At 33.0% G+C, this 69,352-nt stretch overlaps 4 protein-coding genes, 2 long non-coding RNA genes and 1 pseudogene across 11 annotated transcripts; 3 read left to right on the top strand and 4 right to left on the bottom strand.

The window, feature by feature from the left end:
- Nucleotides 1-8,933: 8,933 nt before the first annotated feature.
- On the bottom strand, nucleotides 8,934-24,154 carry LOC112421034 (uncharacterized). 3 transcript variants are annotated; one of them, XM_024780986.2, is made up of 3 exons: nucleotides 23,300-24,154; nucleotides 21,531-22,538; nucleotides 8,934-9,270 (listed from the first exon to the last, which is right to left on the bottom strand). In XM_024780986.2, the coding sequence occupies exon 2, from the start codon at nucleotides 22,527-22,529 to the stop codon at nucleotides 21,975-21,977; it is 555 nt and encodes a 184-aa protein (XP_024636754.2). In that variant the 5' UTR covers nucleotides 22,530-22,538; nucleotides 23,300-24,154; the 3' UTR covers nucleotides 8,934-9,270; nucleotides 21,531-21,974. The 3 variants fall into 3 exon arrangements, 2 of the variants coding, with proteins under 2 accessions (XP_024636754.2, XP_024636755.1); XM_024780987.2 differs by lacking the exon at nucleotides 8,934-9,270 and adding an exon at nucleotides 9,637-9,683; XR_003010973.2 differs by lacking the exons at nucleotides 8,934-9,270; nucleotides 21,531-22,538 and adding an exon at nucleotides 22,969-23,030.
- Nucleotides 24,155-27,912: 3,758 nt separating this feature from the next.
- Nucleotides 27,913-28,837, top strand: LOC11441893 (uncharacterized). The gene is made up of 2 exons (XR_003011261.2): nucleotides 27,913-28,403; nucleotides 28,511-28,837. It is a non-coding gene; the product is annotated as an uncharacterized lncRNA (long non-coding RNA).
- Nucleotides 28,838-31,630: 2,793 nt separating this feature from the next.
- LOC11438358 (putative cell wall protein) lies at nucleotides 31,631-32,357 on the bottom strand. The gene has a single exon (XM_003605677.3). The coding sequence runs from the start codon at nucleotides 32,284-32,286 to the stop codon at nucleotides 31,870-31,872; it is 417 nt and encodes a 138-aa protein (XP_003605725.1). The 5' UTR covers nucleotides 32,287-32,357; the 3' UTR covers nucleotides 31,631-31,869.
- Nucleotides 32,358-33,760: 1,403 nt separating this feature from the next.
- On the top strand, nucleotides 33,761-36,880 carry LOC120579925 (uncharacterized). Its single transcript, XM_039832690.1, has 4 exons — nucleotides 33,761-34,059; nucleotides 35,680-35,842; nucleotides 36,365-36,535; nucleotides 36,623-36,880. Exons 1-4 carry the CDS (start codon nucleotides 33,761-33,763, stop codon nucleotides 36,758-36,760), a joined length of 771 nt encoding a protein of 256 aa, XP_039688624.1. The 3' UTR covers nucleotides 36,761-36,880.
- Nucleotides 36,881-36,966: 86 nt separating this feature from the next.
- Nucleotides 36,967-39,020, top strand: LOC11446143 (uncharacterized). 2 transcript variants are annotated; one of them, XR_003011424.2, is made up of 5 exons: nucleotides 36,967-37,260; nucleotides 37,401-37,491; nucleotides 37,570-37,711; nucleotides 37,797-38,567; nucleotides 38,675-39,020. It is a non-coding gene; the product is annotated as an uncharacterized lncRNA (long non-coding RNA). The 2 variants fall into 2 exon arrangements; XR_003011423.2 differs by having other exon boundaries at nucleotides 37,570-38,567.
- Nucleotides 39,021-47,699: 8,679 nt separating this feature from the next.
- Nucleotides 47,700-48,442, bottom strand: LOC11440375 (putative cell wall protein; annotated as a pseudogene).
- Nucleotides 48,443-51,366: 2,924 nt separating this feature from the next.
- On the bottom strand, nucleotides 51,367-56,449 carry LOC11438357 (probable protein phosphatase 2C 52). Of its 3 annotated transcripts, none has more exons than XM_024782253.2 (6): nucleotides 56,298-56,449; nucleotides 54,631-55,128; nucleotides 54,162-54,506; nucleotides 53,961-54,078; nucleotides 53,643-53,866; nucleotides 51,367-52,190 (listed from the first exon to the last, which is right to left on the bottom strand). In XM_024782253.2, the coding sequence occupies exons 2-6, from the start codon at nucleotides 54,889-54,891 to the stop codon at nucleotides 51,726-51,728; spliced, it is 1,413 nt and encodes a 470-aa protein (XP_024638021.1). In that variant the 5' UTR covers nucleotides 54,892-55,128; nucleotides 56,298-56,449; the 3' UTR covers nucleotides 51,367-51,725. The 3 variants fall into 3 exon arrangements, with proteins under 3 accessions (XP_024638021.1, XP_024638020.1, XP_003605716.1); XM_024782252.2 differs by lacking the exon at nucleotides 56,298-56,449 and adding an exon at nucleotides 55,864-55,985; XM_003605668.4 differs by lacking the exon at nucleotides 56,298-56,449 and adding an exon at nucleotides 55,526-55,620.
- Between the last annotated feature and the right edge of the window lie 12,903 nt (nucleotides 56,450-69,352).

Raw genomic sequence — 69,352 nt, 5'->3', positions numbered from 1 at the left:
AAATTGTTTGAGGTTAAACACTTGATATACAATCAGTGGTGTTCACAATACAAATCAGATACAGACTCTTAAGACTCTAGAATTTCTAAGATATGAACTTTGATAAGAAATTCTAAGTGAACTTTTGATGCAGAACAATTTCAGCAGAGTTCTGATGCTTGTAAATTGTTGTAGAGTCTTGCCATTCTCTAAGTCTTCACTCCTTTATATAGAGGTGTGAAAGAGACGTTGTGAATTTCCAGCACATCAAAATAGAGTCGTTTGAAGCTTTGATCAATCACCAATGATCTTTTGCCTGATATGGTTATTGTCCTATGAAGGATCAATATCATTCAACATCAACTACATCATATAGTTTCACCACTCCAAATATTTCTCATATTCCAAGTAAAGAGAAAATACAACAACTTATGATAAATATCATATCCAACATATAACAATTCATTCACACATCTTCATTTAGTCATATAAGGCTAGTCAAGAAAGACCATAAGATAATTGGCTTAAAAGAACCAATTCCGATAAAGTCTGTATCAAGTGGCAAACGACCAACATTGATAATTCTCAAAAGTAAAGTAACTTATTCAAGTTTAAAAACTCACAAAATAATCTTATCTTAAAGTAAGCCACCTACAAACTATTAGGCATTAGTTCAAAGAATAGCTTAAGTTCGTATGAGAAAATCCAAGTTCACATTTTCCACATTCCCACCCGAAATATCAAGTTTAACATGACTAAGATGTTTGACCAACTTTACAAGTCTTACCTAAGTCTATATGAATTGTAGGTTAAACTTGTAATCTCAATTAGTTCACAAAGTTCATTTCGACAAAATCCGAAATTCCCAAAAAAAAAATTCATGTTTCAACCCAAAATGGAAAATCCCAAATTTGAATGAGTAAAACATGTTCCAGTAGATTTAGGAGTTCAAACAGTAGTTAAACAAGTTGAAAGAAGCATTTTACAAAGCTCGGATTGGCCCCCTAAAGCCCGGAACGAAAATCAAAGGTTGCTGAAACTAGGCAAGTTCGCTTAAGCGAACAAGTTCCAGTAGCTAACAGTAATGTTCACTCACGGTTCGCTTAAGCGACCGAGTTCCAGAACCTACTGTGATTGTTCCCTTACGCGTTCGCTTAAGCGAACAGTCATAGTTCTACAGAAAAAATATTACGGGTTTCAACCCTTTTTCACCCAAAATTCCCAATTTTGATCTCCTAATGCCCAAATATGTTTCCAGAGTTTGTTTACAGGTCAAAACAACTAAAAGAGTTCTCAAGAACATATCAAACATGAAAACAATTTCCATTTGAACATAATTCACCAAATCAACCCATTTTTATAAAACAAACAACAACAAGTCATTTCTCATCATCAAATCATGATTTATGAACACCCAAGCCATGAATCATCAACAACAATATCTCTTAACAACAACAATATCAATTAAACATGATTCTCATCACAATTCAACAACAACCTAGCACAATTCAACAATTTGAGCATAATTCACAATATGTCATTTTCACATACTATGAACATGCAATTTCACCAACAACAATTCAATTATCATCAATTTCATGCATTCAACATATCATCATAATTAGAGCACGAATTTAAACAACTATGAACAATTAATCACTTATTCAATTAAGCACTTAAACATACAACAAATGAAAATTACAACTAAATGATTATGATTGAATTCTAACCCCCTTACCTTAGTTAGCACAAATCCTAGCTCAAGCTTCACTTTAGCTCCTAGAATCTTCACCACCTCTTAGGTCTTCAAGTCTCCTCTCTTCTAACCCTTTTCCTCTTCTCTTGCACTTTCTCTCTCTACCTCTCTCTAAAAATCTTATGAAATGAAAAATGAATGATATTTCCTCTTAAGATAAGGTTTATATAGGCTATTCTCAAATGGGTTTAACCCTAATGCCTTAGTGGGCTTAACCCACTCAATCACAATTCTAAAATGTTTTTACACACTTAACGGTAAATAGTAACAACGGTCACTTACCGGTTCACAACTATTTACCACACTAGTAACTTAGTAAAATAATGGGTCTCACTAAAACACTAAAAATAATTCTCACCAAAAATTACTAATTACCCTTACCCACAAAATGACCAAAATACCCCCGAGTCTAAAATGACTAAATTACCCTTCTAATACGAAAATCCATGAAAATGCACCCAATGATAAATAATCACATACAAGCACATAAAAACATATTTAAACAATTAAAAATAAATCTAACGAAAATCGGGCTGTTACAACATGATTCCTCTTCTTCTTCTTAGGAATTGATGGTTGAGCAGGTAGAGATTGTGAGGATTCTGCTGTTTTGCCATTTCTTGTTCTCTTGTTAAGAGCTTCAGCAGGTTCTAAGTCCTGAACTTCCTCTTGAATAGATGGCGTAACAGAAACAGTCTCTTGCTTCTAAGAGACTCTCTTTTCCTTCTTAGCTCTCTTGGGAAGTGGCTCAGGAGCTTCTTCAGCATCATTAGCTTCTGATAGGTGCTCTTCTTTGGCCAACTTTCTTTTCTTCTTAGAAGCAACAGGAAGAACACCACCATACATAGTTTTTGGATCATCATAATATTTATTACTTCGCAGCGGAAATTATTCATCTTTTAAACAACTTTGGCACAAGGGCCTCAACATAAAATCTCTTAAAATTCTTCCAACAACATGTTCATGATAATTCATAAAATAATACGTAAGGAATAGAAAGCAACAACAAAATCCCATCCCGTTACGTATCAGAGCACCTAAGACACACGAGAGAAACCTCACACGACTTCTAGTTTTGAGGTTTGGAATTATTCCATAAGTTTTGGATTAACTTAGAAACGGTTATGCTGAATTTTCATAAAATTTCACTAAGACCTACTTGGAGTATTTTCATCATATCTCAAGAACTAAAAATCATTTTCACGTCAAACCAAAGCCACGGGAAAGCTAACTTAATTATCTACAACTTTTATGTTTACACCAAAGGCCAATTCAAAACAGAAACGTGTGAAAAAGACGCAAGAACATGAAACAGGACATGTTGTCATAGAGCAACTCGGGAAAAACCCATTTTTCACCCCAAAATCCCAATTTTAACTTCTCTATGCCCAAATTTGATCCAAAAACTTGTCTAACCATTTCTATACATGTTAAGGCACTCAAAACCACACAAAAGATGATCCAAAACATTATTTTACAAAAATCACATTTTTCATAAAAGTTCTCAAGAACAACAAAAGTTCACTTCAAGCTCTATGGTTAAGATTACCCAAGGTTTCAATCATATAATCAACAATTTATCACTTTTAACCCTAATTCCCAAATCCTCAAAACTAAACCTACAACATGTTAAATACAATTTTCAGAATTAAAACACTTAGAATTATTGAAGGCTAGTCCTACCCTTACTTTGGATTGATCGACGAAGGACTCTACCGCTTTCTCTTCTCTAAAAGGACATTAAATAGAAGAGGGATTATGGTCTTAAGAACACTCTTAATTCCGAAGGGACATAAGGGAGTAGAAAAAGAAGAAAGACTCGTCAACACAAGTCAAAAGAGGGAGAAGAGAAGAAAAGCACAGGAAGCATCAACTGTGAATTTCGGTGTGTATAATGCACTGTGTGAGTTCTCTATTTATAGAGATAGTTTACAACTAATAAGTGAGAAACTTTGGAAACAAGTAATGCACCTATTAGATCTAGTACTTAAATATCTCAATTGAGTACCAAAATATATTATATTAAGTACAAAAATATATTATTCAGTACAGAAATATATTATTGAGTATCAAAATATATTTCAAAGCATGCACTAGTGTTGCAAAACATTCTAGCTCTCCCGTTTTATAAAAATCCTTAACCTACTTATTTTTCTCTTATATCCAAATCTGCCCCCCAAAATCTCAATATTCTATTCAAATATATATATATATATATATATATATATATATATATAATATATTTCTATAACAAATAACAATTATATCTCTATAACAAATATATTTCTATAACATATATATATTTCTACACCAGATAACATATATTTCTACACAAAATAACATATATTTCTAAAACAAATAACACATATTTCTACAACAAATAACATAATATTTCATCACCAAAGAACATATATTTCTACAACAAATAACATAATATTTCTTCACCAAATAACATATATTTCCACTTATTCCACTAAACTCTTCTAGTTTCCAAAACAGACCCCACAACTTAATCTTATTTTATTTTCAAAACTTATTCTATTAAATAATAAAATAAGCCTCTTAATAAATCAACAATACCTCACAAAAATCATATAAATCACATAAGTCATAAAAATAGACTCTAAATTCAACAAAATAGTTAAATATTAAAATAGGGCACTACAATTTTTTTATAGTGTTTTGAGTAAAACGTTTGCAATTCAGAAGAGGACAAACAAACACAAAATTAATGACATAGTGGGGGCGAGATAGTACATTCAAAGCATAAATCATCATTGCCCTCTTACGTTATACACCAATACACTTAAGCCACGTTGGACTACTTCAGATGAACTGCCAAGTTAGTGGGACAAGTGTTACCAAAAAGTAACTTCCAACGTTTCCACTAACTCTTCTATTCAGGAGCAAAGAGTCCAGCTTCTGAAGTTAAGATGCTGATGTCATCTTCAGAAGCACATTTTCCTCAGAATCTTAGTTAAGAGCTTCTGATGGACTATAGCTTCTGAACAAACTTCATGACCTAACTTCTTGTTCAGGAGCAACCAACTTTAATCAGACACAAAGTGCATGTTCAATCTTTTTTTTATAAAATCAAATCTTTTCACAGTTAAAGGCTTAGTAAATATATCAGCCCATTGATGTTCAGTATCAATAAATTGTAAATCTAAAATTCCTTTTTGAACATAGTCTTTAATAAAGTGGTGTTTGATTTCAATATGCTTGGCTCTTGAATGTAGAATAGGATTCTTTGACAAATAAATAGTCGCAGTATTATCACAATAAATGGGAATACTGTTAGCATTAATCTGATAGTCTTCCAACTGATGTTTCATTCAAAGTCGTTGTGTACAACAACTTGCAGCTGAGATGAATTCTGCTTCTGCTGTAGACATAGCAATAGCTGTTTGTCTTTTGCTAGCCCATGATATCAGATTCTCTCATAGGAACTGGCTGTTACCACTGGTTGATTTTCTTTCAATCCTGTCACCAGCATAATCAGCATCACAAAATCCAACCAATTGATAATCTAGGGATTTCCTGTAGAGGAGTCCAAGATTAGTTGATCCTTTCAGATATCTGCAGATTCTCTTAACAGGAGTTAAATGAGATTCTCTAGGATCTGATTAGAATCTTGCACACAAGCATACTGAATAAAATATCCTGTCTAGATGTAGTGAGGTATAACAAAGAACCAATCATACCTTTATACAACTTCTAGTCTACCTTTGATCCAGTATCTTTTTTGCTTAAGGTGCAGGTTGGAAACGCCCTCTTTGAATTATTTGATTGTTTTAATAGATTTAGAATATATTCATATGATTATGTGATTTATTAAGTGGCTTATTTTAGTATTTATGTGATTTAAATTATTATGTGGTGTGTCGTTATTTTATTAAGTAGTGTTATTTTATTATTGAATATAATAAGTCTTGAAAATAGAAATAAGATTAAGATTGTGGGGCTGTTTTGAGAATTTAGAGAGTTTAGTGGATTAAGTGGAAATAAGATAAAATAGAAGGGAAGAGATAAATAGGAGAAACTAGTTTTAGAATTATTTTTCACGTTCAACCAGTTTTGGAGAAAAGGGAGAAAACAAGAGAAGAGGAGAACCAAGAGGGAGAGAGACCGCCGATCATCAATACTAAGGTAAGGGTGGGACTAACTTTCTCTAATTCTAAGTATTTTAATTCTGAAAAACTGGATTTAACATGATGTAGGTGGTAATTTTGATGATTAGAGAAATTAGGTTTTGAATTGATTGTTAAAGAGTTGGTAATTCAATGAATTAACATAAGAATTAAAGTTCAGGCTGTAGAATAAACATAGGTTGAGTTTCCTATAAAATTTGGGATTTGGGTTGATGAAATTGGGGCTTTTGGAGTGAAAACTGGTCTGTTCCCGTAGATTTGTCCGTGGCAACTCGCCACAGCGAGTAAACTTACTCACCTCGCGATCTGCACTTTGACAGCATCCCCTGTTTCGCGTTCTTGCGTCTTTTTCACACGTTTATGTTTTGAATTGGTCTTTGGTGTAAACATGAAAGTTGTAGATAATTGTGTTAGCTTTCCAGTGGCTTTGGTTTTACTTGAAAATGATTTTTGGTGTTTGAGATATGATGAAAATACTCCAAGGAGGTCTTAGTGAAATCTTATGAAAATTCAGCATAACCATTTCTAAGTTAATCCAAAACTTATGGCATAATTCGAAACCTCAAAACTAGAAGTATTATGAGTTCAATTAAGGTGTTTAAGAGTATTTAACCTATGTTGTAAGTTGGTCCTTGGGGGTAGAAACGAGGTTGTTTATAATATTAATGTTCTTCAGAGAGTCTGAAATTAAGATGATTAATGTTGTTGGTTATGTGAAATAATTATATATCTTATGTGGAAAATGTATGATGTTTAAGTTGTTGATGCTTTTCATTAATATTGATATGTTGTGAATTGCTTGTGCTGTTTCTGTTGCTGTTGAATATTGATCAAGTTGCAGATGTTGGTTTAAGTTGTCTAAGTTGTAAGTTGTCGTTTCAAAGTATTGGAGTCTTACGTTGTTGTTTTATAAGAGGTGGTGCACTCTTATGTTGTTGTTTTATAAGAGGTGGTGTACTCTTACGTCGTTGTTTCATAAGAGGTGGTGTACTCTTACGTTGTTGTTTTATAGGAGGTGGTGTACTCTTACGTCGTTGTTTTATAAGAGGTGGTGTACTCTGATGTCGTTGTTTCATAAGAGGTGGTGTACTCTCACGTAGTTGTATTGACAGGTTGACGTTGTCATCGTCGAATCGTTGAAGTTTTTGTTGATGACAAACCATGGAATGTTAATGATCATGTTGTCGTTTATATTATTATAAGATGATGAATATGTTGTGTTGCTTATATTATTATGAGATGATGAATATGTTGTGTTGTGTATATTATTATGAGATGAAGATTATGTTGTGTTGTTTATATTATTATGAGATAATGATTATGTTGTGTTGTTTATATTATTATGAGATGATGATTATGTTGTGTTGCTTATATTATTATAAGATGATGAATATGTTGTGTTGCTTATATTATTATGAGATGATGATTATGTTGTGTTGTGTATATTATTATGAGATGAAGATTATGTTGTGTTGTTTATATTATTATGAGATAATGATTATGTTGTGTTGTTTATATTATTATGAGATGATGATTATGTTGTGTTGTTTATGTTATTATGAGATGATGATTATGATGTGTCGTTTATGTTATAAGATGATGTTTATGATGTGATGATTCATGATGTTATATGATAATGGTTATGATTTGATTATTATGTGCTAAGTGATGATGTATATACTGCGATGAATATGAAGTTAATAATGATTATAAGTTGATTGAGTTATTAATGAAATATTATAAGAAGATTTAATGTTACTAATTGATGAAGTTTAAGTTGTTAAATGCTTTTGATGAATTATATGCTTATTATTATTGAATGTGAAATCTCACCCCTTCTGCTTGGAAATATTGCTCTTCGTATGAGTAACTTGCAGGTCATCGAGAATAAGTTGTTGTTAGATTGTTGTCGTGAGTGGACTATCTTCCACGCGTGTCTTTAGGTGCTCTGATATGTAACGGGATGGGAACTTTGTTGCATGCTTTTCTATTCCTTACGTATTGCTTAATGAATTTTCATAAATAAGATGTTGATTGGATTTGTATGAGATATTAATGATGAGGCCTTCGTGCCCAAGAATAAGACTGTTTTAGATGTTTGAATAAATTCCGCTGCAAAGTATTAATTATTTTGTTGTTGAATTTTGAAGGATAATTAGTTAATTATTCCATTTACGATTTTAAGAAAAGAAGTGTGACATTCCGTTTATGTGAATTACTCTAATTAATTAAATGAAATTTTTATATTGGAAAAACGGGGTGTTACATTGGATGCATTGGAGTGTTCATCACTTTACAATCTTCCAGCTTGAACTTCTTCAGAAGCTCCTTTGTATACTTTGTTTAATGAACATATACTCCATCCTTGCATTGGTTGACTTGAATTCCAAGGAAGAACTTTAGCTCTCCCATCATGCTCATTTCAAATTCATCCTGCATTAACTTAGAGAATTCCTTGCAAAGAGATACATTAATAAAACCAAATATTATATCATCAACTTATATTATAGATATCTTTATTCCTTTCCCCTAAGATATAAGCACGTTTCTAATCTTATCTCAATAGCATTTGAAGTAAGGAACTACTCTCATGATAATATTTCACTCTACATTTTTGGCTCAAAGTGATTGCCTAACATTCACATGATTTATGTTTTTATCCTGTTGACACACGCATAATAACCATATAACTAATATATGCTCTTTTGCCCCCTTTACATGTGAATACAAAGAGAATATTATGTTTTCATATCCTGATGCAGATTAATATAAGTAAACAATACCTTCACATAAGAAGGCACATTCAAAATATAATGATATTAAATAAGTAAAAAAATATTAGAGTTAGAAAAGGTAGTACAATTACTGGTAAAATAATGAGATGACAGAACAATTGGCTTGAATTAGATTTAGCAAAAGTAGCTAAATTGCATATAAAAAAGATGTTGTTTACCAAGGAGTGTTGAAGTAAACAACACGAAGATTGCCTTATATTTATGAGAAGGGTCATCAGAGAAGCCATTCAATTTTCTGCAAAGTGAAAAGTAGAATAAAACATAAGATATGTTGAATGTATTGAACAATATACACCACCATTAAGATATATTGAAGCAACTCATATTGAAGCCAGGAAGATAAATAGTAACTCTTTGTAGAACAATAGATTTGCAAAAATAAAATTTGAATATAAATGCATTTAAAGAAATCCTAATAGATTAAGTTCAGACGCTAAATAACAGCTCACAAAAATCACATGTAATAAACACTTAAATTTACTCGATCAAAATTCAACCTCCATTCATGAATGACAAATTTCAGCCTAAGAGTTTTCCTTGCCCATGATGTGATTGTTCAAATGCACCAACTAACACCTTGAACCAATACCTGCACTAAAACAAATTGATTAAACAGATGACCAAAATAATGACACACAAAAATAATAGTTGCAACAAACAAAACCAATATAACATCAGAGTTTAACACCAAAACGGGCATGTCACACTACTTTTCAAAATTTCTTAAATAGAATATAAAACTATTTAATAAACGTCTTTCATAAAATATCAATAATTTGCAGCGGAATATTCTTCAAACATTAAACATCAACATCCAACAATAAATTCTGGCACAAAGGCCCCAACATAAATATTCATCATTAATTGTTTCAAATAACAATAAAAGGCTCCAGAACAGGTTTCCAAAATTTGATACATAAGGAATGAAAATAAATAAGTAATCCCATCCAGTACGTATCAGAGCCCTAGACACTTGAGCCACCACCTACTACTCAGGATCACCTGCAAGTTACCCATAGGAAGGGCAACATTTCCAAGTAGAAGGGGTGAGATTCACATCAATAATAATAGATATAAAATTCATCAATTGAATCTAACACCCTAACATAATAATAATTATCCAATATAAATATATATATCATAATTAACAACATCAACCATAAGTGGGTAAATTCAACCAACAACAATGACTCATGCAACTACTTGACAACACTGCTAGACTCCTCAACAATGCGACTATGCACATGCATGTGGTACCAAATTACAGGGCAGAAGCCCTCACCGAATTTTGAATGGTTAAAGCATTCATCAGGGCATAAGCCCACACCAATTTGAACAATAAAGTGTTTCAGGGCATGAGCCCTCCCGCTTTATTTGTTATGCAATAGACTCCACTTGTGTATATCTACTTACAACCCCACAATTAATCAACATGTATGATTTAGTTAAATATAAACATACATCACAATCATCAACAAATCATCATAAGTAATCCAACAATCCCAGAAAAATACACAATTCATCATAATCCTCGCGAGTGCATCTGCTCGCTATGGCGAGCTCAGGAAAAAGGTTGCTCGCCGTGGCGAGTACGAGGCGAATGAGAAAAAAGGTGCTCTCGGGAGTTTTGACATTTTTCTCACTAAATCTTCTTTTTTAAGCTCCCTGTTCATCTTTTTAATCTAAAAATTATCCCAGTCCTCTCTAAAATCATTCAGGCACTCAAAACTAAGCAAATTACATCTTATAACAACAATCTAAAAATCATGATCTCTCACTCACTAACTCGCCATGGCGAGTGGTTCTGCTCGCGAGGCGAGACAGGCTACTCGCCGGGGCGAGCGATGAACATCAGTACGGGCAGAATGCAGGTTTTCCCCAAAAATCCCAATTTCCTCAATTTCACTCCCCAAATCAGTTTACAGATATGAAATGAAATGTTGTATGCACTCATAACCTGTTTCTAACATCAAACCAGTGATTCCTACACTCAATTCACCCACAAACCAAGAATTCAACTTAAACCCAAAATCCCTAATTTCAACCATAAACCTGTTAAATCAAAATCAGAATTAAACATCTACAGTACTGAAGCAAACCTCACCCTTACCTTAAATCAGATGAACAATTGCACAAAAATCTGGTTCACTTGGCTCTACTTGGCTCTTCTCCCTTTTTTCCCAAAACTTGTCTGTTGTACGTGAAACTGCTTTCTGACTATTTTTTTTCCTAACTCCCCAATACTTAACTCCCCTTTATTTCATTTAACTCTCCCTTAATTCTATTAATTTCTAATTAAATCCCCAAGCTCCAAAATAATAATAATTCCCATATTATTATAATTAATATTAAAATAAACCATATAATAAAATATAACACACCACATATCAACAATAATTATTTAAAATCATATAAAAGACTCTAATAAATCATAAATAAATAAAATAACGACTAGGGCGTTACAACTCTCCTCAACTTAGATAATTGCGTCCTCGAAATATTACCTCAAGCAAACAACTCTGGATAAGACTCCCGCATCTTACTCTCCAGCTCCCAAGTCAAACTTTCACCGGTTACTCCACCCCAAACAACCTTCACTAGAGGTATATCCTTGCCTCTCAACTTCTTCACCTCACGGTCTTTGATTCTCAACGGTAAGGTCTCAACTGTAAGGTTGTCTCTAACCTGCACATCATCTATTGGAATAACATGCGAAGGATCCGCTACATACTTCCGAAGTTGCGACACATGAAACACATCATGCAAATTCGAAAGATGTGGTGGCAAACCCACTCTATATGCCACTGTTCCAACTCTCTCAGATATCTGATATGGATCAATAAACTTAGGAGTCAACTTCTTAGACTTCAATGCACGTCCTACACCTGTCATAGGAGTAACTCTCAAAAACACATGATCTCCCTCTTGAAACTCAAGGGATTTTCTACGCTTGTCATGGTAACTCTTTTGTCGACTCTGCGACGCTTTCATCTTTTCTCTTATCATCTTGACTTTCTCCGTAGTCTGATGAACTAAATCTGGTCCCAACACCACACTTTCTCCCGACTCAAACCAACATAAAGGAGTCCTCCACTTCCGACCATACAAAGCTTTGAACGGTGCCATACCAATACTCGAATGGTAACTGTTGTTGTACGTGAACTCTATCAACGGTAGGTGACTATCCCAAGCTCCACCTTGCTCAAGTACACATACGCTTAGCAAATCCTCTAACGATTGAATCGTTCTCTCCGACTGACCATCTGTTTGCGGATGATAAGCCGAACTCAACCTCAACTTTGAACCCAATGCATCTTGCAAACTCTTCCAAAATCTTGAAGTGAACCTCGGGTCTCTTTCCGACACAATACTCGACGGAACTCCATGCAACTTCACAATATTATGAATATAAATCTCCGCCAACCGAGCTACCGGATAACTAACATTGATCGGAATAAAGTGTGCCGACTTCGTCAACCTGTCGACAACAACCCAAATGGCATCATGCCCTCTCGGAGTGTTCGGTAAACTCGTCACAAAATCCATGGAAATGATCTCCCACTTCCGCTCTGGCACATCTAACGGTGTCAACAACACTGCAGGCTTCTGATGCTCAACCTTAGACTTTTGACAAGTCAAACATGCATAGACAAAATGAGCAACATCACGTTTCAACCCAGACCACCAAAACAATTTCTTCAAATCATGATACATTTTTGTAGCTCCCGGATGAATACTTAAGCTACTTTTGTGACTTTCTTCTAGAATCAATTTTTTCAAATCATCATTATCAGGAATACAAATTCTTCCTCTGAACCTCAACACACCCTGATCATCAACCTTGAAGTCATTATCTTCAGTTTCATTACTAGCAACCATTAAATCCACAAACTTGACATCATCTTGTTGTGCTTCTCTGATACTGTTCAAGAAATCACTATTAATCTTCAGCATACCCAACTGTACACTCTGAGGTGACAACTCACAGACAAGACTAAAGTCTCTAAACTGCTATAGCAACTCAAACTCTTTTACCATCATAGCCGACATGTGCAACGTCTTCCTGCTCAAAGCATCTGCAACCACATTAGCTTTACCCGGATGGTAATTCAAACCAAAATCATAATCCTTCAACAACTCAAGCCATCTTCTCTGCCTCATATTCAACTCTTTCTAATCAAATAAATATTTCAAACTTTTATGATCACTAAACACTTCAAATCTGGAACCGTACAAATAATGCCTCCAAATTTTCAAAACAAAAACCACTGCAGCCAACTCCAAATCATGTGTAGGATAATTCTTTTTATGAATCCTCAACTGCCTAGAACCATAAGCTACCACTTTACCATCTTGCATCAAAACACCACCCAAGCCCAACTTAGACGCATCACAATAAACAACAAAAGGTTCTTCCGGCTTCGGTAAAATCAAAATAGAAGCAGTCGTCAATCTTCGCTTCAATTCATTGAAACTATTCTCACACTGAGCATCCCACACAAAAGACTTACCCTTACAGGTCAACTGAGTCAACGGAAGTGCTAACATCGAAAATCCTTTTATGAACCTACGGTAATAACCAGCCAAACCCAAGAATCTTCTAATCTCGGTCACTGACTTCGGAGTCTCCCATTGTGATACTGCATCTACTTTTGATGGATCAACTGCAATACCACTACCAGAAATAATGTGGCCAAGAAAACTTACTTCACTTAACCAGACTCACATTTAAACAACTTGGCATACAACTTCTTTTCTTTCAACACTTGCAACACAATCCTCAGATGTTCTGCATGCTCTTCTTCAATCTTAGAATAAATCAAGATGTCATCAATAAACACAACCACAAATTTATCCAGATAAGCATGGAAAATTCGGTTCATATACTCCATAAACACAACAGGCGCATTAGTATCACCGAAAGGCATCACCTTATATTCATAGTGACCATAACATGTCCTAAAGGCCGTCTTCTGCATATCCTCATCCTTCACCTTAATCTGATGGTAACCTGACCTCAAATCAATTTTACTAAACACACGTGCACCCACTAACTGATCCATTAAATCGTCAATCCTCGGAAGTGGATACCTATTCTTTATCGTCACTTTATTCAACTGACGGTAATCTATACACAACCTCATGCTACCATCCTTCTTCTTAACCAACAATACCGGCACTCCTCACGGTGAAACACTTGGTCTTACAAATTTCTTGTCAAGCAAGTTCTCCAACTGTTTCTTCAACTCAGCTAACTCGGACGCCGACATACGATAAGGTGCCTTCGACACCGGCTTCGTTCCTAGAACAAGGTCAATTGAAAATTCAACCTCCCTCTCTGGTGGTGTAACAGCTCGATTTTTAACTAGATTTATTTTAATTACTTTTATTATGTGTTTGTGTGTGATTATTGGTGCTTGTGTGTAATTAATGTATTATTCGCATGTTTAATTGCTTAAATAGAAATAGGAGCATTAAAAGTTGGTATCAGAGCCATGGTCAGTCGTGTCTAGACTAATGTTTGTTGTTTTTCCCTGTTGTGTACGAATGGTAGGTTAGTACCTTCGACATTTGCTTTGTTGTGTTGTTTCCTTATTAGTGAGTTGGTTGTATAGTGCTGAGATGGCAGGAGGTCGTGATGATGCGGTAATTGCGCAAGCTTTAGCGACTATGGCACAAGTTTTGGCTCAAGCGAATGAGAATACGGCGGCTAACCGTAGGAATGAAGGCGAGGCCGAAGGGAGGAGGCTCGATAGGTTCTTAAGGAACAATCCACCGACTTTCAAAGGGAGGTTCGATCCAGAGGGAGCACAGACTTGGGTGCAGGGAATGGAGCGGATTTTCCGAGCTATGGTTACGGGAGATGACTAGAAGGTCAGACTAGCGACTCATATGTTAGCTGAGGAAGCAGAGTACTGGTGGACCAATGCCAAGGGCAGGCTTGAGTTGGGGGGTGATGTGGTGACCTGGGCCAAGTTCAAGGTTGAATTCTTGAGGAAGTATTCCCGGAAGACTTGAGGACCAAGAAGGAGGTTGAGTTTCTGAATCTGAAACAAGGGATCATGTCGGTAGCCGAGTATACGGCGAAGTTTGAGGAACTTTCGAGGTTTTGTCCCTACATCAATGCTGAGGATGCTATGGTTTCGAAGTGTGTGAAGTTTGAGAGTGGGCTTAGGCCGGACATCTATCAGTACATGTGTGTTCAGGAGATCCGAGACTTTGATACTTTGATACTTTGGTGCATAAGTGTCGTATGTTTGATGATGCTGGAAAGGCTAAGTCTAATTACTACAAGGCTCAGGGTGAAAAGAGAGGAAGAGGACATGGTGCTGGAAAACCTTACAGCAAGGACAAAGGAAAGAAGAGAGAATCTGGTGGGGGCTCTAGGCCAAGTTTGGCGGATGTCAAGTGCTTTAAGTGTGGAACTTTGGGTCACTATGCTAATGATTGCAAGAATGATTTGAATTGTCACAAGTGTGGGAAAGCGGGTCACAAGGCGGCCGATTGCAGAGGTGTTGCAAGAGAGATTACTTGTTACAATTGTGGAGAGAAGGGTCATATTAGTACCAAGTGTACCAAGCCGAAGAAGGCGGCGGGAAAGGTGTTTGCTTTGAATGCGGAGGAGGTGGAGCAGCCAGATAATCTTATCCGAGGTATGCGTTTTATCAATAGTACTCCTTTGATTGCAATTATTGATACTGGTGCTACTCATTCTTTTATCTCGGCTAGTTGTGTTGAACGTTTGGATTTGGTTGTAACTCCTTTGTTGCGGGGAATGGTTATTGACACCCCGGCTAGCGGTTCGGTGACTACTTCTTTTATGTGTGCTAAGTGTCCTGTTAATTTTGGTGATGTTGATTTTGAGTTGGATCTTGTTTGTCTTCCGTTGAAGCATATGGATGTGATTTTTGGTATGGATTTGTTATTAGCTTTTGGGGTTAGCATTAATTGTTTGACTAAGAGTGTAACGTTTTGTAAGCCGGTAGAAGGGTTAGATAAGAGGTTCTTGGCCGCGGAGCAAGTGAAGAAGTCTTTAGATGGTGAAGCTTGTGTGTTCATGATGGTTGCTTCTTTGAAGGAGAATCAGTTCTGTGCTAAGTTGTCTAAGTGTGAATTTTGGTTGAAGGAAGTGAGTTTCCTTGGTCATGTGATTTCTAAGGGTGGTATTTTTGTGGATCCTTCCAAGGTTGATGTAGTGTTGCAGTAGGAGTCTCCTAAGTCTGTTTTTGAGATTAGAAGCTTTCTTGGTTTGGCCGGTTATTATTGGAGGTTCATTGAGGGATTCTCTAAGTTGGCGTTGCCATTGACGCAGTTGACTCGGAAAGGACAAGCTTATGTTTGGGATGCCAAGTGTGAGAAGAGTTTCCAAGAGTTGAAGAAGAGGTTGACTTCAGCTCCAGTGTTGATTTTGCCGAATCCGAAGGAATCGTTTGTGGTGTATTGTGATGCTTCTAAGATGGGTTTTGGTGGTGTGCTTATGCAGAATCGTCAGGTTGTAGCTTATGCTTCGAGGCAGTTGAAAGTGCATGAGAAGAATTATCCAACTCATGATTTGGAATTGGCGGCCGTTGTATATGCATTGAAGATTTGGAGGCACTATTTGTATGGTTCTAAGTTTGAGGTGTTCAGTGACCAAAGAGTTTAAAGTATCTGTTTGATCAGAAAGAGTTGAATATGAGGCAGAGAAGATGGTTGGAATATCTTAAGGATTTTGATTTTCAGTTGAGTTATCATCCCGGGAAGGCTAATGTTGTTGCTGATGCTTTGAGTAGAAAGACTTTGCATATGTCTGCTTTGATGGTTAAAGAGTTGGAATTGATTGAGCAGTTTCGATACTTGAGTTTGGTTAGTGAGTTGACACCGGATGGTGTGAGGTTGGGTATGTTGAAGTTGACAAGCAATATTTTGGAAGAGATCAAGAATGGTCAGAAGGAAGATTTGGAACTCGTGGACCGAGTGACGTTGGTTAGTCAAGGTAAAGGTGGGGACTTTAGATTGGATGAGAATGGTGTTTTGATGTTTCGTGATCGAGTTTGTGTGCCGAATGTGTTTGAGCTTAAGAGGAAAATTTTGGACGAAGCTTATAGAAGTAGTTTGAGTATTCATTCAGGAGCGACTAAGATGTATCAAGATTTGAAAAGGTTGTTTTGGTGGCCTGGAATGAAGAAGGAGATCGCTGAGTTTGTTTATGCTTGTTTGGTTTGTCAGAAATCGAAGATTGAACATCAGAGACCGTCGGGTTGGATGCAACCGTTGTTTGTGCCAAAGTGGAAGTGAGATAGTATTTTTATGGACTTTGTTGGGGCGTTGCCGAAGACTGTTAAAGGTTTTGATTCGATTTGGGTGATTGTTGATCGGTTGACGAAGTCGGCACATTTTGTTCCTATCAAGACGGGTATGATTGTACCGAAGTTGGCTGAGATCTACATTGAGCAGATAGTGAGGTTGCATGGTATACCTTCTAGTATTGTGTCGGATCGGGATCCGAGGTTTACTTCTAAGTTTTGGGAGAGTTTGCAAGCTGCTTTGGCAACAAAGTTGAGATTGAGTTCTGCTTACCATCCTCAGACCGATGGGCAGACGGAGAGGACTATTCAGAGTTTGGAGGATTTGTTGAGAGCTTGTGTTTTGGAGCAAGGTGTTAGTTGGGACGAATGTTTACCGTTGATTGAGTTTACTTACAACAACAGTTTTCATGCTAGTATTGGTATGGCACCGTTTGAGGCTTTGTATGGTCGGAGGTGTAGGACACCGTTGTGTTGGTTTGAGTCCAGAGAGAGTGCTTTGTTAGGACCGAAAGTTGTGCAAGAAACTACGGAAAAGGTTAAGATGATTCAAGAAAAGATGAAGGCGTCTCAGAGTAGACAGAAGAGTCATCATGATAAGAGGAGAAAGGATATTGAGTTTCAAGTTGGTGATCATGTGTTTTTGAGGGTGAATCTTGTGACCGGAGTTGGTCGTGCTTTGAAGTGTAGGAAGTTGACTCCTCGTTTTGTTGGACCGTTTGATGTCATTGAGAAGGTTGGGGTTGTAGCGTATCGGATTGCATTACCACCGTCTTTGTCGAATCTTCATAATGTGCTTCATGTGTCTCAGTTGAGGAAGTATGTGAATGATGCGTCTCATGTGATTCAAGTGGATGAATTGGAAGTAAGAGATAATTTGACGGTTGAGACTTGGCCGATTAGGATTGAGGATCGTGAGTCGAAGCGTTTGCGTGGCAAAGGGATTGTTTTGGTCAAGGTGGTTTGGGTTGGACCAACTGGTGAGAGTGCCACTTGGGAACCGGAGAGTAGGATGAGGGTTTCGTATCTGGAGTTGTTTCCTTCAGGTAATTTTCGAGGGCGAAAATTCTTTTAGGGGGGGGAGAGTTGTAACAGCCCGATTTTTAACTAGATTTATTTTAATTACTTTTATTATGTGTTTGTGTGTGATTATTGGTGCTTGTGTGTAATTAATTGTCATTGGGTGCATTTACATGGATTACCGTATTAGGAGGGTATTTTGGTCATTTGGCGGGTAAGGGTAAAATGGTAATTTTGGTTAGAATTATTTTAATATTTAGTGAGAACCCTTATTTTACTAAGTTACTAGTGTGGTGATTAGTTTTTACCGTTAGTGACCGTTCGTTATATTTTACCGTTGTTAGTAATTACCGTTTGTGTATAGAAACTTTTTAGAATTATGTTAGAATGGGTTAGGCCCATTAGAATTTGGAATTGAGCCCATTAAGGGAGATAACATTAGGGTTGTCATAGAAAATATCATTCATTCACTTCACAAAATATTTTCCTAGAGAGGTAGAGAGAGAAAGAGGTGAAGAGAAGAACAAGGGTTTTGAAGAGAATAGCTTGAGGAATCAATTGGGGTAAGTTTAGGAGCTGAATTGAAGCAAGAGTTTGGGTTAATCTTCTTTTAAGGTAAGGGGGTTAGTTATTATCATAATCATGATTGTTTTGTTTGCAATTTTCCTTGTTGTATGAAATGGATTGATTGGAATGAATTGATAATTGTTGTTAAATTCCTGCTCTTGTTTTGGTGATAAGTTTGAGTATGTTAATTGAATGATAAAAGAATTGTTGGTGATGAAATAACATGTTCATAATGTATGAAAATGGGTTGTTGTGAAATTATGCTTAATTGATGAATTATGACATGTTGTTGTTGAATTGAGGTGAGAATCAAGTTTTAATTGATGTTGTTGTTGCTGAGACATGTTGTTGTTTATGATTATGGCTTGGGTGTTCATATATCATGATTGTTGGTGAGAAATAAGATGTTGTTGGTTGTTTTGCAAAAATGGGTCAAATGGTGATTTTGGTTTAAGATGATATTTGATTCAAGTGATTATATGTATTTGAGTGTCTTTTCATGTTAAGAAACGTTTGGATACACTTTGGAATCGAATTTGGGTAATGGGAAGTCGAAAATTGGGATTTTTGGGGTGAAAATGGGTTTTTCCCGTAAAACTGAATTTTTCTGAACTGCGCGATTCCGCCGGACGAGCTAATGGCGAGCTAGTGGCGAGCAGCTACTGCCTTCGCTCGCCATGGCGAGCAAAACCTTCCGCCAGGCGAAATTGTCAGTTCCAGCATCCCCTGTTTCGCGTTCTTGCGTCTTTTTCACCTTTTTCTGTTTTGAATTGGCCTTTGGTGTAAACATGAAAGTTTTAGATAATTTTGTTAGCTTTCTAATGTCGTTGGTTTGAGGTCTAAATGATTTTTAGAACTTGAGTTATGATCAAATTACTACACATGGGTCATGTGGATTTTTGTGAAAACTTATCGTAACTTTTTCTTTAAGCCGTGAAAATTTTCCAAACTTGATATTGGGTTTAATAAAGTACTTAGAGTGAATAATTGAGTATGCATTTATGTATTTTGGAAATGTGAATGTGTTCATGGTTTAGGAAATATTTTGGGCGGAGTTGAATTGGTGAAAACGGATTTTGAGCTAAATGTCGTTTTGTCTTGGTTTTTCTCATATGAACTTAAGTTATCCTTTGAACTAATTTCTAATAGTTTGTAAGTGGCTTAAGTCCTTGGCTACATGATTGATTAAGATTGAATTGTAGGATTTCAAATTTGAATAAGTTACCTAACTTTGAAAATTATCAATGTTGGTCGTTTACCACATGATTTGAATTTTTGTTGGAAATGTTTCTTTAGCAAATTGTCTTGTGAGTTATTGAGATTATTCTTGTATGACTAAGTGAAGTTGTATGAATGAATGATTGTATTTTGGATATGATATTTATCATGAGATGTTGTTTTCCCTCTTACTTGGAATATGAGAATGCTTGAATGGTGAAACTATATGTGATAGTTGATGTTGAATAACATTGTTGATTATTGATGATCATGTTGATGTGATGATGATGAATGCTATGATTTATTTGTGTGGGCATGTTTTCTTGATAATGCAATGTTGTGGAGATAATCTATATAATTGGGTGTTGTCCTATATATTGAGGTTGAAATTGTGGATTGTTGTCGCATTATCGAGTTCTTATACATGTCCATGCATCATAGTCGAGTTGTTGTAAAAGAGTCCGGCTCTTTTACTTCGGAGATTATGTAACGAGTGACCCCTTACATACGATGTTGACTTGTCCATCGGAGGTGACGACCTTTTGGAGATTTGGTACCACATGCATTTATGTGTCAATAAGTGCATATCATAACATGAGTCTTATGTGAAATTTGTGATTGGTGATGAAATGAGATGAATGATTATTGATGATGTTTGTGATTGATGATTGTGAATGAATATTTATGAATGGATAATTGCTCATATGATTGATGTATGATGATATGAGCTATCAAGTTGTGATGTAAGTATTTATGTATGACTAATATTATTCAAGTACATGATATTATTTGATTTAATTGTTATCTGAATTATGATAATGTAATACTTACCTCTAGTGGTTTTAACCGTCTACTTGCCTGTATGGGTGAGTAGACGTTCTGCTGGAGTAGTGCTTGGTGAGTCTTTGCTTGGGATATCGGGAGCTTTTTCCGATATCGGTGTTGAGTCGGCTCTGATCTAGGCTTGTTGTGTCAGTCTAGGTTAGGTTGTTTTATTTTCCTTAGGATTATTGTTTTGTTGTTGACTACCCGTATGTTTGGGTTTTTGGAGATTCATCTTTGGGATATGATTTATTTGTTCATGACATGTACATATTTTGATCACTCTGGTTTATATTCCGCTGTAACTGTTGAGGTTTGTATACATGTCTATCGGTTTTGAATTTTGAATGTGGCGTAGCCTCTATTTCTTGAATAAATGTATTATTCGCATGTTTAATTGCTTAAATAGAAATAGGAGCGTTACAGGTGGCACATCTGGAATCTCATCAGGAAAAACTTCTGGAAATTTATTCATAACCGGCAACCTATCAATCACAGCTTGATTCTCCAATGACAAGAATGCCATCAAGGAAAAACATTAGAATTCCATCACGCTCCAACTGCTTCAACTGTTTAGTAGTTAGGAATTCAGCTCCACTCACTTCTTTAGCAGAAGAAAAATGCACCGTCTTACTAAAGCAATTAATATGAACTCGGTTATACTCTAACCAGTTCATCCCAAAAATCACATGCATACCCGTCAACGGTAAACAAACAAGGTCGACTTCAAAGCCTCCACCAAACATAGACAACGGACAACTTAGACAAACAAGAGAAGTAGTTAGTGAACCCTTAGCTGGAGTTTCAACAACCATTTCTCCTTTCATATCAGATACAACTAGACCCAACTTATATGCACAATCAACAGCAATGAAATAATGAAGAGCACTAGTATCTATAATAGCAATTAAAGGAGTACTATTAAAGAAACAAGTACCTCTGATAAGTCGGTCCTCATTCACTGTTTGCGTACCATTCAAAGCAAACACCTTGCCACCTGTCCTAACCTTCTTAGGTTGCGTACACTGCGAACTGATATGACCTTCCTCATTGCAGTTGTAGCAAACAACATCCCCATGCTTGCAATCAGCTAAAGTGTGTCCTTTCTGACCACACCTGAAGCACTTCTTCTTCTCACGGTCACAAACATTACTCTTGTGGCCTTTTTCACCACACTTGAAACAAACAATATCAGTAGGAGCATCTCTCCTCTTGGGCCTCCTCTCATCATTCAATCTCTGCTTACCCTTGTCAGCAGGGGCACTATACGGCTTCAGACGACTCTGTTGTCCCTTGCCTCTACGCTCACTCATCACCTTGTAATGAGCTTTCATATCCTCTTCATAAATTCTGCAACTACTTACCAAATCAGAAAAGTTTCTTATCTTCTGATACCATCAGCTCTTAGGCCATTCTCAAACTTGATGCATTTGGAGAACTCAGCTATCTCCGCAGTATAATGAGGATAAAACTTTGCAAGCTCCACAAACTTAGCTGCATACTCAGTTACAGACATATCCCCCTGTTTCAACTCCAGAAATTCAATCTCCTTTTTGCCTCGGACATCCTCCGGAAAGTACCTATTCAGGAATTCTCTCCTGAACACAGCCCAGGTCACCACAGCACCATCCTGTTCAAGCACGGGTAAAAGACTTACCCACCAGTCATCAGCTTCTTCAGCTAACATGTGCGTACCAAACCGCACCTTCTGTACCTCACTGCATTGCATGACTCTGAAAATCCTCTCAACCTCCTTGAGCCACTTCTGAGCTCCGTCAGGGTCATACCTCCCTTTAAAAGTTGGTGGATGGTTTCTCAGAAAAGTCTCCAACATGCTCACACCATCGTTACCAGCAGTAGCATTCGGTTGCTGCCCTACAGCTTGAGCAACAGCCTCAAGTGCAGCAGCAATAGCAGCGTCGTTTCTACCAGCCATCTCAAAATTCTACATAAGAAACAACAATTCAGAACAACAAAGACAACATTAAAGTTGACACTCTATCCTATGTTGCTCAACACGACTCTACTACTTGACCGGACAGACCAACCTGCTCTGATACCAATTGTAACACCCCGTTATCCCAAAGCAATTAAATAATAAATATAACATAAGAGTTTAACACCAAAACGGGCATGTCACACTACTTTTCAAAATTTCTTAAATAGAATATAAAACTATTTAATAAACGTCTTTCATAAAACATCAATAATTTGCAGCGGAATATTCTTCAAACATTAAACATCAACATCCAACAATAAATCCTGGCACAAAGGCCCCAACATAAATATTCATCATTAATTGTTTCAAATAACAATAAAAGGCTCCACAACAGGTTTCCAAAATTTGATACATAAGGAATGAAAATAAATAAGTAATCCCATCCCGTACGTATCAGAGCCCTAGACACTTGAGCCACCACCTACTACTCAGGATCACCTGCAAGTTACCCATAGGAAGGGTAACATTTCCAAGCAGAAGGGGTGAGATTCACATCAATAATAATATATATAAAATTCATCAATTGAATCTAACACCCTAACATAATAATAATTATCCAATATACATATAACCAGTGATTCCTACACTCAATTCACCCAAAAACCAAGAATTCAACTTAAACCCAAAATCCCTAATTTCAACCATAAACCTGTTAAATCAAAATCAGAATTAAACATCTACACTACTGAAGCAAACCTCACCCTTACCTTAAATCAGATGAACAATTGCACAAAAATCTGGTTCACTTGGCTCTACTTAGCTCTTCTCCCTTTTCTCCCAAAACTTGTCTGTTGTACGTGAAACTGCTTTCTGACTATTTTTTTCCTAACTCCCCAATACTTAACTCCCCTTTATTTCATTTAACTCCCCCTTAATTCTATTAATTTCTAATTAAATCCCCAACCTCCAAAATAATAATAATTCCCACATTATTATAGTTAATATTAAAATAAACCATATAATAAAATATAACACACCACATATCAACAATAATTATTTAAAATCATATAAAAGACTTTAATAAATCATAAATAAATAAAATAACGACTAGGGCGTTACAGATAGCAATGCAATTCAGAATCTCATCATAATACAAATAACCAAAGATCAAATTAAACAAATATTTTCACTCTTATTACAACCCCCAATTAGAAAAAACCCTAAACTGTAAAATACTCAGATGCAGAACAAAATTGAAACATGTACAGTAATAGACTTATATATTAATTTGAGAGAAAATAGAAAATAAAAGTAATTATCTGAAAATCATGATCCAGACAACATCGATTGAGAAGAAATAACAAATACATGCATTTACAGAATAAACAAAGATGAAGAAGAAGCTATAATGGTGGTAAAGTGAAAAAATAAATTAATTGAGAAAGAATAAAATCTTTTGGTTGAGTGAAATGGAAGAAGAAGCAGTCGTAGATGGAGAATAAAGAATGAAGAAGGACGAGGGAGGGAGGAAGAAGGAAGAAGAAGGAAAGCGTAAAAGAAAGGAAGAGGGAGGGAGAGAGAGGAGAACTGATTGATTGGAAGAGAATAGGGTGTGAGAAAAAAGCTGCAAAATTGGTTTCTAATACCATGTGCTGAGAAAAAAGCTGCAAAATTGGTTTCTAATATTATGTGCTGCTCTTGGTTTTAGATCAAGGGTTAAATTGTCATTTTAGAAAGACATGATTTTGACTCCAAGCAAAGGGTAAATCTGTAAAAATGGGTAGGGCTACATTAGGGTTTTGCTAGGGTTGCCTGCAATTTTTATTTTCATTTATATTATTAAGATAAAGATCTTTTCAAAAAATATTATAAAATTAAAGATAAAGATAAAGATTGACGCATTCAATACATTAGAATTAAACTATTTAACTTTTTCTATAAACATTTACTTAATTAAAAATCAAAGAGTGTTATGTATTCGTTAGCAATACTCTATTCATAATGATTTTATTTTTTTAAAAGGATATTAAATTTTCAAATTCTGCTCTTCTCCCAACACATTTTGCTCGCGCCCAGTTGATTTGCCAATTATAGCCATGCGTGAGTTAAGTCACGCAACGTTATTTAACTCACACACCTTATAGCTTTGCGTGACTTAAGTCATGCTCCTTTAGCCGGTGCACGAATTAACTCACGCAGGTTGGCCGGTTGGTTAGAGCTAAAAAACACACGTTTTTTGGACTTTGGTCAGCTTTTTAACCTTCAATCTACACGTTTCTTACAACTTTTACACGTTTTTTGACTACATTTATGGTAGTTTAACCTATACTACCATTCTCACTTATAAATACCCCTCCAAACTTCCCCATTTTCCCACACCATCTCACACTCTCTCCCCCTATTTTTTTTTTTTTTTTTCAATAGTCTCTAGTCCTCTCTGTAGTCTCTTTTTACCCCTTTGAGGTATAAAGTGGTCAGTTTTGACATAAATAGTGAGTAGCCGACTTGGGAGAAGTTATCAACCTTTGGGATAAAATTAAATTTGCTTCTTTTTACTCCAATTTTTTTTTACCGTGGGTAAAAAGAATCTTCTTGGGGTATAAAAAGAACTAGATTTAGATTTAACCCAAGGGTTGATGATGTCCTTTCCCCCAAGAAGGCTGCTCACTATTTAGCCCAAGAGGGTAAAAAGAAAATAAGTAGATTTAGTGAATTCGAATCAAATGCATCAATTATTGTATGAATTCTATTAATAAAATGAGATGTTATATGTATTAATTTTGTTCACTTCTTTTTATTTGTATTTGCTTTTATTTTCTGATTTTGTGTTTAATGAATAAATTTGAATAAATATTAATTTTGTTCATTTCTTTTTATTTATATTTGCATTTATTTTATGTGAATAAATAAATTAGAATAATGTAAATAAATAAATTAGAATAAAGTAAATAAATTAATTAGAATAAAGTAAATAAATTAGAATAAAGTGAAAAAAATGAGAATAAAGTGAACAAATAAATTAGAATAAAGTAAATAAATAAATAAATAAATTACAATAACGTAAATAAATAAATTAGAATAAAGTAAATAAATTAATTTGAATAAAGTAGACTAGATTTTTGACCCGTGCTTCGTTCGGGTTTATCGTAAAGAGATTGACATACGAATACTAAAATTCAATATATAATAGTTAACGGTGAAAAAAAAACACGTGATAATCCATAGTAGACAAAATATCTTCGGATATATATAACCAAGTTCATTTGCGTTACTATAACATTATTTTAAGTATTTCAGTTGGACGCGAGCAAAATGTCTTCGGTAAAGAGCAGAATTCTAAATTCGGTAACAAGCATTATATTTTAAGTATTCTTCTCTCAAAAAAAAAAAAAAAGTATTTTAAGTATTCTAAATTTTCATTTAAGCCCGAAATATTTCGGTATTGCTACTTTTACGAATCTCTTCCACGGCTCTTTTTAACTCGTCACTCTACCTGCAACTGGAATCAATGGCAGCGAAGCTCAAAGAAATGGACGAATCGGTAGCCGAAAGCAAGAAGAAAAGGAACCATGGTTCGACTAGACTCTTTGTCTTCATTGCTTACCTTTTCCTTTTGATTTTCGTGGATTTCCTCTGTTTCATAATCTTCAAGATTGTTGGCATTTGATTCCTCGTAACACACAAAAAACCTTAACAAGGTAACCACACGATTAGTTTATTTATTAGTTTCATGTCATTAAAATTTAATTTTTCAAGCTTTTTCGATGTAATATGTATGTGTTTTTGATCTCTCTGTATTTTGATCTTGTTCAATTTTATTTGTTATAAATTTCATGCAACTATAAAATGAAATGTTAGTATTATGCTGTGTTGTTTTAGACTTAGGCCCCGTTTGGATAAACAGCTTATATAGATGCTTATAGCATTAGTGCTTATAACATTAGAGCTTATATAAGCTATTTATGTTTGGATATGTACACTAAAAAGTACTTACATAAATCGAAGTGTTTGGATGTGACATTACATAAGCAATTATCAAAATTTTAAATATTTTTAATTTAACAAAAAAATCAAAGAATTGAACCACAATTATCAAGATTTTTTTTATAAAATTAATCAAGGCTTAAAAAAACAATATTATAATATATTAATTATAATTTTATATATATATATATATATATATATATATATATTGTATAATCAATATTTGTCCTTAAAAAAAATATCAATATTCATATAAGACAAAATTAACATTAGAGGTGTAAATAAACATATCATATATATAGATATTAGTGTACAGTTTGTTACCAAAAAAAGACAAGTTAAATTTGTTTTTTTATTCAGTTTCATTTTGTTACGTAACAAAAAATAATAAAAATCTTCTTAAAAAAATAATAATAAATATCTTTGTTACGTGTGTTACTTTAGTAAGATAAGTATATAGTAATTTTGTTACTCATGCACCGCCAAAGATAACTAACATTATAATTAAAATATTTCTTTAAAAAAATTATAATTAAAATATATGTTTTGAAAAAGTGGATCCAGAAAGAATCGAAGGAGGTTACATAAATTCATAAGCTCATTGTTAAGCAAGAGGGTAAGCTGAAAATTTAGGCTTATTAAAATATGACATAAGCAGCTTATGAAACTATGATAAGCTATTTTTATTTATTTACCCAAACACCTTTAAAATGGCTTATGGGAGTATATAAGCCCACATAAGCTCAAAATAAGCCAATCCAAACGGGGCCTTAGTGTCTTTTGTCCTCGTGAGCTTAACTCAATTGGCATGGACCATGCATAATATATATGTAAGGTCTTGGTTCGAACCCTAGCCACTACCAAAAAAAAAAAAGACTTGGATCTTTTGGATCGAGCTTATGCAAAACAACTTATACAAATACATAAGCTTTTAATTTAGTTTATGAAAAAACAACAATTTTCGTTAGTGAGAACTTATGAATTAATATAAAAACTTATTTATTTATATAAGCTGTTTTTCATAAACTCAAAATAAGTCCAATCCAAACAGGCCTTAATGTACTTTTACCCTTAGCTTTTAAAAGCGATTTTGATCCCTACTAAATAAATAAATAGTTATTTAGCCCGCTAACTTTACAAAATGTTGATGCCATGTTTCCTAAACCGGGGGCCAAAATTGCTATTTTTTTAAAGATAAGGATTCAAAATTGCATTTTTTTTAAGATAATGGGCTAAAATTGCTAGTTTTTTGCATAAATGTTTTGTAAAGTTTGGGGGTTAAATTGTTATTATTTTATTTGGGGGCCTAGATTGCAACTTTTTAAAAATTATGGAACCAAAAGTTAATTTAAGTTTTGTTTTATATCAGCAAAAAAATTATAATGCTAGAGTGTCGATCGACCAAAGATTTTGTTTGTTTGGATAAACAACTTAGTTAAACGCTTTTAGAATAAGGCTATCTTATAATTGCTTACTTATAAGCCATTTTCTAAAACCAAAGATGAAACAAAGTCATATTATTTTCATAAGTTATTCTAAAGAGCTTATGGATACGAATGAAAACCAACTTATGGACATGTCATAAGTTATTTTCATAAGCTTTCCTGAGCAATCTCACAAGTCTTTATATCATCACATAAGTTCAAGTAATTCATTCCAAACAAGCCATTTGAACAATTATGAAGAAATTTTATTTTTTATTTCTACTAAGGAAGGTTTGGTTATCCTTAGGGAAGTTATGCTTCATTCAATGATTATGAAAGTCTAGCAGTGACAATTCCATCCATTAATCCATGATCCGTCCATTCATTACTCCATCGATTAGTTAAGAGAGTCTATGATAGACAAAATAAAAGGAGTTAAGGGGAATTAATAATTGTAAGAGCGGTAAGTAAGCGGAATTAACAATTACATGCTAAGTCTTTGCAGCTGTGTATTCCTAAAAATGTTTTCTTTTGATTTACTTCTTCCTCACCTCCTTTTAATATTGGCAGGATATTCTGTCTTGCATCCTATGGCAGATCTAATTTCAAGCTGGTCAGTTTTTCTTATTTCTCCGCTTTGAATAGATCCTAGAATGCAATACTTGAATACAGAAGATTTGACATATTCAGATTAATTGCATAGTTATTGCAAAGGTTATGTAATTCTGTTAACTATATTTTACATCACATGTCATGAGATCTAAATAGTTCTCAAGGGTACTGAAGTGTTACCCCTTGAATATATCATTGTTCTGTGTAGAGAAACGACTGTTCTATAATACCAAACAATTTTTGTTTTGAATATTTGATTATATTGTGACATTTCATCTGTTCTTACATCCAGGTCCAATAAAATATGTAAACAATGGCTTTATTTACTAGGATGAATATTTTGCTGTGACTATGATAAACAAGTATTACTGCTAAAGTTTATAGCCAAATATCAATGTTCTGAAATCGAACAGCTGGTTGAATTGAGAATCGGCCAATTCATCGGTTAGTTTGAATCCGCCCAGGTCATTGCGGTTGGTTTAACCAGTTTTCGTTTTTCCATGTTTTTTACTTTTTTTGAAGTTCAAAGATTTCGTTGATTAGAAACAGGAACTGGCCTGCTCATTGCTTACAACAGTAGTAACAGCAGAAAAATTAACTTGGTTTGGAGGGGCATTCCCCAACCAAAACTTAGTACCAACTATCTTGGCTAAAAAAGCAAGATTATGAGCTTCACTATTTAGCTCTCTGTTCACATGTTTAACCGTTACAAATGGGATTTTTTCTAATAATTTCCAACAAGGCTTAATTACCTTTTTGGTCCTCTAACTATTTAATTTGTATCAGATTGGTCATCTAACTAAAAATTGATTTATTTTGATCCTCTAAGTTTCTCACTGTTACTACATTTAGTCCTTTCTGTTAGTTTTATTCAAATAAACGTTAGGGTTTGTGTTATGTGGGTACCTGACCTCCTGTTTCACACATACATATGAGCCATAAGAGTTACCAATAATATCAGTCACTATTTAATCATAATACTTTAACAAGGCATAGGACCAAAATGATACTAATAAATAAAGTTAGAGGACCCACATAACACGAACCCTAACGTTTATTTGAATAAAACTAACAGAAAGGACTAAATGTAGTAATGGTGAGAAACTTAGAGGACCGAAATAAATCAATTTTTAGTTAGAGGACCAATCTAATACCAATTAAATAGTTAGAGGACCAAAAAGGTAATTTAGCCTTTCCAACAATCATAAACTACAGGTTCAATAGATATCACAACACTGTTCTTGTTGACACAATTGACTACTCCCAGTGCATCACTATTTACTTCCACACTTTGGATACCTTGAGCTGTTGCATATTATAAGGCCCACCTAACTCCCATTGCTTCTGCCAGCATTGGATCAACGTGAATATCCCTGCCTGGTTTTTTAGAACCATCCCCCAACCATTTTGTCCATTAGGGAAACAACCTACGTCAACCGACAGAGTATGTTGCATAACTTGATTTGTTTCCGCATTATTCCTGTTCCTGCAAACCTGTGTGGGTCTTAATTTTGCGTTTGCTGCAACGTGTTCCTGCACAAACTGCACTGCAGACTGAGCCAATCTGATTGGGTCTGTTGGAGTACCATTAAACACAGCCTGATTCCTAGCATACCAGACTTTCCACAGAATTGTACAAAAAAATTGTGAGCCTCAAACATCATTACAGTTCAGCCACTCTAGGATCCAGCAGTTTAGATCAACATTCACAGGGGGTTGTATGCCTAAAGGTGAGGCAAATAAGGACAAACATGCTAGATTACAATTCATATACAGATGGCTCACATTTTCTATGGATGAGTGGCAGAGAGGGCATACAGTGTCTAAATGAATACCTTTTTTTTGGAGATTTGCTCTAGTGGGCAGAATGTTTTTAGCAAGTCTCCACATAAAAGTTTTGATCTTGTTTGGGATAGGAGCCTTCCAAATATCATTCCATAATTTACCATCCCTGTCGGTTGATGGACCTGGACGGAGGTTTTCTTTGTTGGTGCACAAGAGATGGTATGCTGAACGTACTGATATGGGAATGCTGACAATCTTTAAAGCTTCTGCACTGTCAAAATCGTTTTTCCATGTTCTTACTGTACTTTTTTAATACCTTTTATTTATTTGTCATCCGGTTCAACTATAGTTGAACCCCAATTTTACCATGACCGGAAGTCTCGCAGGTTTGATATTCTGTCTGGTTTTCAAAACATTGCAAAATATAAAGGATTGATTGCAGAGATTCAAATTGCTGTTCACAGCTGAGTCATTTCTCTTTTACCTAGACATTGGACTTTTATACGTGGTTTGAGGGAAAGTGGTCCTTTTGAATTTCTGATAATTTAGGTCTCTGGATCAAAACACAACTCGATGGTGCACCTGGAGTCTCTATAGCAAATAATATTTTGGGAAAATTACATCAGAGGTCCTTTAAGTTTGATGTTTGTAACATATTGGTCCTTTAAGTTATTTCACAAACTTAAAGGACTTAAAGAACCCCTGGTGTAATTTAACCTAATATTTTGTAGTTATGTAGTAAACTTCTGTAAAGCATGATTTGGAATAAAAGGGCAACATGGTACACTAAAGCTCCCGCATACGCAGGGTCCGGGAAGGGGTCCCACCATTTAGTGTATTGTAGGCAACCTTACCCTATTTTTTACACAAGAGGCTGTTTCAAAGACTTGAATCCGTGACCTTCCAATCATATGACAACAACTTTACCAGTTCTGCCAAGGTTACCCTCAAAGCATGATTAGTTGTTTGAAGAATCCTCTGCGGTGCATTGAAAATATTAAGCACACTCATTTATTTTTTACTAATTACGGTTAAAGTCATTGAAAAGAAATTAATGGTGGGAATCTTAATGGAGAAATGTGTGTTATCTTCGATGTCAACATTTTTAATATGATTCCTTACTTAAATTCAATGTCTACATTAATTAATTGAATAAAACTATCATTATTCACATTAATTAATTTATCATGTGCTGAATGGCCCCATCAAAATAAATGAAGAATATTTTTAGGTTGTGTTTTATACTACCATATATTCCTTCTTTTATAGACAATTATCATGAGGTTAAATTGCTGAATGATGCTCCACAGTAATTTTTAACTACTTTGAAGAACAATTAAACTCATAATATTAAATTAAAACAGCTGCAAAACATTTAAACAAGCCACTTACACATCCCAAGTAGCAAGCTACTAGTGTGTGTACACACTTATTCTCATGGCTAGAAAGCAGTAAAAAACGATCTTAATAAGAATCACACGCTCACAAACTCAAAAACTAGGTCTAGCTATTGCATTCATGGATGAGTGAATTCATGGATTAACTGTTTCTGCAGCTCTACCACCTCCACCACCACTGCCAGGATTTGGAACCTCAAAGCCAGGGTTTGGAACAAATGTGTCATCGCCACCAGGAACGTAACTGTGACCCGATGATCCTGATCCAGCTCCAGCTCCTGAACTCGAACCTGATCCCGATCCTGATCCTCCAGTGCCACCAATAAATGGGTTATTAGGAGTAACTCCAAAGTGTGGTGGAAACCCTAAATGTCCAATGCCTGGATAATGTAGTTTCCCATGTTCGTGCTTGAACAGAAACTCAGGCTCTTTCTTGTCATCGTTGTCGGAGTTCTTAGCAATGCTGCGACCAGCAATTGCTTCTTGTGTTGTGACAAGGAGGATATTGAAAATGAGAAAAAGTGCAAAGAAAGAGTAAGCCTTTTGAACCATTTTTGAGATAAGAAGTAGGAGGAGGATTTAATTAGCTAGTGATGTTTTTGAGTTTGTGACTTTTGTGTTGGAGTGAATGCATTATATAATAAGTTTGATTCTACAGAGTTGAGTGAACATTGGCGGTGAGTAAATTGTGACATGATCGGTGCATATGCATGGAGTTATGAACACTTTTTTTATCATCAGTTATATTAGTTTTTATTTGTGGAAGACATTCACCAAAGTTATGGCGGCCACTAAATGATACATTTATGCACCGTAATTTATAGGAATATTATTTACTTTAGCTTCAATCTTCATGTTTCTTTGCTTTCTTTTGCTACTTAACTATAAAATTCCTTAAAAAAAAAAAAAAAAAAACTATAAGAGTGTGTTTGGATGGGGGAATCTTTTGAGGGAATTCAACTACTTTGAGGTGAATTCAAAAATAAAATTCACCTTAAAGTAGTTAAATTCCCTCAAAACATTACATTCCCTCAAAACATTCCTCCATCCAAACACACTCTAAGATATCTTCACCACTTGTTAAAAAATTGTCTCCTTACCCACAAATAAAATATATAAGGTTTGTTATCAACTTAAGAAAAAATCCTACAAGGTTATGTTCAAATATCAAATCGAGCACACTACTTTTTGAGATATTGTCCATTTTATATCTTTTGTATAGAGTCATAGTTTTTGTCGTTAATTAAGGACCTATTTTGTATAGATTAAAATAAAGATTTTCATTTAAATAACTTTGAGAATTCTCTAGAGAATTTTTAGTAAATGGTTTGAGAAGAATTCAAGTTGAAAAACTATGCATTTTAAAATAACTTTTCATTAATATGGTAGAAAAAACATATATAGACACTATAAATCATGCTCTCTCTCTTATACTATAAATGATTTTCTTCAAAAGAAATCAGTATTTGTTTGTCTGTGATAGTGGCAAACGGGGCCAGTTATGATTATTACAAGCGAAATTGAACTAGAAATCTCAAGACCGTTGTGCAAATGTTTTTATCGAAAAAGGTTTGAAAAAAAGACCACGAAATGCACAAAAATTCAGAAGAAGAGCCTGAGTTAGAACCAGAGCATGAATCTGAAATTCACAACAACCAATCATCATTATCACCAAGTTTTTGGGATCAAGACTTCCTTGATCGACTACAACATCCTCAATCCCAACCACCTACAAACCAAACAACAACCACCACAACACAAAACATTCATGGTTCTATAATGTATGAATTTCTCGACACCCCACAACAAAATATCATCCAACCAACACCATATACCACCCCGAGAAATGCATACATGCCCCATATCAGTCAACTTACCAAGAAAATTCAATGCTAAACTTTGATTAAAATGACCCAAACCAAGCTGGTCTGTCCAACACCAACTACTCATCATATAATGACCCAAACCAAGTTGGATCGTCCAACACCAATTACCCCCCAACAACAACCCACAATATGATAACCCAATGTACAACACCCCACCAACACTAACAAACCTACTATCTCATTTCTCTCCGAGTATTGACTTTAATTTTGATAATCCTGGTGATCAATCTGACTACAGTAATCTGTCTTTGGGTCGTTTGTCGATGAACTCCAATGAGCAATTTCTGAATTTCGGATGGCCTACAAGAGAACACGATGTGTCATTGACGTTGGGTGATAGTAGGCAAATAGAACCAACTACAAATAATGATGATGAACACCAACATGACCCTCAAGAAATTCATTGTGAAAGAAATCGCCGTCGAGTCACAAGAAAAAGGTGTGGGACATGACATTTTTTATAATAATTGTAGATATTATTGTAATTTTTTTTTAGGAAATTAAGTTTTTTCTTATTTTCTTTATCATTTTATAAAAATCTCGAAAGAAAAAATATGTTGGAGACAAAATATTTTTGGCTGTCCCACCTCATGGTACCTCACAATTTGGAGTTGTGGGATATTTATATTTAAAAAAAAATGAAAAATACCACACAATCTTGACTTGTGGGGTATTTAAAAAATATATATATATAAAGCACCTCACAACTTGGAGTTGTGGGGTACAATAAAGACAAAAATTTCGCCAATTTTCAGGGAACCCCACAACTTGGTGTGTTGTGGGGTGTTAGGTGGCCCAGAAAAAATAGGGCACTTCTGGAAATTTTTTAAAAAGTATGGCATTTTTGTGTTTTTGGCAAAAAAGTAGGGTATTAAAAAAAAATTCAACAATAATGCTAGTATCTATGGAATGAATGAAAGATGCATCAATAACAACTTTCAATCATGTTTGATTTAACTTTTATGTAGTTTTATAATTTTTTATTTTACCTACTTGTTTTTTTGTCTTTTTCTTTGTAGTTTGGTGGAAATTTTCCTGAAAAATGAATTTAAATGAGATAAAATGAAGATATTCATAAGTTTACCGTGTATTATTCTTGAAGAGAACTTTCGTAAACTATCCCGTATATTTTCCATAAACTTTCCTGTGTATTTCTAACAAAGATAAACAATATGAAAAATTAATTCATATTTGAAGAAAAAAATAAAGTTAGCAACACTACTCTTTTTTAAAGAAAGAATGTTATCATGTTTGTATATCTTTTGTAACCTTCTAAATATGAAAAAAAATATGCAAGAAAATACATGTTGTAATTGAATGATTAGATCTGAGAAAGAAAAAAAAAGCATTTGTTAGTAAAAAAAAATGAAATGATAGAAAATAAAGATAATAAGAAAAAATGATAAGAAAATCAGGATGGAGGAAGATGATATGTAAAATATTAGAGGAATAGTCATAATGAGAGAGAAAATAGCTTTTAATATATAAATGATAGTTGAAATTTGAAATGAGTAAAGAGAGGGAAATTTTACAAAGGTTTTTGGATAGTAGAGAAAACAAAAAAATGTGTTTTTTGAAATAAAATTTTAGGAATCTCAATGATACAAAAGTTGGATACTAGACTGCTGCATTTGGTAGTTGTTGGATAATAGGGCTGTGACTGTACATAGAGAAAAAACTAATTTTGTGAGTGAAATTGTCGAAAATAACCCTAAAAAGTGTAAAGGAAATGTCATGCTAAAAAAATAGGTATGGGTACTTAAGTAAAATTAATGTTGTTGACAACTGATATGTCAAAAATAACCTGCAATCTACTCTCAATATAACAAAACAAAATACTAATAGAATTACTTATTACCCATTATCTTTTTATCTTATTACAGTTGTTTTAGAGACATGAAAAAAAGTTATTTTGGACATATCATGACTTTTGACATTAATACCCATGTCTAACTTTTGAGGGATCTGATTTACTTCGTTACTTCTAAGGTTAGTAGAGATATTACAATGAAGTAAACTTTTCTCACATGGGAATCTGGCGCTGCATGCTATTACATAGGCTACACCCTATTTTCCCACTTTTCCTTCCTAAAGAAGCAAAATTAACATCATTTTATCATTTTACTTTAGTACTTCTCTATCTCAAAATCTTTCTCTCAAAAGTTCATCTCCTTATCCTTGCCTCTCTAGCAGATTTCGAAACTCTCCAACATTCACAACAGGTTAGTGCTTTTTGTTGTATATCTATATTGTTTTTGTATTTGTTTTTTTTTTTTGTTATCATTGAATGATTTTAGCTTGGTGTTGATAGAAAAGGAGGTTTTTTTCTTCCATGTTAGATTAAATGGATTTGGAATTTGAATCAGCTTATTTGATGGTTTATTTGTCTTCTCATTCTTTATTTCGACTTTAAAGTTTCTTTGATGTTAGATTAAGTGATTTTAGCTTATATGAAAGTTTATACCTTGCATGTTAGATTATATTCAAATGAATTTCTGATTTGCTTATTATACCGAAAAACCAAATTTTTCACAAAAACAATTGTTCAAAAAATTTGTTGATGGTTAAGTTTATGTGTTTTTCATGTTGTTAGAAAATAAAGGCGGTTTTTTTCCATGTTTTTATGGAAAGACTTGATTTTGTTTCTTCATTTAGAAGATATGACTTTTATTTAAAAGATTTATGTTTTATGTTATACTTGCATAATAAAATCTGAAATGATTATACAAACCATATATCAAAAGGTTGAGGTAGCAACTTCAAAGAAAGTGCAAGGCAAACGTGGATATAAGAAAATCATTGATGTGAACGACTCCAAGGGTGTTCGGAACCTAGTTGTTAGGGTTGTTGATCTTTGGACTGTTATCATCAAACAGAGACAGGAATCTATGGATATGATCATTGTTGACAAGGAGGTAATTTGTTTTCTATTTTATACCAATGATATATATTATATTAGAAGATCATATGTGAATATTGGTTTGTTTTTAAATTGGATGCAGAATGTGAAGATTCAATTTACTGTGCCAACTGAAGAACTTGCGGAACATAAAGAAAAGCTGGAATTGAATAAGACATATGATATGCAGAACTTTAAGGTGTTCAAAAATGAGCTTGTGGTGCTCACCCTTTCAGACTAGTAGACAATGATGTAACAATTATCAAACCAAATGATTTTCTAGAAATCCATGTTGCCAAGTATAATTTCAAAGACTTTGGTGAGATTCTGAATAGCAACTATCGGACGGATTTGCTAATAGGTAAAGGCACAAATTTGTTGTGATAAAGTACATTGATTGGATGATGTTATACTTATATTGTAAATTATTCTTTACCAGATGTCATTGGAGCTTTCATAGAAATCACAAACACAGATAGGTCTGGTGGAAGGCTGAGATCTGTTACTTTCTTGCTTAAGGATACTAGGTAGGCAATGTGATTGCATTGAACATATAGTTACTTTCTCATGCTTAATTCAGTTGTAATTGATATGATTGTTTATACTGTCAATAACAACATGGTTCATGTGACATTATATGGGATGATTTGTGCAAGCAATTCTTTGATGGATTCAATCAATTGAATGGACCGGATACAATCTTTCTCATTGTGAAGCATGCTAGGGATAAAGAAGCTCATGGTTTGTTCTTTCTTAAGTCATTTTTTTCCAGAATATTTATACCATTTTTTCATTTGAACTAGCCCTGTTTGAACAATTAATACATATGTGTATACTAATCCATTTTTTTTTTATCATTGTTCATATATTGTGATTGTAAGGAATTTACCCACAATGTGTCACCAATACCTGGACTTGTACCAAACTGCTATGGAATCAAGATATCCCTGAAATTACTGACTTCAAAACTAGGTTAATTGGCTTTTGAGATTAGTCAATATTAGTTCATTATTTTGGTTCATTTTTCTCATGTTTCGTATTTTAAATCAGATTTGCAGCTGCTGAAGTAGAGGATGACAATGCAACACAAGCATTATCCCAGTTCACCCAAGGATCCCAAATTACTGACAATGCTGATATCATGTCAAGGGCAAACTTTCTCACTCTCAATGAGGTTAACCATGTCCAACATGTAAGTTATTTTTAGCGTATATAGTTGGAACATGTATTCATTATTAAACGACATGTTTTTATTAATAGACATGTTCCTTCCTAAGGAAACCATCTGCGTAACTGTTGCTAAAATTCAAAAGCTCAACGCAATGAAATTTGGATGGTTTTATGATGGATGTAACTTTTGTACTATGGGTGTCAAGATGGATAATGGAAAGTTGATATGTAACAAGAAACACAACAATGATAATCCAAAATCAAGGTGGGTGCACACAATTAAGTACTTAACTTCACATTAGATTTTTATTGTCATTAGCCTAATTATATAGTTAATAATGATATTACAAGTACAAGGTTGAGATTCAAGCTGGACACAAAGACGACAAGGCTAGGTTTATAATATGGGACAATGATGTCACCTCCATTGTTAAGATATTTGCAGAAGATTTGAAGGCTGAATTGATTAGGGTAGATTTTCCATTATGGAATATAGTTTAATTTACTTTAACCCTTTGTTTATTTTGCTATCTATCCTTCTTATGCCATTTCCAAACTGGTGAGTACCATCCAAAGTCATATCCAAAACCTCTTGACCAACTTGTGAGTCCAAAGAGAGTTTGGAAGATCAAAATTGTACCTGGAGGGAATCCGACATCAGTTATACAATTCAGTGACAACCCACAACTACTAGCTAATCTAGAAAAACAATTTGGATTGGAAGAGGTATATAAATCAATTGCATCAGTTGTACTTTCTTTTGGTAAACATTCAAATTGAATTACATGATATGCATATGTGTACAAACAAGTTCAAAGTTGGAAATTATTGTCTCAGAGAATGTTGGTCAAGAGAAAGACTACTCAGATATGATAACTGTAAGCACTATAATATCAATAATACAATAGTCTAATTTTGGAAGAATTTACAGTTGCAATTTTCCAAACTTATTTCTCATTTTTCACACTCATTTGTCATATGCAAGAGTCTCAAGCGGATGAAAATGATCCAACTGCTACTTCAGTTACCCCTCCTCCAAAAAGGGTGTCTCAAGAGGATGCTGAATGGGTTGGTTGTAACCAAGATGTGGAGGCTACTCAGCTATCATCAACTAAGTTTGCAGAACATCCCAAGATCAAACCAGATAACTAATCAGCGCATTCCTAACTTGGACCAACATCTGCCTTTTTTGGTGTCAGATACATGAACTTGGTGTTCTTTTTTGTATAATTCCCTACTTTTAGAAATTATTCGGGCTATGTAATATTTAACTTTTATTTCTAAGACCTGATGACTAAACTGGTAACATCCAAGTACTCTTAAGTTGAAACTTACTGGTGATATGATTAAATCAATATCAATTCGATGAGTTATCATCATCACTTGAAATTATTGCTATCAATTTAATCGTTTCTACTATTTCACATGTGAAAATACCAATAATCATTTAGTGATAACCTATTTCTCACACACAACATGATGGAGTATGCTAGTATATGAAAATACCAATATGACTATTTCATTAAGTATATATCCTTACTTATGCACTGCAAATCATATTTTCCAAGAACTTCAAAATAAGAACAGAGAGATTGGGATAATGTTGTATATAATTATATTGAGTGAGATTCAAATATCATGTTAACCATTTTAGAATTCTTTATAATGATATCAAAAAGCCATCATTTTTATAATTGAAAGTTCTTTAGTGATTTTCTGAATCCAATCACACAACTTAGTGCATTTGGTTAACTACATTATATCAAGAACGTCCATCAATTAAAAATACAAAAGAACAATGAAATATAGCTCATCCTTTGTGTGTCTTTGTAGGTATAAAAATTGCAAAAAGTCTGACATGATGGAGATATATCTAGCTAGCTAAAATCCAACCATGCTTGTAGGTGCTAAGTTATATGACATATTATAATATTAGGTAAGTAGAAAAGTTGTAAAACATTATAATATTTCTCTATGCTTAGATAACTAAACTTATTAAAATATTGGAACACTTTTCTATGGATGACAGCTAGCTTACATAAAGCAACAACATTGAGGGAAAAATTTAACATTTCAAAAAGGAGGGAATGTGAATTATTTGAACCCTTTTATTATAAGATTTTAACATTACAATTGGGAGGGAATCTGAAATATTTCAAAAGTTCATCCTTTCAAATATTTGAATATTTCATATCACTAAACATTTAAAACTTTTTCTCATCACTATTCTATTCATTGTTTCATTGAAGGAAAATGGATAAAGGACATTCTGAAGATTTTCATTGCAAAGCTAAGCGAGCTAGACTGAGACAAAAGCTTATTATTCAGAAAAAAATTCCCAAAGAATCGTAGAACATCATCTAATATAGAGTCCATACCATTGATTGATATCGCTAATACATAAGGTAGAGAACATACACTGAATTCCACCAACATGAATGAGAGATTAGCTTTTGAACAAACTGCTGCAAAACAGTCTCACAAATCAGCCATCTTTAACAGAAAAATTTCAACATCAGGCATGTCCTATAAACCACTAGCACTTACTTCTCAATACAGTGATGGTTCAAGTAGCATTGGTCAATACAAACATAACTTCCAATACTTGCATACTAATAAACCCATTGAGATGGACCAATATATACCAAAGCAACCTTTTCCAATCAATTTTCTAAATTATGGTCGAATAAGTTCAAGTATAAGTCAGATCCCATACCAAGTTTCATCTCTAAACATTGTTAATGCTTCTGCTGGCATGTCCAACTCATCTTTGCCCAATCATACTCCAACATTTACTCAACCAGGATTGCGAGAAACCCAAAATAGAAATCCTAGAAGGTCAAACTCTACTTTTCACATCCATACTCCATCATTTTGTCAACCAGTCTCAGTTGAGAAACAAAAACATAATCCCGAAAGTTCATCAAGAATTAACAATGTAGGGATTAATCTTATTAATAAATTCACAACAATTAATACAAATGTACCATCTTCATCATCAACTGATAATGATGTTCAAATGGACGATGATAGTGAAGGTTCTGCACACAGTGAGGAGTTCCAAGCATATAATCCAACTCACCAATCAGAAAGTGAAAGTTCTGAAGATGAGGGTGAAAGTTCTAATGTATATCAATTCATGAATGCAGATCAAAACAATGCACAAGGTTAGAATTCATCATTTATGTTCGATACTATATCTTTTTCTTACACGGTTATGGTGGAACCGATAAAACTTTTATGTCGAGAACTTTGGAAGCTTCAATACGGTATGTGGTCCCGCGTAATAAACATCTATTAATGAAATATCAGGCCCATATCATGATGGAGTAGTGCAACCAATCTAGCTCCAACAAATACCTCTTCAAGTATATCAACAAAGGATATGATAGAATCACTGCTAGAGTTGAATCAAAGAATGGTGCTAGCACTTCATCGAGGAATAATCAAGATGAAATAAAAAAAAATACCTCGATTGTCGCTATGTTTCACCAAGCGAAGCTTGTTGGCAAATATTTTCTTTTTCCATTCATGGAAGGAAACAAGCTGTTGAGTGGTTGATTTTTCATTTGGAAGGTGAAAACTCAATTTATTTCAATGATTATGAACATATAGATGATGTTTTGCTGGAACCTTCCGTTACTGAATCTATGTTCACATCATGGTTGCAATGCAATGCTGAGTATACTGAGGCTAGAACACTTACATATGCAAATTTTGTATCAAAATTTGTATATGTCAAGGAGAAGCGTACTTGGAAGCCAAGAAAACGAGGTTATAGAATAGGTCGAATGATGTGGGTCCCACCAAGCACCGGTGAAGTTTACTATTTACGAATGATGCTTACAAAGGTCAAAGGTCCAACTTCTTATGAGGCACTTAAGACTGTCAACAATGTTCTCTTTGATTCATTTAGAGATGCATGTTTTGCAATGGGATTTCTCATGGATGGCAAGGAATACATTGTTGAAACCAAGAAGGTCAATGTTTAGGGTTCCGACTATTTTTTAAGACTATTGTTTGTAACTTTGTTAATAGAAAGTTGTATGCATAGACCAAAACATGTTTGGGTTAATACTTGGCAATGGCTAAGTGATGGTATTCTATACAAAAAACGAAGGATTGCCAACAATCAAGGTTTAACTATCCTTAAAACTATCAATATATATATAATGTCAGTGAATTTTATTGTAGTCTTAAGTGGTCTTATATTGTATTTATACATTTGTTTTCATTAGGTCAACAACTCAGTGAAGAACAAATAAAAAATTTGACTTTGATCGAAATTGAGAGGCACATGGAAAGAAATAAAAGAACTTTGAAAGATTATAAAGGATTTCCATACCCTTATGGATTCATAGTTGAACAACTTGGTAAGAGACTTATATATGATGAAATGAATTATGACCTAGCAGTTTTGAGAACAGAGTTTCTAGGACTATTTCGATCTTTAACAGGTACAATTTGTCCTTACAAAGCAATACAACCATATGTCCTTACCGAGCTGATAAACATATCTAATTTGTGCCCTATTTTTATTTTTAAACATATGAGCAACGTACCATTTATCAGACAATCATGTCATCAGTTGTTGGCCAGAAAGGTGGTGTGTTTTTCTTACACGGTTATGCTGGAACCGGTAAAACGTTTATGTGGAGAACTTTGGCAGCTTCAATACGTAGTCAATGCCAAATTGTTCTAACAGTTGCCACAAGTGGCATTGCATCTTTATTGTTACCAGAAGGAAGAATAGCTCATTCGAAATTCTAGGCACTTGTCCCTACATTTGAAAATGCCATCTGCAATATTAAAGGAGGAAGTGAGCTTGCACAACTTTTAAAGTATACGAAATTAATCATATGGGATGAGGCACCAATGGCTCATAGGTTTTGCTTTGAAGCTTTGGATAGAACACTCAAAGACATCTCGTCCACAAACAAATTTTTTGGTGGGAAGGTGAAAATATTTGGTGGAGACTTTCGTCAAATAGTACCCATAGTTCCTAGAGGCAATCGTTCAGATATTGTGCATGCATCGATCAATTCATCGTATATTATGGATTCATGTGAAGTTCTTACACTGACCAAAAATATGTGTCTACAGCAGGGAGGTATGAATTCTAATTATGAGGAATTGAGAGATTTTTCCGATTGTTTGTTAAAGGTTGGTGAAGGAAGGTTGTCAGAACCAAACGATGGCAATGCTGAGATAGATATACCAGAGAACTTTTTGATTCAAAGTTACAGAAATCCCATTCAAGCTATATTTGAAAGTACATATCCTCATTTCTTTGAAGATCACAACAATCCTGAATATCTTCAATCTAGAGCAATTCTGGCATCCACGATTGAGATTGTTAATCAGATAAATGAATATATCCTTTCATTGATTCCAGGTAAATAAATATGCATAATAGTGTTAATCCAATTGATTTTTGTCTATTATATATTGCATTTATATTGTTTTAATTATACACAGAGGAAAAGGAATATTTAAGTTTGGATTCTATCGACAAATCTGAAATCAATGCTATTAATTAAAAACCTAAGGGCTTCCAAACCATATAATTAAACTCAAAGTTGGAACACCTATTATGCTTGTAACACCCCGTTTTCCTAACGTAAAAATTTCTCATAAAAAATCAGAGTAAAACAACTTAAACGGAATGTCACACTTCTTTTCTTAAAATCATAAACGGAATAATTAACTAATCATCCTTCAAAATTCAATAACATAATATTTAATACTTCGTAGCGGAATTTATTCGAACATCTAAAATAATTTTTTGGCACAAGGGCCTAAACATAAAATCTCTTAAAATTCTTCCAACAACATGTTCATGATAATTCATAAAATAATACGTAAGGAATAGAAAGCAACAACAAAATTCTCATCCCGTTACGTATCAGAGCATCTAAGACACACAAGAGAGAAACCTCACACGACATCAACTATTCTTGGTTACCTGCAAGTTACCCATGGTGGGCAACATTTAGAATGGGTGAGATTTCACATAACAATAATATTAAACATATAATTCAACAATTATATTTAATCAACATCAAATCATCTTAATATTCATTATAGATAGTAATATATCATTTAGCACTTCAATCATAGTTTATATAAACAATTACAACTTCACAACTTATCAACATAAACATCATTGACTCGACAAATGCGACTCTAACTCGACTATGCAACTTAGACCTCTTATATGCATGTGGTACCAATACGGAGCATCAAGCCCCTATCGCTATTTGAGTATTATTATACTTCCGGAGCATCAGGCCCCAATCGCTATTTGAGTATTATTATACTTCAAGAGCATCAAGCCCCAATCTCTATTTGAGTATTATTATACTTCCGTAGCATCAAGCCTCAATCGCTATTTGAGTATTATTATACTTCCGGAGCATCAAGCCCCAATCGCTGAATGCTAATGCATCGACTCGACCTCTTAAACATCTTAATTCAACGACCTCTTAAATAGTCCAATAATTTGGAACATCATCATCAACATTTTAATCAACTTAGACCAACTCATGCAGCTTAGTTAAATAACAACAGCAAAACAGCAATATACAAAAACAGCATGACATAATAATATCAAATGCAAGTCAACAACGTCTCAATTATTCACATATAATTCAAGTAATACATATATAATTATATCACAATATAACAACATCAAATGGTAATCAACATCTTAAAACATCATATATACATATAACACTTCATCAATTATGAACAATATCGTATTCACAAACATATACATACATATATTAATTCATCAATCATATTCAATTATTCACTGTGACCTATGTGCAGTAATTTGACCATAACTCAAGTTCTATAAATCATTTTGAAGTCAAACCAACGGCATTAGAAAGCTAACATCCATACCTACAACTTTCGTGTTTACACCTAAGACCAATTCTATACCAATCAATACCAGTTTTCATTTCAAATTCGGACAAAGTTGTGCTGAAATTCATAAAAATTCACTGTGACCTACGTGCAGTAATTTGACCATAACTCAAGTTCTATAAATCGTTTTGACGTCAGACCAACGGCATTAGAAAGCTAACATCCATACCTACAACTTTTGTGTTATCACCTAAGACCAATTGTGTACAAATCAATACCAGTTTTCATTTCAAATTCGGGGCAGAGATGAAAAGAAAAATCAGAAAAAGCAACCTATATTATTCAACTTCACTTTCATTCAAAATCATCACAATCATCACTCTTAACCCTAATTCTCAAATTCTCAAAAACTAAACCTATAACATGTTAAATACAATTTTCAGAATCACAGACTCAAGATTATTGAATGTTAGTCTCACCCTTACCTTAACAATGAAAATCGCAGCTTTCTAGGTTGTTCTCCCTTCTCTTGGCTTTTTCTCCCTTTTCTCCAAAATTGATCGTACGTTATGTTTTTCTAAACTAGGTCTCTCCTATTTATAACTTTTCTTTTCTATTTTATCTCATTTCTCTTTCTCCCCCAAAACTCTCTAAAATCTCATAACAACCCTAAACTCAATATTATTTTATTTTCTAATCTTATTCTATTAAATAATATAATAAGCCACTTAATAAATCACATAATCATATAAATATATTCTAAACTCTTTTTAAAATAATCAAATAATTAAAGAGGGCGTTACAATGCTCGTCAGAAACATAGACCAATCTGAAGGACTTTGTAATTGTACTAGACTTATTGTTACAAGAATGGCACCACATGTTCTTAAAACTAAAATAATCTCAGGTAAAAATATTGGCAATATGACATACATTCCAAGAATGGACATGTCTCCCTCCCAATCACCTTGGCCCTTTAAGCTTAACATAAGGAAATTTTCAATAATTCTTTCTTATGTTATGACTATCAATAAATCACAAGGGAAATCTCTAGACAATGTTGGTTTGTATCTCCCAAGGGTGGTGTTTAGTCATGGGCAATTGTATGTTATTATGTCAAGGTCAAGAGCAAAGCAGGATTAAAGATACTAATTCATGATTCTGAAAACAACATTCTCTCAACTACAATGAACGTTGTTTACAAAGAAGTATTTGAAAATGTTTGAGGTAAAAACTAATACAATGTCTAATGTAACTGAATAAATATTAAACTCATTAAATGTAAAAAATCTTATGAACTATAAATAACACTTTCTCAGTGATGTATGTACCAATTGTTCAAGAAAACATCTTATGATAATAACGTTTCCCCGATTCTGAGACATATCTACATAAACAAATTGGCGATCAAAACCTACATAACAATTCTACAATAATTCATCAATAATTCATCAAAACCTAAACCAATCCTAAAAATTATACCATGGCCAATCGTAACAATTCTATCACAAATTCATAACAACAAAATTTCATAAAAAACCTAAACTAATCGTAATGATTATACAACAATTCATCTAATCCTAAAAATTCTACCATAATTTCCTAACAATTCTACAATTCTAACAATCTAAACAATTCTCAAAATATTATTTGAAATATCCATTAAACCTAAACCTAAATCTAAACAATTCTAACAACAATTATAAACTAAACATAACAATTCTAACAACCTAAATTATCATAACATCATAAAATCATTAAAACCTCTCTATAATCGCAATTTAACAAAAAAAACTAACAAATCAATCACAAAATATCAATGTAATAGGATGGTAACAACTTACTTGATTTTGTGAGCGTAATTAACGTTGAATCCGCGCAACAATTGGGAAAAATGGCACCTCTTGAACTTCAATCCGCAACAATGGTGTTTTGGAAACTCCTATGTTGTTCTGTTCATATAACAGAACTCAGCGGCAGTTAACTACCGCTGGTGTCAGCGGCAATTAACTGTCGTCGGATGTCTCAACGATAGTTAACTACCGCTGGGAGTTTTTTAGTAAATTACATGTGTCAATGTGAAGTTATCAATGTCTGAAAAGCAATTTTCTAATTTGATTTTATAAGTTTGAGTTAGACTCATCACAAACTCTAAAATAGTATCGAAGTTATTCAAGATTTATCGAACCATGTTCCCCGCTATTGGATCACTCAGAACACACTATATGTCCTGGATGCATCATTGCGGGGAATCTCAAATGCAGGGTAGCCGGATTCCAATTAAGTGTGAATCTCTGATATACTTTATGCAGTGGCGGATCTTGAGTAATTTTGTTGGGGGTGCCAAATATCGATAGAATATATAATAAACAGTTTCAAACACTTTCTAGGATTATGATGTGGCGGTTCGTTAGCCTGAATATTACTTGGAGGACGCTGGTTCAAGTCTTGCTAGGAGTGATTTTTTTTAATATAAAATATTAAAAATACAGTTGAAATATATAAAAGAGGGTGTGGAAGATTCAAACACACGCCCTCAAGTCTAACCACTGCACCAGCCATTGCTCATGAGTCATACTATGACTAATATCATATTTATAGAGAAGTTGGGGGGGGGGGGTGCAGCGGCATCTGCAGGTCTCCAAGGAGATCCGCCACTGACTTTATGTGTCATGGGAAAATGTCTTTGTTCCTTTTTTTTTTTTTTTTGTTAACAGCGGTTTGTGTCATTGTCAATGTCGACATTTTTTTAATGTGATTGATTACATAAATGCAAATTCTGCATTAATTAATTGAATAAAACTATCATATTATCCACATTAATTTGCCATGTGCTAAATGATCCCATAAAAATGTTAAAAAAGTAAATAAATAAAACATACCCCATAAAAATAAATAATGAGTGCTTTTTCTTTTTTTGTTAAGTAGTCTAGTGGCTAGAAGAGTGAATAAGTGGGGGATGTCCAAGGTTCAAATCCCTGCATATAATAATGTATGTCCTTGCCGTCAATTGAGCTATACTAACGAGAACATGAATGTTTTTTTTTTTTTGAAGTAAAATAATGAATGTATTTAGGTTGTATTTTACTTTTATACCTTCATTCCTTTTTTAAAGACGCAATCATTGTAGGCTTAATTGCTGAATAATGATACACAATCAACAACTAATTTGAAGTTTGGAGAACAATTAACCTCAAATAATATTAAATTAAATCAGATGCAACATTAAACAAGCCATCACATACCAAGTAGCAAGCTACCAGTGAGTAGTGTACTAGCAGCAGCACACTTATTTTTATGGCTAGAAAGTAGTAAAATCGATCTTAATAAGCGTCGCAAGCTCGCAAATTAAACCACATACTAGGTCTAGCTATAACGTTATTAGTGAATTCATGGATGAACCGTTGATGCAACTCTACCACCACCGCCACCACCACTGCTGGGATTTGGAACCTCAAAGCCAGGGTTTGGAACAAATGTGTCATCGCCACCGGGAACATAACTATGTCCTGATGATGCTGATCCTGATCCTGCTCCAGATCCTGATCCTTAACCTGATCCTAATCCTCCAGTGCCACCAATAAACGGGTTATTAGGAGTAAGCCCGAATTTCGGTGGAAATCCAAAATGTCCAATGCCAGGGTAATGCAGTTTACCATGATCATGCTTGAACAAAAACTGCGGCTCTTTCTTTTCGTCGTTGTCGGAGTTCTTAGCAATGTTGCGGCCAGCAACTGCTTGCCGTGTTGTGACAAGGAGGATATTGAAAATGAGAAAAAGTGCAAAGAAAGAGTAAACTCTTTGAACCATTTTTGAGATAAGAACTAGGAGGAGGATTTAATTAGCTAGTGATGGTTTTTAGTTTGTGACTTTTGTGTTGGAGTGAATGCATTATATAACAAATTTGACCATACAGAATTGAGTGAACTTTGGCGGTGAGTTAAATGTGCCATGATCGATCAGTTACTAGTTTTTTTTAGGCTAAATACCTTCCGAGTCCTTTAAATTTTATGTTTGTTTTAGATAGATCGTTTAAGGTTCTAAGGTTTTAGATAGGTTCTTTAAGTTTCGAGTTTGTTTCGGATAGGTCCTTTAAGTTTCTAAAGTTTCGGATAGATCCTTTAAGTTTTGAGTTTGTTTCAGATAGGTCATTTCTATCAACCTCTGTTAAGCCAAAGTTGATATGTCAGTTAAATCAAAGTTGATCTGATGGGGAAAAAACTGATGCCAAGTGTCAGAGAACCACCACACCCACTTAACGGATATATCAGCTTTGACTTAACGGACATAACAACTTCGACTTAACGGAGGTTGACAGAAATGACTTATTCGAAATACACTCGAAACTTAAAAGACATATTTGAAACCTTAGAAATTTAAATGACCTATCTGAAACAAACGTGAAACTTAAATGACCTAAAGAGGTATTTGGCATTTTTTTTATCATCAGTTTTGTTTTTTTTTATTTTTTACAAGTTTTATCATCAGTTTTAGTAATTGCTATTTGTGGAAGACATTCACCAATGTTGTAGCGGCCAGTTAATGACCATTTATGCACCGCAATTTGTAGAAAACATTGGGACATTCACCAATGTTGTAGCTTATTATTGCTTTTAGCTTATTTGTTCATCCCTTTTTTTTTTCTGAGTCTTGTGTGTAAGTTCTTACAAATGACGCCAATGTTCGGGCAAGTCCACTACACGATTTTGTCTTTGGTTAAAAGACGTCGTCGTAGATAGAAAAGTGTGATTGTTGTTAATAAAGTATTATTAGTCTCGATTTCCAAACAATATGAGACTTTATGGTATAGAACTATAACCCCCAATCAAAGCTAAGGGGTTGAAGAGCATCTCAGCCCTCGTGCGAGACTTAAATTGGCGGATACTTTTGTACTACTTCCTCTGTCCTAAATTGTATGACGTTTTGAGCATTTCATACGTATTAAGAAATATAATTAATTTTGCGTGGAAAATGGATATTTTGAATTGTTTTACAAAATTATCTTTAGTAAATGATATGGGAAAGATAAATGAATGACTTGGAAGAAGAGAAAGTAGTAAATAGTTAAGGATATAATAGGAAAAATAACATTAATGCTTCATTAGTATTGCAAAGCGACATACAATTTGGGACAAATTTTTTTTCCAAAACGACATACAATTTGGGACGGAGGGAGTATATGGTAGCTTTAGCTATCTCAACAATTTTATTTTTTTGTTGTCTAAGTGCATTTTTACCTACCTCAATAATATATTTTTAACTACCTCAAAATTCAATTAAGTCTCCTTTAACAAAAAAAAATACTACCTCAAATAAGTCTATCTGCAAAAATTAACATAAACAAAAGAATGAAAAATTATTACTTGCCTAACAAATTTATTCGTTTTATTTTGACACTTTCAATCTTACAACTACAATGAAATCATTTTCAATAGTCAAACAATATGGACAGTGAGTTTATTGCTGCAAATAACTTATTTGTACACATTGAAAAAATTATTAGTCTATTTAATGCATAGACAATTATAAATATATTTGACTCCTTCGACGTAATTTTGGAGAAATCAAACATATTTAATCCCTAAATTTAATATATATTTTTTCAAAATAATATTTCTTTATTTGACCCCCTTCATGCAAATTACTCTAGCCTCGTTAGAACTTCAATTTCTACATAATACGTCAATGTTTTGACCTCAAGTCCACCTCACTACTTAATCAAATTATTGTTCGTTTAAATTTAAATTTTATTTGGGTTTGGGTCTACGCAAGACTTGCTCCTAATCAAAATGTGTCTTGGTTGATAGAGGACTCTAGTTGGTGTTTAGAATTTACTTGTCCCCATTCTCAAACAATATGAGATTTTTTGGCATGTCAAGATGGTTCTATATTTTAATAACTCAGTAGACCTTACATATATCGAATCAAAATTATTGTAAATTATGTTTCTTTTAAAATTATTAATTTTTTTTTTTATAATTTAAAGAATATTAAGAGAAAAGTTAATTTTAAATTATTTGGTATCACTATATTTACTTAATTTAGGAAAATGTTAACGAGTGCTCCAGTAACACTTTTTAAAAACTCAAAGTAGTCAGATTTTATGAAAGTTTGTGCATTTATTACATTGAAAATTGAAGTCTTTAATCTTTCTTAAAATATAATTTCTTTATTAGGAATGCTTAAAGAGTGCTCCGGGACACTCGTTATCAAGACCATTCTCAAATTGCCCATGTTACCGTAAATTCTACATACAAAGGGACTCACTAAGTAGGTTGGAGTATAGTTTACTCAACCTAAAAATTGGTTAATTGAGAAGAAGAGAGTCAGTAATCAACAAAATTTTCTCAAAATTTAGTTTACTTTTAGTGTAGCTAATCATGACCGAAATTGATTATAAACAGGTAACGTTCTTTTTACGTTAGTCTTTTCCCAGTTGCTACCTTATAGCATCTTTTCTTGGCCTATAGTGATGATTGATCTTGGTTCAGTGTACAAACCTTTAATCATGTCTCTATAAATAATTGATTGACAATAATTAGCTTTAGCTATTGAAATCAAATGTCATAGATGTAGGACTTCGAACCTATTATTGTGTCCACGGTTAATATTGAAAAGTTGACACTATTTTCACCCAAGATTTGCTCTAATCATCTTATCTTAGGACTGTGCACGCCGGACGCGGCCACATTACTCCCTCCGATCTCATAAATATATAAAGATTTTTTGAATACACACATTTTTATAAATACTTACTATTTCGTGTCCTTAAAGATTGCCCGGGGCACATGTTAGCATTTGCCATAACATAAATAAAGATTCATTGTATCCAATCTATATTTCAACACTTGAACTCACCAAAAACACCCTCTAAATGTCTCCAACATAACCAAAAAAACTAAAAAAATGAACATGTTAGATCTGCGGGTTTGAAACCGTAAACTAGTTACCCAAATCAAACCACTTCGAGTTTGTCTAGGTTATTAATTCCTTGCATTAGGCTGAAATCAATTAGGTTTTGCCACCCTAATTGAACATTAGTTTTCTACTGGTGAATTAGGCTACCAAGGAGCATCAAAATGTTACCACTTCAACAAAAAAATTCTTTCTTGAATCGAGTGTTTACTAGGTACTACAATAAACAGTTGCCTCATGAAGCAAGAAATTCAAGAGTTTGATCTTTCTTCAGAAAATCTAGGAAGTTGGACGAGTGAGTTTACACGAGTGACCCCTTCCAAACCTAACCAGTTTTGATCTTCACCTGATGCTGCTTCATCTTCAACATCGACAGACACTGCTCCGTTGGTCTCGTTTTCTTCTGATGATCTCACAGTAAAGTTCCTTCTCAAAGATGGCTCTGACTTTTGTCCATCATCTGATTCAACTGGATTCCCAGAATGGTTGCTCTGAATGGTTGCAGAAGAGAAGCCCTGTTCATCATAATCTGATTCTGAGTCCATTTTACCATCCAAAAATAAGCACACTACAGCACAGTCATCCATTTTTGAAGTCGGGTACTTGAGTTTCCATTCCCGAGCAGCTGAATTTACCAGAATCCTTGCTGCTGATGATCGTGTTGGTGCCGATGATACTATCTCAACCACCTCCTCATTGCTTAAAACATCCCAAACCTGGAAAAATACCAAGGGAATCAGTTACCATCTGTGAACATTGGAAGCTTTAGGGGATAAATTATACTAAAAAACTGTGATAAGGTTATCGTACACAAGTTATTTACAAATTTATTATATGTCTTAATCAGTTAATTAATTCCTGCAGTATCTCAGACACGGACATGATTTTAAAAAGGGACAGAGACTGTGATCAGGATAGCTACATTGAGGTTATCAAAATCACCGCAACCACAATTAAGGCCACATTTGAGTATGTTTCTATATATATCGAAAATCTCGAAGCAACCCAAATAAAAAACCTTAGACATGAGGAAGCTTCGTAATCAATAATGTTGTGCCACAACAATGTCACTCAATGACAAGACATGCAATATTATTATGCAATGAATGAAGTAACATCCTATCGCTGATGTCACAGAGGATAAATAATATAAATTCTACTTAGGCAATGCACATCTGTATCCTCATCGATTAGCACGGCAAGAGGAAATTTTCTTCTAATATATTGCACTTGCACGTTGCAGGCCGGTAAAAGTGCCACCATGGAGTCTAAATAACTTGATAACTGTGATGTCTTTGACAGATCTAACCATGAAAACTCTAATGCCTTTCAACGAGTCCATATTAGAACCAAAAGCATTAATATGTACCAAATATTTTTCCAATGTTTTGTACTATTTAATCAAGTTACTTGAAAACGCTGATGCCTTTAACACAGACCTAAACTAGAGTGTGTTACCCAGTATGAATTTTTATTTTTTTAAAATAGATAGTCAAATACCTATTTGCTAATGCCTAAAACATTTTTATCTGACAAATATATAGATAATAGCTGTGTTTAGCATTTCAAAGCGCATCCCTTCTATGATTGGTTGTTTATTTCTTACTCATTAAAAATCAGATACCAGTGTTGTGTTGAAATATCAGCCAAACCCAGCAAAGGCATGTTTCTAAAAAGTAGCCAGAAACAAGTGTATTTTCATAGGGCATTTATCTATAAGTGAAACTCCTAACTCCTAAGATTCCGCAGATACATTCAAGCACAACAGGACAATTAGTCAAGAAGCTAGCTAACTCAATTATCACACTGCCAATTGACAAACAGGACATGTTATTAGTTCTGTCAAGTTATTGAACACATTATTCTACCCATAGTCACAAAATTCGTGTACTAGCCTGAGAACCGCGAACCGGTTCGCACGAACCGGTTCACGGTACTTTTGCAAATCGGTTCGTCAAAATTCGCAAGGGAATTCTTGGAAATACATGCACCAGCAAACCATCTAAGAGACACTAGAAAAATAAACAAAAAACGTTGAACTAATTAAGAGAATGCCTAGGGACGTGATCCTGCTCATGGTAGCTCATATATTTTGAAATTACCTATTCACACCATAAAAATAAAAATAAAGCTAACGAAATAGTATGAATGATATTGAAATATTTTACCCCATCTGAAGCAAGAACAATGAATTGATCTCTGTCTGTGAGAAGCCGGTGAGAAAATTCAGGTATAGAAATGACACCATACTCCTTCAAGCAGAAATCTCCAAACGCCCTAGCCATTGCTAACCCTGGTGCGTCATCAAAAGGCAGCCACACCCTAGGAACTTCAGGCTCATCTTGCAAAGCAAAAACCCTACCCTTGCACTGCTTGATTCTTTCCGCTTCTCCTATAAGAATTCCCAACCAAATTGGAATTAAGTTAGAAACAGGCCAAAAGCATTTTCTCATCAGAGAATAAATAATAATGGCATAATGACACACTTGGCAAATCAGGCTTCAAATCAACAGTCAACTGAATTGCCACCATGGAGTCATTGCTGTCTTTGGATCCCATGATTGCTCGAGAATCCCCAATATATCCCATGAAGAGATTTGAACCCTGGTAAGTTAAGAAATTAAGAAAAACATAAAGGTAATAATAGAAAACGAGAGTGTACATGCTTCTCAATCTACTTTTGCTACCTGCTTTACTACAGTCACAGATGTGCTCCCACTACAGAAGCAGTCTAGATTTGGATAAGACCTAAGCTCTTTGTCCATGGTCTTGTATGCTTTTATGAAAGCTTCTCTCCAAGTGGAGTTCAGTTTATCCTCAGCAGAACAATCCTTCTCAGACTCTCCACAGTCTGGTGTTATGTTCCGTTTGAAGCAAGTTTTGTCTGACCTATTTTGTTTCGATTCAAGAGAATGCCAAAATGAAAGCAATTTTACTGGCAATGTATCCCTCACTTTACGCGCAACCAGATGACCTTGTGGACCATGACCATCGAAGACACCACAAAATATCGTATCTTCGGACATGAAATCCTACAAAAATACGGATTATAATTAGGATGTCAATATTGAAAATTAACCAAATCTCTCAAATAACTTAAAAAAAAGAGTCATGGATTTGCATTATCACCATTAAGATGAACATGAACATACTTACTTCCCACACAACCATGGCATCCTGATTAATTCCCTTGCGACCCTGCTGTGTAAATATGCACGAACCCCGACTCTTTCCATTAGTGAAAATCCTGCTAGGTAAGGATGATAATTGGTGTAGAGAAATAGCATGATCAGAAAATGTTCTCCTTGCTCTCTTTTGTCCACAGAAACAAATTTCGAAGCAAGATGGAGTTATCATCTCTCCATTGCTCCCGCTGCTACAAGTACTTCGACTGCTCGTTGAGACACAACAACCCATTTATTTTTTCAGTTCTAGAATACACACATTAGATGGTGGTGACTTTAAAATGCTTCCCTTTCCACTACAGATCTCACGTTCGCATCAATTGCTGATATCAGAAGTCTAGTCAACTCAGCAAACAATCTTTACCCCAAAATTTCTCTCAAGTACAAAATAAGTTACTTTACAACTCATTGTTGAAAAATGACTTCATCAAAATCTGCGGGGCGCTGTTTGAATGGATAATGAAACCAGCTGAACACAAGAAAACAGTAGACTCCAATAATAGTTAATAAATAATCTCACAAACTATACCATTTGCCAAATGTAAAATAAAAATAAAACAAGTTATAAGAATAGAAAAATTCCTAACATGTGAAGAAAGAATATAATATACTAAAAATCTCTCTTATAATTGACAGAGTCAAAATAGAGATTATGAAATAATTTAAATTCTAAAAACTTGCATTAAAAACTAAACCAAAACAAAGGCATGAAAGAAAAATTTCTTTGTTTCCTTTTCAATAAAAATGGATCCTTCTATAGCTCAAACAATTAAATATCAAAGCAAAGGAATCTCCAATTGCAAGCCACGAGATAACACTCGTCAGTCTGTCACTAATCAAGTGATCGGACTCAAGTGGTTACTGACCTCCACTTAAGGACAAATCGTTCAAGAGAACCCGAGTTCAATTCCTATGAAACATTCTTGTTCAGACTTTACTTACCTCCTAACCGAATTTCAGATTACTAACTGGAGGAAAAACACAAAAAAATTTGATCACATACAATTGTATAAAAGTTTATAGCAGCAGAATCTGAATAGCTTATATATCCTAAATTATAAACAACCCCAAAACTAAAAAACAACCTTGTAAAAACAAAAAACCAAAAAACAAGAAGAAAAAGGAGAAAAGAGGAAGAACATGATTTTATATGTAAAAAATAAAATTAAAAAACTTTTTGTTCATTGAAATTTTCATTGCTTACCTTTAAAATAGCTAGAGCAATAATTTTGAAAATGAAGTAATGCAGGGTTGAGACTTGAGAGTTTGATTTAAGAGTAAAGTAAAGAAAGAGAAAAATATTATTAAATAGAAAAGTACAAAAAAGTATGGTTTCCCACTACACAAAAATACGAGAAGAAATAATAAAGCAGAAAAAGACGAAAAAAAACTGTGATCTCGTCAACAAAAAATCAAAGATACACCAAAAAAAAAAAAAAAAAACAAGTACCCACTATAAGATCAAGTAAATACTACAACGTAACTAATTGTCATAACTCATAACCAAAACTAAAAATAAATAATAAAGCAATAGTAATACTTTAATTAATTAATAATTAACCAAGTAAATAAATTCTAGCATTAATTTAAATGAGAAAAAAATGGTAAGAGTAAGAGATTGTTGAGTTGGTTAGTTACCTTTGTTTTGTTGTTTGATGAATGGAGGAAAATAAGGTTGAGAAGAGAAAGGGAGTGAAAGAGTGAAAGGGGGGGTGAGAGTATTTATTAATGAGGAAAGGTGGTGGCGTGTATCGATGGGGATGGGAGTAGTGGTGCATTCATTGCAAAAGCAGACATGGACATAACACAAAGAGAAAAAAGAGAAAGTAAGTAGAGGTAGGGATGAATGAGGTCAAAATTTAATAGTGGTAGTAACTTTTTTAAATTAAATAGAATATTTTGTTATTACACTATCAAAAATGTTAACTTGTATCTTGAGGCAAATGTTAAGAATTTCACTAATAGTAATCATGTATTGAAAATTGTGTGAATTTATTACTCAACTTGTTTAATACTAATTTTTTTTTATTAAATTCTTACAATTAATGTCTAACATGTGTCCTAAGGGCACAAGTTAACAAGACCCTTACAGTAATAATAATTACACACACCGTCTATGTGATTAGTATTATAAAAAAAATAAAAAACATAGTACTTCATCCGTCCCATATTTTAGATGACATGTTTGACAATGTGCATTTTTGATCCGATATACTTTGACCATATTTTTCTACTAATATACAAAAATAAATAATATCATATAAGATGTTGTTGGATTCGTTTCGATTAATATTTTCAAAAGATTAAATTTTAGAATTTTTTTCAAATAGATAATTAAAGATATAAAATATGCATTGGTATGTGTGTCAGAGTCAACTAGGTCATCTAATATGAGACGTGGAAGTATTAGTTTATTTAAATATTAATTAATTATGTTAATTATTCAATAAATTTTAAAAATGGTTTTAATGCTTATATATTTTATCCTTAAAAAACAATATATCTTAAATAACATTTTGTCAAAAGAAAACTACATTTTATAGAACATTAATATGTTTTTATTTTAATTATAATTATTATATTCAAAAGTCAACTATATTTGATTATGTATATATGCATTGCAATTATATTTTATTATGTATATATAACTATTCAATTATCTTTGACCAAAGAAGAGCAATTCAATTATCAATAACCTATGAATTTTTTTATTTTTTTTTACATTTCATCATTTCCTAATCAATTTTAAATCGTTTTTTTCTAAGGAGGTGCGATATAGAAACTTCTAGAGGTCTCTCATCCAATCCATATCAAAAACCTAAATAAACCTAAATAACAATTTTTTTTTAAATTGTTAAAATGGAAAATATTAATAATTGCAAACGGTCTTTTCAACACAAGAAGTGTTTAAGAAGACTTCAAAAGTGATACGAAGTTAACATAATAGTTTTGAGAATCAAGAGAACATGCTAAAGAAATAACTAAGTTACAACATATAAAAAATAATAGGATTGAACCTAAAAAAATTGTAGTTGTAGGTAGCATATCTCAATTTCAACTATCAAAATGAATGAAGCTTAACTTTTTTCGCTAAAAATTGTAATTGTTCCTCCTTATGTGGAAAGATTCGCTTGTTTCTCTCTGTCCATATAGTCCACACCACTGAAAACAAAATAATGTTAAACGGCATACACATTTGTTTCGAAAAGCCTCCTAGGCCACCATATTGAGCTAACTGATCCATCAAATTTTCTTGAGGTGCAATGAAAAACCTAGTAATTCGGATACCACCGACCACATCTTACCATAAAATTCACATGTAACAAATAAATGCTCCTTGTCCTCATTCCTACCACATGCTCCCATGCAAATTTGATCATTTGAGAGGACTCACGGATGCATCAAATTATCCTTAATAGGGACGCGGTTCAAAAGTAATCGCCAAGCAAACAAAGATATTTTTAAAGACACCACTTTCAACCGCATTATTTGACTGTTGATGTTGTTGTTGTTGTTGTTGTTGTTGTTATTATTATTATTATTATTATTATTATTATTATTACCACCATTATCAATCAAATTCTGATAAGCATTGTGCATTGTATAACGATGGGAAGAATGAAGTTTTCAAACCCACATATCCTCCATATCCACCCTCAAAATAATCGAAGTTAATAGATTAACACAATCCCCCACCAACTTGTCCTTCCAAGCAAAGAGTCTCCGTCGCCATTTCCACGTCTCTCCATTCACTCCACCACCATATAACATTCACTTCAACTACAATAGTCATTTTGTTCTCAGTTAACTCATATAATCTACATAACCTAACAATAAAAGGTACACCATCTGTAACACCCCGTTTTCCCAACGTGAAAATTTCATTTATTTAATCAGAGTAATTCACAAAAACGGAATGTCACACTTCTTTTCTTAAAATCATAAACTGAATAAATAACTATTTATCCTTTAAAATTCAATAACAAAATCTTTAATACTTCGCAGCGGAATTTCTTCAATAGCTAAAAACAGTCTTTGGCACTAAAGCCTCTTTACAATCATGTCATAAAAATCCATTCTAAAAGCATAGTCATAACTCTTCAGAAACAATACGTAAGGAATAGAAAGCAATAACAAATTCCCATCCCGTTACGTATCAGAGCACCTAAAGACACTTGAGCCATCACTCCTACTAATCATTAATACCTGCAAGTTACTCATACGAAGAGCAACATTTTCAAGCAGAAGGGGTGAGATTTCACAAAACAATAATATCAAGCATATAATTCAATAATTATATTTAACAACACAAATAACTTCATCTATTAGCAATAATACTTCTTAATGTATAATTCTTAATAATCCAACTAACCTCTAATTATCATTTACTTTATATTCATCACATTATAAATGTCATCATATAACACATATTAACCAAATCGTAACAAACACAGATCATCACATCATAGTCATAGTTCATATATAGCATAACAACATCTTAATCCTAATTCATATACAACATAACAACATCATTAATTCATAATAATAATTATTCATCAAACATCTCATTATCAATTCATTAATAAAAGACAACTTATCAATTTAACATAAACATCATCAAGTACACTTAACAACTCATAGATATCATCATGTAATCATCATCACTAATAACTTTAAAACAACACAATATAATCATCTCTTATTAATAGTAATAATTATCTACATCATAACATAAACATCTTCTTATAATAATATAACAACAACGTAACATGATATTCACTTAATAATAATAATAATAATTATATATACATCATCTCGTCATAATATAATAATATAACAACAACATAGCATGATATTCACTTAATAATAATAATAATTATATATACATCATCTCGTCATAATATAATAATATAACAACAACATAGCATGATATTCACTTAATAATAATAATAATTATATATACATCATCTCTTCATAATATAATAATATAACAACAACATATTCATCTTCTTGTATTAATATAACAACAACGTATTCATCATCTTATGAAAATATAATCAACACATACTAACACCAAAATCAACATCATAAATCTTCAACATAAACATCTTAAACAATATCATCTTAAACATCATAGCATCTTTGATAAACAATTACCAAGTAATCACAACATTCGATCATCATCAATAACATAACATAATATTCACTTAATAATATTAATCATATATAGAACAACATATTCATCACTTAATAGTAACAATTATACACAACATCATAACAACTTAACAATATCATAATCATTATCTTAAACAACATAGCAACGTAACAATATCATAATCAATATCTTAAACAACGTAGCAACATAACAGTATCATAATCAACATGTTAAACAACATAGCAACATAACAATATCATAATCAATATCTTAAACAAAGTAGCAACATAACAATATCATAATCAACATGTTAAACAACATAGCAATATTTTAGTCAACATCATATAATTCACATCGTATAATCTTCGTAGGTACTTCTTTAACAACACATGGGTAGAAGACAACTCGACAACTTATAGATGATAATTCATCGACAACTTAACAACTCATGGATGATAATTCATCAACAACGACTTTGACTCGACAAATGCGACAATGCAACTTAGACACTTATATGCATGTGGTACCAATCGTCATCATAAGTATTAATATACTTTAATCGTGCGGAGGACAAAGCTCCTAATCGTGCGGAGGACAAAGCTCCTAATCGTGGTGAGGACAAAGCTCAATGAATGCTAATGCATGGACTCTATCGACAAGACACCTTAATCAACTTATCACTTATACATCCAATAATTTGGAGTTCATCATCAACTTATTCATACTAATAATCGTGCGGAGGACAAAGCTCCTAATATAATTCAATAATATTTCGAGTAATGCATTTAATCATTAAATCACATTATAAACAACTTAGCAGTTCATAAAAGCAACAGAAACAGCACAAGCAATTCACAACATAACAATATTAATATAAAGTATCAACAACTTAAACATCATACATCTTCCACATAAGTCATATAAATATTTCACATAACCAACAACAACAACATAGGCGACACGTAAACATCTCAAGATATAACAATATCAAATGATAATCAACAACAACTCATGCAACTTAGTTTAACAACAATTGCAGCATAATCAATTCATATCAAGCTTAATAACAATTTATTTCAACATCTTGATCATTCAATAATATTTCAAGTAATGCATTTAATCATTAATTCACAATATATAATATTCTCTCATTAATCATATCATCAAAGTAAATCATATCTATCACAACAACAAAATAGCATCAATCAATAATGATAATTACAACAATTACAAATGCACGTCATCAACATCTCAATCATCATATATAACAATTACAAATGCACGTCATCAACATCTCAATCATCAAACATAATTCATGCAATATATATCTAATTATATAACATTATAAATATCATCAAATCATCTTAATCATTATCTAAGGTCTAAGGACAGTTTCTACATCTTTTTAACAAGTTTCCACCGTTTATTCATTAATTCTACAATTTTAACCTACTTTTCAATTCCTCAAAAACTCATCCTACATCATGTTAAACCTAACCATTGATTCACATACTTAATAGAATTGCAAAGTTAGTCTCACCCTTACCTTTGGATTGATCGACGAAGGACTATACTGCTTTCTCTTATCTAAAAGGATATTAAACCGAAGAGGGATTATAGTCTTAAGAACACTTTTAATTCCGAAGGGACAGAAAGGAGTAGAAAAAGAAGAAAGACTCGTCAACACAAGTCAAAAGAGGGAGAAGAGAAGAAAAGCACAGGAAGTATCAACTGTGAATTTCGGTGTGTAGAATGCACTGTGTGAGTTCTCTATTTATAGAGATAATTTACAACTAATAAGTGAGAAACAAGTAATGCACCTATTAGATCTAGTAATTAAATATATCAATTGAGTACCAAAATATATCATATTAAGTACAAAAATATATTATTCAGTACAAAAATATATTAGATTGCCTACCAAAATCTCAATATTCTATTCTAATATATATATAAAATATTTATACAACAAATAACAATTATATCTCTATAACAAATATATTTCTATAACATATATATATATTTCTACACCAAATAAGAAATATATTTCTACACCAGATAACATATATTTCTACACAAAATAACATATATCTCTACACAAATTAACATATATTTCTACAACAAATCATGTGTATTTCTACACCAAATAACATTTATTTCTATAACAAATCATGTGTATTTCTACAACAAATAACATTTATTTCTATAACAAATCACATTTATTTCTGCAACAAATCATATGTATTTCTATAACAAATAACATTTATATTTTTAAATCAAATAACATTTATATTTCTAAACCAAATAACATATATATATATATTTCTAAATCAAATAACATATATATTTCTAAATCAAATAACATTTATATTTTTAAATCAAATAACATTTATATTTCTAAAACAAATAACATATATGTTATACTAATAAATACCAACATATATCATAACAAAATATCACTCATCAAAATAAATCATATAAATTATACAAATCATATAAGTGTATTCTAAACTCATTAAAAATATTCAAATAATTAGAGAGGGCGTTACAACTCTCCCACCCTTAAAAGAATTTCGTCCTCGAAATTCAAAGCACAAAAGTAATGAATTCAATTATTGCTTAAATATCTTAATCTATATTTAGCCAAATAGAAACTTCAACAAAATATATAAACCACATCAAAGTTAGTCAATCAAACATGATCACATAATAAACATAACTATTAATTAGAAACACAACAACAACTAATCAAATAGCATAAAGATAGTAATATAACTATTACTAAAACTCGACACGACTCTTCTAATTGGCCGGACAGACCGACCAGCTCTGATACCAATTGTAACACCCCGTTTTCCCAACGTGAAAATTTCATTTATTTAATCAGAGTAATTCACAAAAACGGAATGTCACACTTCTTTTCTTAAAATCATAAACTGAATAAATAACTATTTATCCTTTAAAATTCAATAACAAAATCTTTAATACTTCGCAGCGGAATTTCTTCAATAGCTAAAAACAGTCTTTGGCACTAAAGCCTCTTTACAATCATGTCATAAAAATCCATTCTAAAAGCATAGTCATAACTCTTCAGAAACAATACGTAAGGAATAGAAAGCAATAACAAATTCCCATCCCGTTACGTATCAGAGCACCTAAAGACACTTGAGCCATCACTCCTACTAATCATTAATACCTGCAAGTTACTCATACGAAGAGCAACATTTTCAAGCAGAAGGGGTGAGATTTCACAAAACAATAATATCAAGCATATAATTCAATAATTATATTTAACAACACAAATAACTTCATCTATTAGCAATAATACTTCTTAATGTATAATTCTTAATAATCCAACTAACCTCTAATTATCATTTACTTTATATTCATCACATTATAAATGTCATCATATAACACATATTAACCAAATCGTAACAAACACAGATCATCACATCATAGTCATAGTTCATATATAGCATAACAACATCTTAATCCTAATTCATATACAACATAACAACATCATTAATTCATAATAATAATTATTCATCAAACATCTCATTATCAATTCATTAATAAAAGACAACTTATCAATTTAACATAAACATCATCAAGTACACTTAACAACTCATAGATATCATCATGTAATCATCATCACTAATAACTTTAAAACAACACAATATAATCATCTCTTATTAATAGTAATAATTATCTACATCATAACATAAACATCTTCTTATAATAATATAACAACAACGTAACATGATATTCACTTAATAATAATAATAATAATTATATATACATCATCTCGTCATAATATAATAATATAACAACAACATAGCATGATATTCACTTAATAATAATAATAATTATATATACATCATCTCGTCATAATATAATAATATAACAACAACATAGCATGATATTCACTTAATAATAATAATAATTATATATACATCATCTCTTCATAATATAATAATATAACAACAACATATTCATCTTCTTGTATTAATATAACAACAACGTATTCATCATCTTATGAAAATATAATCAACACATACTAACACCAAAATCAACATCATAAATCTTCAACATAAACATCTTAAACAATATCATCTTAAACATCATAGCATCTTTGATAAACAATTACCAAGTAATCACAACATTCGATCATCATCAATAACATAACATAATATTCACTTAATAATATTAATCATATATAGAACAACATATTCATCACTTAATAGTAACAATTATACACAACATCATAACAACTTAACAATATCATAATCATTATCTTAAACAACATAGCAACGTAACAATATCATAATCAATATCTTAAACAACGTAGCAACATAACAGTATCATAATCAACATGTTAAACAACATAGCAACATAACAATATCATAATCAATATCTTAAACAAAGTAGCAACATAACAATATCATAATCAACATGTTAAACAACATAGCAATATTTTAGTCAACATCATATAATTCACATCGTATAATCTTCGTAGGTACTTCTTTAACAACACATGGGTAGAAGACAACTCGACAACTTATAGATGATAATTCATCGACAACTTAACAACTCATGGATGATAATTCATCAACAACGACTTTGACTCGACAAATGCGACAATGCAACTTAGACACTTATATGCATGTGGTACCAATCGTCATCATAAGTATTAATATACTTTAATCGTGCGGAGGACAAAGCTCCTAATCGTGCGGAGGACAAAGCTCCTAATCGTGGTGAGGACAAAGCTCAATGAATGCTAATGCATGGACTCTATCGACAAGACACCTTAATCAACTTATCACTTATACATCCAATAATTTGGAGTTCATCATCAACTTATTCATACTAATAATCGTGCGGAGGACAAAGCTCCTAATATAATTCAATAATATTTCGAGTAATGCATTTAATCATTAAATCACATTATAAACAACTTAGCAGTTCATAAAAGCAACAGAAACAGCACAAGCAATTCACAACATAACAATATTAATATAAAGTATCAACAACTTAAACATCATACATCTTCCACATAAGTCATATAAATATTTCACATAACCAACAACAACAACATAGGCGACACGTAAACATCTCAAGATATAACAATATCAAATGATAATCAACAACAACTCATGCAACTTAGTTTAACAACAATTGCAGCATAATCAATTCATATCAAGCTTAATAACAATTTATTTCAACATCTTGATCATTCAATAATATTTCAAGTAATGCATTTAATCATTAATTCACAATATATAATATTCTCTCATTAATCATATCATCAAAGTAAATCATATCTATCACAACAACAAAATAGCATCAATCAATAATGATAATTACAACAATTACAAATGCACGTCATCAACATCTCAATCATCATATATAACAATTACAAATGCACGTCATCAACATCTCAATCATCAAACATAATTCATGCAATATATATCTAATTATATAACATTATAAATATCATCAAATCATCTTAATCATTATCTAAGGTCTAAGGACAGTTTCTACATCTTTTTAACAAGTTTCCACCGTTTATTCATTAATTCTACAATTTTAACCTACTTTTCAATTCCTCAAAAACTCATCCTACATCATGTTAAACCTAACCATTGATTCACATACTTAATAGAATTGCAAAGTTAGTCTCACCCTTACCTTTGGATTGATCGACGAAGGACTATACTGCTTTCTCTTATCTAAAAGGATATTAAACCGAAGAGGGATTATAGTCTTAAGAACACTTTTAATTCCGAAGGGACAGAAAGGAGTAGAAAAAGAAGAAAGACTCGTCAACACAAGTCAAAAGAGGGAGAAGAGAAGAAAAGCACAGGAAGTATCAACTGTGAATTTCGGTGTGTAGAATGCACTGTGTGAGTTCTCTATTTATAGAGATAATTTACAACTAATAAGTGAGAAACAAGTAATGCACCTATTAGATCTAGTAATTAAATATATCAATTGAGTACCAAAATATATCATATTAAGTACAAAAATATATTATTCAGTACAAAAATATATTAGATTGCCTACCAAAATCTCAATATTCTATTCTAATATATATATAAAATATTTATACAACAAATAACAATTATATCTCTATAACAAATATATTTCTATAACATATATATATATTTCTACACCAAATAAGAAATATATTTCTACACCAGATAACATATATTTCTACACAAAATAACATATATCTCTACACAAATTAACATATATTTCTACAACAAATCATGTGTATTTCTACACCAAATAACATTTATTTCTATAACAAATCATGTGTATTTCTACAACAAATAACATTTATTTCTATAACAAATCACATTTATTTCTGCAACAAATCATATGTATTTCTATAACAAATAACATTTATATTTTTAAATCAAATAACATTTATATTTCTAAACCAAATAACATATATATATATATTTCTAAATCAAATAACATATATATTTCTAAATCAAATAACATTTATATTTTTAAATCAAATAACATTTATATTTCTAAAACAAATAACATATATGTTATACTAATAAATACCAACATATATCATAACAAAATATCACTCATCAAAATAAATCATATAAATTATACAAATCATATAAGTGTATTCTAAACTCATTAAAAATATTCAAATAATTAGAGAGGGCGTTACACCATCCAACCATGTATTCCTTCAAAGTAGAGTGGAAGGCCCATCTGTAACAGCCCGATTTTTTTAGCTAGATTTATTTTAATTACTTTTATTATGTGTTTGTGTGTGATTATTTGTGCTTGTGTGTATTTAATTGTCGTCGGGTGCATTTACGTGGATTACCGTATTAGAAGGGTATTTTAGTCATTTGACGGATAAGGGTAAAATGGTAATTTTAGTGAGAATTATTTTAATAATTAGTGGGAACCCTTATTTTACTAAGTTACTAGTGTAGTGATTAGTTTTTACCGTTAGTGACCGTTTGTTACATTTTACCGTTATTAATTAAAATATCATTTGGAGTGTAGTAATATTTTGGTTTGAATAGAAATGGGTTAAGCCCACTAGAAACTAAGTTAAGCCCATTAGTGGAGATAACACTAGGGTTGTGTTAGAAGAATCAATTCATTCATTTCACAAAAATATTTCTAGAGAGAGGTAGAGAGAGAAAGAGGTGAAGAGAAGAGCAAAAGGGTTTTGGAGAGAAGAGCTTTAGGAATCAAGTGGGTGACTTAGGAGCTGAATTGAAGCAAGAGTTTGGGTTAATCTTCTTCTAAGGTAAGGGGGTTAGTCTTTATCATAATCATTTAGTTAATTCTTTTTCTCTTGTTCTATGCATAATTGATTATGAGAATAAGTGATTATCATGAACCCAATCTTTGAAATTCGTGCTTATGTTGTAGAGATATGTTTGAATATGTTAATTTGATGTTAAATGAATTGTTGATGATGAAATTGCAAGTTCATGATGTATGAAAATGGGTAGTTTGTAAATTATGCTCAATTGGTGAATTATGCATGGTTGTTGATGAATTGTGATATGTTTCATGATCAATGGTTGTTGTTGTTATTTAGTCATATTGTTGATGATGATATATGGCTTGGGTTTGCATGATTCATGATTTGTTGTTGAGAAATGGATTGTTGTTGGTGTTTTGGTGAAAATGGGTTGATTATGATTTTGGATGTGAACTTGATGATTTGAAGTGGTATAAGTGTTATTTACAAGTGTTATGAGTATGGGTAATGTTTGATTTAATTTGGGAGCCTTGTATTTGAATCTAGTGATTTAAGAGTGATTTTTGGGTGAAAAATGCATTGTTAAGCTGATTTTTGAACTGCTGTGAAGTCCAAAATCGGCCCCTGATTTGCCAAAATCGGCCACCGATTTCTGAGCTGATTTTCCAGTTTTGGTTCGACGAAAATCGGCCACCGATTGGTCAAAATCGGCCCCCGATTTTATGTCAGGAAAATCTGGAAAACATTCACATTTTTCACCTGTTTCCATTTTGAATTGGTTTTTCGTGTAAACATGAAAGTTGTAGATAATTATGTTAGCTTTCTAATGGCTTTGGTTTGACTTCCAAATGATTTTTAGAACTTGAGTTATGATCAAATTACTACACATGGGTCATGTGGATTTTTGTGAAAACTTATCATAACTTTTTCTATGAGCCGGGAAACTTTTCCAAACTTGATATTGGGTTTAATGAAGTACTTAGAGTGAATAATTGAGTATACATTTATGTATTTGAGAGTGTGAATGTGTTGATGGTTTGAGATATATTTTGGGTGGAATTGAATCGGTGAAAACGGGTTTTTAGCTAAAATGTCGTTTTAAGTGATCGCGTGAAATAAGCTATGTTTTATCGATTGAACTTGAGATGTTAGAGTTGACGTTGAATGGTTATATGTTGAATATGATATTTATCATGAGATGTTGTTTTCCCTATTACTTGGAATATGAGAATGCTTGAAATGGTGAAACTATATGTGATAGTTGATGTTGAATGACATTGTTGATTATTGATGATCATGTTGATGTGTGTTGATGAATACTATGATTTAATTTTGTGTGGGCATGTTTTCTTGATAATGCAATATTGTGGAGATAATCAATATAATTGGGTGTTGTCCTATATATTGAGTTGAGATTGTGAATTGTTGTCGCATTATCGAGTCCTTATACATGTCCATGCATCATAGTCGTGTTGCTGTAAAAGGGATGACTCTTTTACTTCGAGATTATTGTAAGGCAGGTATGAGCCCTTACATTCGATGTGCAAGTGGCATCGAAAGGTGACGACCTTGTTGAGATTTGGTACCACATGCATTTATGGGTCAATAAGTGCATATCATATCATGAGTCCTATGTGAAATACGTGATTGGTGATGAATTGAGATGAATGAATGTGGATAATGACTGCTCAATGATTGATGTTTGTGAATGAATGTCTGTGATTGGATAATTACTCATGTGATTGATATATGTTGATATGAGCTATCAAGTTGTGATATAAGTATTTATGCATGACTATTATTATTCAAGTACATGATATTATTTGTTTTGATTATTATCTGGATTATGATAATGTAATGCTTACCCCCATGGTTTTAACCGCCTACTTGCCTGTATGGGTGAGTAAACGTTGTGCAGGAGTAGTGCTCGGTGAGTCTTTGCGTGGGATATCGGGAGCTTTCTCCGATATCGGGTCGTGTCGGCTCTAATCTAGGCTTGTCGTGTCGGTCTAGATTAGGATGTTTGTATTTTCTGTTGGATTATGATTTTGTTGATGACTACCCGTATGTTTGGGTTTTGAGATTTATCTTTGAGGCATGAATTATCTGCTCATGGCATGTATATATTTGATCACTCTGACTTACATTCCGCTGCGACTGTTGAAGTTCATATACATGTCTATCGGTTTTTTGAATTTTGAATAAGACGTAATCTCTATTTCTTGAATAAATGTATTATTCGCATGTTTAATTGCTTTAATAGAAATAGGAGCGTTACACCATCAC

Source organism: Medicago truncatula, chromosome 4 (assembly GCF_003473485.1).
Source record: "Medicago truncatula cultivar Jemalong A17 chromosome 4, MtrunA17r5.0-ANR, whole genome shotgun sequence".
In the NCBI taxonomy this organism is placed as follows: Eukaryota; Viridiplantae; Streptophyta; class Magnoliopsida; order Fabales; family Fabaceae; genus Medicago; species Medicago truncatula.
Note: the sequence above shows the minus strand (reverse complement) of the source record. Positions and strands in the feature narration are given on the sequence as shown.

What these genes read in the sequence shown, in the direction of transcription:
- LOC11438357 (XM_024782253.2), bottom strand. Translation starts at nt 54,891, where the DNA reads ATGGGTTGTTGTGTCTCAACGAGCAGTCGAAGTACTTGTAGCAGCGGG. An exon ending in ATGCCATGGTTGTGTGGGAA is followed by an intron (nt 54,507 to 54,630) that starts GTAAGTATGTTC and finishes GTATTTTTGTAG; the next exon opens with GATTTCATGTCCGAAGATAC. An exon ending in TTGTTCTTGCTTCAGATGGG is followed by an intron (nt 52,191 to 53,642) that starts GTAAAATATTTC and finishes GTATTTTTCCAG; the next exon opens with GTTTGGGATGTTTTAAGCAA.
- LOC11438358 (XM_003605677.3), bottom strand. Translation starts at nt 32,286, where the DNA reads ATGGTTCAAAAGGCTTACTCTTTCTTTGCACTTTTTCTCATTTTCAAT.
- LOC112421034 (XM_024780986.2), bottom strand. Translation starts at nt 22,529, where the DNA reads ATGGCTGGTAGAAACGACGCTGCTATTGCTGCTGCACTTGAGGCTGTT.
- LOC120579925 (XM_039832690.1), top strand. Translation starts at nt 33,761, where the DNA reads ATGTACAACACCCCACCAACACTAACAAACCTACTATCTCATTTCTCT. An exon ending in CGTCGAGTCACAAGAAAAAG is followed by an intron (nt 34,060 to 35,679) that starts GTGTGGGACATG and finishes GCTATTACATAG; the next exon opens with GCTACACCCTATTTTCCCAC. An exon ending in CTCTCCAACATTCACAACAG is followed by an intron (nt 35,843 to 36,364) that starts GTTAGTGCTTTT and finishes ATATATCAAAAG; the next exon opens with GTTGAGGTAGCAACTTCAAA.